This window comes from Convolutriloba macropyga, chromosome 1 (genome assembly GCF_964194025.1).
Source record: "Convolutriloba macropyga chromosome 1, txConMacr16.3, whole genome shotgun sequence".
Classification (NCBI taxonomy): domain Eukaryota; kingdom Metazoa; phylum Xenacoelomorpha; order Acoela; family Convolutidae; genus Convolutriloba; species Convolutriloba macropyga.
The window spans coordinates 8,255,687-8,327,775 of NC_134468.1; the positions used below are offsets into that span (position 1 = coordinate 8,255,687).

General features: G+C 35.4%; 1 protein-coding gene across 1 annotated transcript; it reads right to left on the reverse strand.

Annotated features, from left to right (window-relative positions):
- Window positions 1-1,837: 1,837 nt before the first annotated feature.
- LOC142344541 (uncharacterized) lies at window positions 1,838-56,927 on the reverse strand. The gene is made up of 15 exons (XM_075396301.1): window positions 56,886-56,927; window positions 56,083-56,206; window positions 53,369-53,525; window positions 45,761-45,872; window positions 45,124-45,221; window positions 37,766-37,909; window positions 30,044-30,181; window positions 22,849-23,009; window positions 22,286-22,421; window positions 15,948-16,050; window positions 14,056-14,220; window positions 8,865-9,062; window positions 5,686-5,765; window positions 4,642-4,872; window positions 1,838-2,254 (listed from the first exon to the last, which is right to left on the reverse strand). Exons 1-15 carry the CDS (start codon window positions 56,920-56,922, stop codon window positions 1,838-1,840), a joined length of 2,301 nt encoding a protein of 766 aa, XP_075252416.1. The 5' UTR covers window positions 56,923-56,927.
- Window positions 56,928-72,089: the final 15,162 nt, after the last annotated feature.

The window sequence follows — 72,089 nt, forward strand, 5'->3', positions numbered from 1 at the left end:
CCTTTCTTTTGTAAAGGTAATCTTTTCCTCTCAAGTACTGCAGTGAATGTATTTTGTCATTTTTCTGATTAATCTAATATGTTGTAGCAGAGTTCTCTTAGATTTTTTAGATGCAATTTCTAAATTGTTCCGATTTCGTATTTATTCAAATAAAATATAGCTAAAGAAAGCGCTAATCAAACTCATGTTTTTAATTAAAAAAGGCTTGGATTGATTTTGAATTAACCATTGCAAAAAATATTGCAGAGCACCTTTCTAAATCAACTATATTTTTATAAAACAGGTGTAACCCCAGAGTGAAAGCTCTCAACTTCTAATGGAAAACGTAAACCGACCAAGTCGGACAAATTGCTCTCAAACAAAAGGAGGGCAGTATATCTTCCAGCCCTAGATATTTTTTTTATGGTTGCTAAACAAATCAAACTAGGAAGGGATTCGAAACTTCTCCCTCAGTAGTTCTCGACAGAAGCATAAAACACACGGCTATCAAGACCTTGATATTTCTCATCTACAATTGCTTTTGTTTCAGCAACAAAATTTAATTCGGACAGAGAGCAACTGAGATCAATGAAAAACGAAGAAAACAAAAAAAATCATTTGAGAAGTCAAAGAATGTTCCAGAACAAAAGCAAAAACGGTGAAGCGAAATTATTCATGATAAGACACGTTTTCAATAATTGGTCCAAAATTTTTTCGAAAGCAATTAAACAATTTACAGATGGACAAATTACTCCTGTTGAGGTTTTATATATAATCCCAGGCCAAGCAACATATCAGTTTTTCACCAAATGTTGGCCAAAACGTCAAAAAAGGATTTGTTCAGACGTTGACGCAGATTTAAAGAGTATACTTTGAAGGCAGTTTGCCTGACTGTAGGGGGTAAATTTTTGAATGATAATTGACCCCACCAAATTGCTTGATTTTGATCAAAGTTTTCGGTTTTTGCGCTTCATTTTGATAACAGTTTCTTGTTGTTTTTGGATTCAAGACAAAAAAAACGATGAAAGTGACGAGATGTAGAATATGAGGTTTGATACTTTTTCACACTTTTTTCACGACTTAGCGCAAATCATGCTTATGAAGCACTAATCATACTTTAAAAGCAGAAATCATGCTCTATCTATAGATTTTTGATACCATAGTGTTTATAAAATTGATTAAAAAGGGTGGTTTTTAATTTTCAAGACAAAAAATGAAGGTTAAAAATCAGTGTAACCGTGTAGGGCAAATCATGGCAAAATCTAAATTTTCGTCAGTTCTTCGAGCGTAATTTTGTTCCTAATGCCCGGTTTCACTTCTGCCTTTCTGCATTGTCCTTAAAAAAGAGTTGAACGCAAATCCGATGCATTTTTAAGTCGCTTTTCTCGTTAAAATTGGTAAGCAACGCCAGCACTTGTATCATTTTTGCCAGATTTGGACCAAGACCTGTCAATTCTAAAAAATGACAAAATCAGTATTATACAGAGCTATCTATAATCGACAACTCAAATCAGACCAATTCAGAAATTCAGCACAGATTAAATCAGAGGAAGGCAAAGTGAGCATAATGCGAAATAAGAGTTTGATTCTAATAAATTATCTTTAAAATCAACTGTCAAAACAGTTCAAGCTGTTGCAGAACTAGTTGAGGCCGACATCAATCTTGTCTGACATCAATCTCAAATTTTCTAATTTGCTGAACGATAACCAGGGTCGTAGTGGAGGGCCGCATTACTTTGTCAATCATACCCCCCCCCCCCACCCTTCTAACCCCAACAACCAATAAATTTTTTTGTAAGTCGCGGTCTCAACTAGTTACTTGCAAACAAGCAGAGATCAAAATTTCTTTTTCCTTGTTTCATTGATAATAGGGAAATTGATCTGAAAAATCGCCCGAGTTGACATAATCTTCCATTACAGACTGGTCATCGGCAGTCACTTTCAACCCTTCATTCTCCGCTTCCTGAATTTGCCTCTGTTGCTCTTTATGTTGTTGTTCCAGCAACAATTTTCTTTTCTGTTCTTCTTCTATCTTCTGCCGCAACTCCGCTTCCTTTCGTTGCAATCGTTGCTGACGTCTTTCTTTCGCGGTCCGAGCCAGTTTCGAACCCGGGACGAAAGAAGTAGATGCTGCGGTTGCTCCCGCAGATTTCGGCACTGCGCTGCTAGAGGTACCTGGTTGGTGTGTGGCTGTTGCAGATGTCTCTGGCTGGCGAAGATTATACGGTACAATGTCTTGGGTTGCTTCATTCGTGACTGGAAGCTTGCTTATGTTCTAAATAGAAAACTTGTTAGTTTAGCTAGAAAAAAGTTCGAATGTTTCAGAAGAATTAACGGGTAAGTTTTTTATTCCGAATGATTTGAATTAAACTGTGCCGTATCTAACTTTCTCTTGGTTTTAAGTCTTCGATTAACTGCAAAATATGTTTCTGATAATCAAGAGAAGCAATCTGTCTTTTTATCTCTTTGTAATTTGATCAGGCATTATTTATAAAGTTTGCAAAACGACTTGTCGTATGTTGAACATGAAAGAAGCTTGAAAACTTGACAGGAAGTTCTATGTGTTCAACATATACTTGGCTACAGAGATAAAGTCTCCAGGAACAAAAAGAGCAAAAGATATGTATGTTTGAAGGACAAGTTGATGCATGCAAACAGTAGTGAAGCAGACTTACAAGAAAGAAACTGATTTATATCTAGTGCTGGTCCATTTCGCACCTTCAATATTTGAAACCCTAGTTTAGACCTCGACTTATGAAAAGACCTTGGAAGCCTAGTTGGGGAGGTGTGTGTGTGTGTGTGTGTGTGTGTGTGTGTGTGTGTGTGTGTGTGGGGGGGGGGGGTCCAATTTATTCCATATTGACACTATAATTACACAATCTAGCTTAGTAGCTAAAGTCGAGCACGATATTTTCATCACACTTTCGGTCTTTTTATAAGTCGCGGCATAAACTACGAGAGCGCAAAATTATAATTTCTGTTGATTGGCCTCATTAGATGCTACTTTTGATACCTAATTACGACTTTTTCATATCAAAATATCCAGCTTGATGTCCTATAACGAAATTATACCTGATCCGATCATCTACGACAAAGTGACCTAATGATGAACTTTTCATGCTCTCAAAATTTTTCGTTCACTCGAAATGCTCTCGAATTAATTTCTGATCAACCAAAATGATCCCTGATCAGGCTTAACCAGATTGAACGGTAAGAAATTTTTAAATGAAAAACAGTCAAACAAAAATCAACTATTAGTAAGTCTTCCTATCAGTAACGCAAACATACAAAAAACTTTTTATCTTCAATTTGAACACAAAATTTTGCGATTTGACAGAACAGAAAGTGGCTCCCAGTTAACAACAAAAATAAGTATTCCTCCCTTTTTCCTATGCAAAATGAATAATGATCCCTCATCTAAACATAACTGACTAAGCGTCGGAAGAATTACTCTCGAACGACTAGTGGGAGCTCTAATCAATTGCAGCGTGCTTCAGTCGGGTGGGGGGGGGGAGGGAGGGGGAGCCTAAACGTGACTAAGAAGTTCAATAGTGGGCTTCAAATAACACATTAGAGGTTAACATATACCACTATTAAGATTTAAAGTAATAAATGGCACCAGTTTCGGCGCACTTTTCATTTGACTTTTAGTATTAAATTGCCGCCAATTGAATTCAGCTGCTTGAAATTGTGATTGAGAAAGAATTTTAGTTCACGCGAAACGCAAAAAGTCAAGGGCGTAAAATTCACTCGAAAAGTCAAAATTATCAAGCAAATAATTTGCATAAAAAAGACACACACGTTTACAATAATTGCTATGAATTTCGTTCAAGAGCAAATTATAATAAACATAGCTAACGAACGTCGGACTCTACGAACCAAACTTCACGCCGTGAATAAATGACTCAACAGTGTCTGGCGACTTGTAACTCGTAGAGCTCTAAGGAAACTGCTCAACTCTATCACATTTTTGAAGACAAAAGTCAATTGTTCAGGCGAAAAAATATATTAGACAAAAAGTCGGTCAAGCGAAAAATCGCATTAAAAAGACCAACGGAGCTAACATAATTGCTACAAACTTCGTTTGAGAGAAATTAATACTTGCTACAAACTTTGTTTGAGAGCAATTAATAATTGCTATAATTTTCGTTTGGGAGCAATTAATACTTGCTACAAACTTCGTTTGAGGGCAATTAATAATTGCTACAATTTTCGTTTGAGAGCAATTAATACTTGCTACAAACTTCGTTTGAGAGCAATTAATAATTGCTACAAACTTCGTTTGAGGGCAATTAATAATTGCTACAGACTTCGTTTGAGAGCAATTAAAAACTTCAGTTATAGGTCTGATGACTCTTATAAATTCACTGGGAAAATCCGGCATTCGTTCAGAATCGCGAAGCTTTTTGAGTTGAAAGTTAGAATTTCAAAATGAATACATAAGAATAACAAGCCTTGCTCAACAATGCATTTTGCACATTTTTAATTCTGTCACTGTATATTGGAAAATCTCGAATATTCTAGAATTTGGCACTGAAGAGATCTGGCATTTTAAAAGTGCTTGCACGTGACGATTTCAACTTCTGTTTCAAATATGTACGTTTTAATCTACCAACATAGAAAAATTGAGCAAAAATGGTCATAGTAACAATAGCCACAAACCAATTTGTCCCGGGCTGTTTGCATGAACGATGTGGGTGTTTCCCCAATGGGACGGGCCGAATACCTTCGTGACCTTGAAAAGTCTGTTGGTTTGAACTCGCGTCCTCTGATCTCGGAAGCAGCCACGTGCAAGGGTCGGGGTCGGAGTCCGTGGGAGGGCAAAAGTTCACCTTCTACATCGTCTTCTTCTTCTTTCTTTTCTTCTTCATCTTCTTGTTTCTCGAGATACAACTGAAAAAAGGGGTCTCTCTCGTTATAGCCCCCCCCCTCAGATTAATCACCCTCATTGCGGTATAATTATAGATGGGGTTGGACGTAAGTTATATGATCGTTAAACTGGTGACTATATTGGTAAAGACCCAAAAAATAACCAAAGATTTTTTCTAAGATCATATTTCTGTGACATAATAATATACGGAAATGCACCACAATTTTCAACGGCATTGCTGTTCACTGTTCACCAAAGCAAACACGGATGATGGTTATGCTCAAATCTCTAAATGTTCTTGCAGTTGTTGCTTGAAAAATTACAAGGTGTGAGAATATAAAGAAAGCTATTTATGATATGAGCTGTATTTTTAAACTGCGAACAACCTAGTCAATGGTTAGTTACAAGAGGTACTTTTGTTATTGTGAGAGTTGAAAAGAGAAAAAAACAGCCATCTGATTTCGGCCCATCTGATCACAAAAAAATGCAAAATGTTTGCTCTAGAAAAATATATCGGACCATTTTTTCTCGAGGTCAAAAAATCAAATAAATTTTGGTTTACTTCTTATTTGGATTTTGGAGATGTCAGAATTAAGGGGGGTGTGGTGGTAGGAAAGATGTATTAAAAGTTGATGAAAAACAAAAAAATGAAATCAGAAATTAATTAAAAAGCACAAGGAATAATTCACTTTCAAAATACTCGTGAGCAGTTTTTTTGTTCTGTTAAACTTTCAGCTAGGATTTGACTTCAGATTTTATAAATTTAAGTTAAAAACTTGCTAAATTTCTAGGATCAAAAATCCAATTTCTGAAGAAAATTTGCGCGGGACAATTACCTCGTCAGCTTCGTTGGGTGAGGGTCCAAGTCTGTTTGGCTTAGAAGAAGAACCGCCTCTGTCTCTGCTTTCATTCGGACCTGAAAGTATGAATTATTATTTATGAAACAGACTACGCTGACGGAACTGACGTACAATGACAGCTGATATTGACAGCTTAATTTTTCCTGTGTTTCAAAAATTGTAATATTTTAGTTCGCAGTTTGTTAGATTTATCAAATATATGCTGACAACTCAACCCCTATATTGCAGGATATAACTTATCATGGTAATACAGTTTAGGAATTAGTAAAATATATTTTTATAATCTATTTTTTGCCTTAAAAACGGTGCTTGATCGGTTTATATCGTTTCTTCTAATTTCGCTAAGTTGAAATTGATTTTATTAATTACTTCATAGATTTGTTTAAAAGCTCAAAATAACGTTTAATTGAAACAGTGATCGGGGTAAGTCAGAATACGAACCTTTAAAAATGAGTTTCAAAAAATTGGAAGGCAATTCGGCGCATTTAAAAAAGACATGTAAAACGTTGAAACTGTGATCCACGTAAAACAAAGAGCTTGAATGAAAGCAAAGCAAAATTTAAAAATGTCCAGAAAGAAAAAGAGATAAGTCCTGAACGCAAATGCACATCAAGAACTCTAAAATTGATTAATCTAAAAACAGGTTTCAACAACAACTATAAATGGGCTCCAGAAACCACCTAAAAACACCCTCCCTCATAAAATGAAAAATAAAATAAAAATAGATATAAAAACGCCACACTGCTAACGAAAGAATATGTTTTTCTTTCATACACTGTTTTCTCAAGTTTAAAAAAATTGATAAGATAAAGTAATGTGCCGATAACAATTCGTTTTTTTTGTTCTTTTTTGTTGTTCCTGTGAGACGCAAATTAGCCCTTCTAAGTTAATCCAAAGATCCTTATGACCTTCTGACAGATCATATTGTCTTATGAGAGACGGGAGATTGCACAGTATATTTGAAGTTATAATCGACACATGGTACATTACGTGTCCAAATTGAGAATTTTGAGCTGAAAAAAGATATTTCCCTTTTTGAAAAATCTTCAGTTACAAAAACTAAGCTCGTATTATAGTATTAATCTCTTCAATAGATCGTATTACATTGTCTTTGTTATAAAAATGACACACATTATGGAGACAATTAAACAAGCTAAAGAATATCTATACCGAGCAAAACAAAAAATAACAAAAATAGGCAAATTAACGTCGAACTAATTGACAGTAAGTGACAGTCGCTTTGTGTTGGATAACAGTCAGAATGCGGCAGAAAAAATCTCAAATGTAGTGCGTTACCAAAAAGGCAAAAGAAGCAAATATCAATGGAATAAAAAAAGCAGGAAATTTCGGTAAGAAGGGACAGATTCCCTCTGAAAACTTGGAGTAACTAGCCAAAATTTGTCTTAAATTTTCTTAGTAACAGAACTCATAGAACAGATGCAAATGAATCAAAACAACGCCGTCCTGAAAAACGCAAACTTGCGAAAAATTTCAAACTTTGAATATAACTGGTGAAATTCTATCTTAATGAATTGTTTTCAACAAAAAAACTAAAACTAAAAAAGTAAGTAAATCTAACCAGAACCACGACGAAAACTAATTAAAATTCAAATTCTTCACAGAATTTATGAAACGAGATCACTAAAAAGCGTCAAAATTATTTTAAGTATAACCAGTTAATGTCGGACGGATTGCTACTAAATGAATGGCTGCGAGTTGGCTTCATCAGCAGCTGCAGTTTAAGGAAGCTAGCTTAAGTTTAACTGCAGTGCAGTGGCGTGGGGTGAGCTTTGGGAGAGGGAGGGTGCTGGTGTACGGGTGGAATTAGGTAGAGAGAGAGAGAGAGAGAGGAGAGAGAGAGAGAGAGAGAGAAATAGAAAGAAAGAAGAGAGAGAGAGAGAGAGAGAGAGAGAGAGATGGAGAGAGATAGAGAGGGGGAGGGAAGTGAAGGGAGTCAAGCTCTGAGAACGGCCCATCGCACCCTTAAACAGTTTTTGTCGAAACCCTATATCTCCTAAACAGTTTAATTGACGTAAATATACTAGTGAGCTGTATGGCTCTAAGAGTACTAAATATCTCACGGGTGTTACTTGTTTATCCCGTTTTTGAGGACGAAAATCCAAAAGGGTCAGACAAAAGATTGGCGAAGCTGAGAATTGTATTAAAAAAGACCACCAGACTGATATAATTTATACAAATTTTGTTTGAGAGCAATGAAACGGTAAAAAAAATTGCCTTGAATTTCTTCTAGAAATCTAAAAAACGATTACAATTGTTAAATATGCGCTTAAAGTCACAATTGCTCCAAAAAGTTTGCGAGAAAAGCTAAGTTGCCCGAAAAAAATGAGAGTCAATTTGAGCCTCTTTGAAAAGGCCGTACGTGAAAAATTCTATCTTTCTATCTTTCTCAGAATCGAATCACTCAACTCACTCTTTGCAGTAAACTTTTACATCCTGTTGTCGTGACACTCGACCTATTTCAAATTCCGAAGGTAATCATCACTATTCGCATCGGACTTTCCACCGTTACTCTTCCTTTTTCACGAAAAAAACTGCAACTCAAAACAGTCAGAAATATTTTAATTGCGGATAAAAGGGAAGCGCATAAATAATGTTTGTTTGGATAAATGGCGTAGGCTGTTAAATGAATCATAAGAGGTGGAAAAAAAGTCAATAATCGTAAGCTACCAGACCAACCTTTCAAAGCTGACCCCCCCCCCCCCCCCATAACCAGATCATGTTCTTAAAGGGGGCTCTCTTTAAACAGACAAATGTCGCAAGAATTGCTCTCGAACGACAGGCGAGTGGAAAAACATTTAACCCCACCGGTATTCGTACAATTGACCTCCCGCTTCATAACCCACTCCCTACCGTGCTATTTGTCCCTTAGTTTTCCTATGCTGCAACCGAGTTTATATTAGCAACAAGCTTTACTTCGGAGCACTACAGATCACTCAAAAATGATAAGGACAGCGTGAAAAAGTCACTTGAGAAGTCAAAGAATGCTCTAGAAGAAAAGCGCAAAATGGTCAAGCAAAAAATTTGCATAAAAAAGACCAACACTTTTACAGTAATTGCTATGAACTTCGTTCAAGAGCAACTAATAACAACATAAGACTAAATCTAGAGAACGAATAATAGTGTATAAGACTTGCTTGCGGTATGAGTGGCTCTGCGAGATCGGCGCCGTCTCCGTGTTCCAGTGGTGCCAGTAGTCTCTGGGATGGTATCCAGAACTCTCTCTGATTGAGTTCCACTCACTCGTCTGCGCCTCCTCCTCTTTCGTCGTTTGTACCTCTCAACTCCGCCCTCCTCCTCCTCGGGTTCCTCCTCTCCGCCCACTGCTGCCCAGCCTAAACAAGTCTTGTTATAGTTATAGCGATCTCTTCTAGATGTTTATATATAAAAGAAAAGATAAGTGGCGATTAGACATTGAAAACTGTCTTTGATCAGTACCTTTTAACCTTACTTTGTTTATTGACTTCACTGAACTAACCACTGAAGGCGACATTTTTCTTGCTTTTTTGCTTTAGATTCCATGCCAAACATCACTTATTGCTCCTAGGAAGTTAATTAATTAGGCCTCCAATTAAGAATAGAATTTATACTTTTATCTGGCTTAACAATCTTGATGTATTTTTTAAACCCTAAACGTAATTCAAGGTAAAGTTAAGGTAAATATAATTTAATTTTACAGTAACATGAGTTTACCTTAACTCCCTTAAAGAAAAATTAGACGAACTTTATTTAGAATGACGTTGACACCAAACCAATTCATTAGTGAAATAATACTACAATTATGTCGCAAATATCTTATTACCCAAAGAAACGGGACTTGATACACCCTGCCATGTCATGCAAGATCTTGATAAACTTTGCAAAACCTGAGACATCTTGCCAAGATCTTGATAGACAAATATTTCTTGGAACACCTTGATAAGACCTGGACAAGATCTTATCAAGATATGTCAAGAAATTTTCTTGGCGTAACTTGATAAGATCTTGATAATTCTTGACACATAGAAAATTTTGTTTGTAAACAACCTGGAGTGAGGTGGTGGAAACGGGAATCCAGACAAAAATTGGCCATAACCAGACAATCCAGACAAACACTTAATCATGTGTCAAAGTAGTGAGAATTAGCGCGATGCAACGCGTTTATGTCTCAACTTTGTAACGATATGCAACTATGACTTAGCAATACGATGATTCGACGTAACCCAAAATACGCGATTACGATACGCGCAAATTTAACCCAAGAAACGCGATTATGATCTAACAGGAAAAACATAAACATAGGCGCAAATCTCGCATAGTCCCACAAAATCGAAACATAACCGATATCTGTGCAGTTGAAAAATCTTTGCAAATTCTTGATAATTCTTGCTTAATTTTATGATTTCCTGCTACATCTTGTTTTTGGGAGCTATAGAATTGTTAATACTTGATATATCTTGCCATGTCATGGTTAATCTTTCTTGGAAATCTTGCAAAATCTTGTTTTTTGACAGCCATGCAAAGAACTTGTTAGATCGTACATATCTTGATGTTTTTCCTGGTAAGTACCGTGACAAGATCTTTGCAAGATTTACCAAGATTTGGTATGTTTCTTATCAAGCTGTTCCAAGTTTCAGTTCACTGGGTAATCAGACTATGCTAAAATCGGCCTCTTAGCAGCACAGTTACCCTTACAAAACTATACCCCCTTTATGATATACTTAGGGTAATGGGACTGGGGTATGAACGTTCTACCCACTAAACTGGATTATACTCTGGGAGATATTCTCAAACATAGCCGGCAGATTGCCGGAATAGCTGCGAAAGAAGACATGCGTGCCATATTATAGAGATAGAAACAGATACAGATCTAAAATGAAAAAAAAAATCGACGCCGCACAAAAAACTAGGTCAAAAAACATTCAGCGATAAATCAATAAAGCTTGTTAAAATTGATTTCGCAGAAACCTCTTATTGGGGACCTTTACTGCACATATGAGTTCCTTTGACCTTAAACAAATTCAAATTAAACTTAAGTTTTAAAGTGCAAAAGTCTTTTTATTGAGTGAGGTAAGTCACGTATGATCAAAATCTAATCACGAAAATTACCTAAAAACTTTTGGTAAAGCGAATAAGAAATGACGTCACGCGCGCAAATGCCGTTAGTGAGAGGAAGAAGTTATTCAGAAAATTTGACTTTTTCAGCTTTGCTGTGTGAACAAATGTAAAACGAAAAAAGAGCGTCAGACGACGAAACAAAAAAACATAGCCGGAAGAATTCCGGAAGCAACTCGAAGCATCAAAACTTCACAAACAAAACCGTAATTGCAGCGGAAGCCACAACTTTTTGTATAAAATTAGTAAACTCACTACCTCTCCAGGTTTGCTCTAAAAATTGGTGAAACTTAAACCACTGTCACCAAGAGAAACAAAATACAGCAAAATTTTATATCATTGAAAACGTTTGGTAACGTTAAAAAACCGAAATAATTAAAGTGGTCAAGAAAGTGATAGACTGAAAAAGCTGACAAGGCTGTCAACTGCTCTCAAATAATTCATGATTTTAATCTGAAAAAGATCGCGAAAGCAAACGGCAGATAAAAATCTAAGTTAAATAAAACTAAGTAAAATCTTTTCAAAAAAGAAAGCTCAAATTTAGGAATCAGAAAACAACTATAAATACACTTCTAATCACTGCGATTAAGACAAAAAACAAAACACACTTGTTCCTTGTTGTACAAATGCTAAACAACATGATTTCATTCTAATTCAAAAATTAAATTGATCATAGAAAAGACATAAGCAGCAGAAGAATATTCAAAGGCAAAAAATATTTTGATTTAATACCAAGGCCGGAACAAAGTTGCAGTAAATAGTCTTATGTAGAAATTGCTGAAAAGGCTTGCTGTCAGACTCTCAGTACTGCCTTATGTTGAATGCAATCAAATGCAGACCAAAGAAATGACGAAAATCTAAAAAGCATTTTCTGACCAAAATCATTCATTTTCAACAACTGAAAAAATCAATATACCGAAAATAAATGTAGGTGCCATGACAAAGATAGAAAGATAATAACTAGAATGTGAAGAATATGGGCACAATGTAAGGAACACCGTAACAAAAACATATTCTTGATTTCTAAATCAATAAAAAATTCAAGAAAAACGAATACATTTCATTGTTCAGCTTTCAAGACATATAAAAGATAACTAATCATCCAATACAAAGATTTATTCTCCTGAGGAGAACAAAAAATAGGAAAAAGCAGAACTCAAAAATACGAAAAATTGAAGCATTTTGCAACAAAATGGTCAAAACACTTTTAAGCCAGCATTTATGAAAAAGTTTTAAATGTTTTTCAAAAACCTAACGCCAAAAAAATGATTGAATTTTTATTGAAAGGAAATTAAAGTCCCTCATGTTGCACAAAATGACAATTTCTAGCAATTACAACCAAAAAAAAACAAACAAAAAAACTGACGAAAGTCGGAAAAAATTACCAAAATCGGATTAGCATATGTAAATTTTATAAAACAAAATTACAACGAGGTAGAAAGAGGCGTTGAGTATATGAATTATCAAAGAGAAGTTGCGATATTAATTCATTTTTGATAAAAAAAAGACTGTTAAAAGATCCAAAAACGAAGAAATTAATAGAAAAAAAGCCAAGAATTAACTAAAAAATCAAGAAATATGTGCCAATTTTCAATTTGGAACGCATTTTCAGGCTCTGCGGTATCACACAACACTGTGGTATCAATTTCATAGGTTGACATTTCAATATAGTATCGAATAAACTTTATTTCTATATGAAACCAAATTAAAAGCAAAAAAATTGGGCCATTTAGTCCAAAAAACGGCTAAAAACGGTTATCTATATGTGCCATTCAGTCAAAAACTACTTTTCAAAGTCAAAAAGCCATTAACTAAACGAAGCGCATGATAAAAAAATTTCTCTCGCTTAGCGAAAATCTGTTCACCGAGACAGTTGTTCTCAGTTCCGCTTTTAGGTCAAAATGCCGCGCGAACAAATATGCTTCCTGTAAAAAAAAACATAGCCGGAAGAATTACGGAAGCGACTCGAAGCGTAAAAACGTGACAAAAACCCTAATTGCAGCTGAAACCATTACCTTTTTTAATAAACCATAAAATTATAACCCCCCCGGTCTGATCTAAAAATTGGTGAAATTTAAACCACTGTCACCAAGAGAAACAAAATGCCGCGAAATATTTATTAATGAAAACGTTTGGTAAGGATAAGTGCAAAATAATTAGGATAGTCAAAACACTGATAGTCTCAAACAGCTGACAGCGCTATCAACTGCCCTCAATTAAATCATGATGCTAATCTTAAAAAGATCGCTAAAGCAAACGACAGATAATAATAACAAACTAAATTAAATTTTTCAAAAAATAATGCTCAAAGTTAAGAATCAGAAAACTACTACAGTTAGATTTCTCATCACTGCAATTAAGACAAAAACAATATATACGTTTTTCTTCTTGTATATATGCTAGACAACATGATTTCAAACTAATTGAAAAATTAAAATAATCATAGAAAAGCAACCGAGTAATATTTAAAGGCAAAAAATGTTTAAGAACAATACCACGGTCGGAAAAATACAAAAAAAGTAATAAGTAGCAATTCTGGAAAAGGCTTTCTAGTAAACTCTTAGTACTGCCTTATGTTGAATGAAATCAATTGCAACCCAAAGAAATGACGAAAATCTAAGAAAAAGCCGAAATCATTCAATTTGTCAATAACTGAAAAAATCAATAAACAAGTATAAATGTAGGTGACAGGACAGAGCTAGAATGATACAAGCTAGAATGTGAACAATATGGACACAATGTAAGGAACACCGTAACAAAGACTAATTCTTGATTTTGAAAGTTCAAATCTAAATTTTGAAAGTTTAAAAATCAAATTTAAAAAAAACAAGAAAAACTAACACCATTTCATTTTTCAGCATTCGAGACTTAGAAAATACAACGATATATCCAAGACAAAAATCTATCCTCCTGAACAGATCAAAAAAAAGAAAAAGCAGAAATCAAACATGCGAAACATTGAAACATTTTGCAGAAAAGGTCAAAAAAATTTTAGGACTGCATATATAAAAAAAATTTAACTGTTTTTCAAAAACTTAACGCTGAAAAATTATTGACGTTTCCGGTAAAAAATAAAAAAACCTTAAGAAAACCAATACTCCTCTTCGAGTCGTAAAAAAAACCAAGAGCACCGCAATATAGGTACGCTCAGCTTACAGCTTCGCAGCTATAAAAACTAAACTGATCTGACGATGATTATGGAAAAACCAAAACGTGGCTAAAAATGCGGCAAACTTTTGTTGGTCAAGTGAAATAGGTTTTGCTTTCCTGGAGACAAGCTGCGGAAGTGCTCCCCGTCTGACGGTGGTTGGTCATCTTCGCCTGTTTTCCCAATCTGGTTTGGGTCAATTTGTTCATTGATTGCATCAGCTTGTGTTCCACCATACACTTCTAAGTCGTCTGAAAATATTCGATCAACAAACTCATTTCGATAAAATGGCGCCGAAGTGTTTATTACACTCGAATTTTCTCGATTTTATCAATAATCGCAATTATCAATTATTGATCAGATTTGTGAGTTAACCACTAATAAAGGTAGAACTTGCCCTTTTCGCTGTTAAAGGTTTCAAGATTTCGTGGTAAGTGCTGTGAAAATGATGAAATTGGACAAGATCGAAGCTAAATTACAGAGAATTTTTTTGGCACATATCTTAAATAAAATTCACCGCATTCCTTGCCGCTCATCATATGTTTGCTAAAACAACGACAGCAAAAATTTTTTTCTGTCATTTTTTAAATCGAGTTTAGTGAAAAGCTGCCAGTTAATCGTAGCTTAATTTATCACTAAATATCAGAGAATAGATCGATAGGTTTGAAAAGATTGCAGATAGAATTTTTAAGAATTGTCTGTGACGCTACATACCAGCAAAATCACCCTCAAGCTCTTCTAAAACAAATAATTCATTTTTTTTCGACAACTTTTCATCACAGTTTTTGCGCTGAAATCAGCGCTGATTTTAGTAAGAATTGAAGTTCGTCACTTCATTCACGACAGTTTCTCATAATTAACCATAATCTTCACTAACTTTTGGAACCCGATATTTAATCAAAATGGGCCAAACAAGAGTAGTTTAGGCTTGTACGACTTTGATTTTGAAATTCGATCTCAACCGGCGGCCTATATTCAGAGACAGATTCAATCACTCGAAATTTGAATCGGGGATTGATTAATTGTTTACAAGATAGCTAGAATAATTGTCTGGACACGAGAGGGGCCCAGTTAGCACTCATTTAAGACTGGAGATGGGTGTGAGCATACCGCATTTTTGCTTCAGACGGTATTCTCAGAGGTTACTTCCCGGAAAATTTGTATGATTCCCATTTCTCTCAATTATACTTTATTCTAATTCCCATTGGAAGATTAAATGGAGCTAAACTTGGAATATATAGATGTAGGCGGCGCCAATGCCAGTCCAGACCAGATGGTCATCTTGAATACGATTTCATCATTCGACTTCAACGAGGGAAGTTTCAGATGATTTTCAGGCTTTTCTTTAGACTCGACTCCGAGTGCACTTCAAGGGGCAAAATCTCAGAGGTCAGAGGTCACTTTCTGGACTATGCACTTAATGCATGGTTTCTAAATATTCACCTGTGCAGACTGCTAGTACACAACAATGTTTAATGGTTTTGAAGTTAAGAGAAAGGGACATCAATTTTAGTCAATGGTTATGGTAGGTAATCTAAAAAAAACACGTTAATTCTCCAGAAATTACATACAACTGGGGACGTGTAATAAAAAAAACGTGCAAAACAAACACAGAGTTTAGATTCACAAGCTTTTATCTGGTTTAAAAACATATGGGTAGCATGATTTCAACAAAAAAAACGTTTTGGTCAAAAAATTGTGGTCATAGGTCTATAATAAACTGTATAAAAGTTCTGGGTCGAACGGTCTGAGTAAGATGCTGTCAAGTCTGATCTCAAGCTAAAATCTGGACAATGGTGAGATGAGAAGTCGGTAAGATGATCTGGAAAGATGATATAAAACTTTCATATATAACGAAGATGTACTAGTCCTACCAATTTAATAGGACTTTTTGATTGTATGAGGTCAATCTCCATAATATAAATTTTCTACTATGAATTTTTTTGCCCAACAGGGCCAGCTTAGGGTTGTCACTTGCCTCCTCTGTAGAGAAATCCGAGCTGATTCTGTTTATCTGAAGAGGGCTGTTTGTGCTTTGTGAGAAACTGGAGAACCAACTGGTACAGAAAGCGGTATTGATGCTGAAACAATTAGTAGATGTCAGTGCTGATAATAGCAAAAAGGTAAAAAAAGTTTGACAATCGCTGGAAATGTTATAAAAAAACGTGAGTTGCATTGCGGTTATGTTGTCGAAAAACGGAGACACCCACAAACACACACACGAGCACATACACACACACTCACTCGCACACACACATAAACACATACAAACACGTGCAGCCACCCAAAAAAAGCAGAAACTGGTAAAATAATGTTTAGAGTTTTTAAGTATTAGTTATAGTTACTACCAATCGACCTCAATTTTGAATTACCAAAATTCGTTTTCTAGCAACTTTTGTTGAAAAATTTTGGAGAAAACTGTTTGAAAAAACGTAAATGTCAAATCGTGAGAAGCCCTAAATAACAACACAAAAAGAAAAAAATCGGACTCAAAAGCGCAAAATTGGGTATTGACTTATCAGAAAAAATAACTATTAATCATGGTGTTCCACAAGGAACTGTGTTAGGACCTTTTATTTTTCTGTTATATGTCTACGATTTTTCTGAAAAACCTGAAGGTGAAGCAGATGTTGTTCAATATGCGGATGACACTAGTATTATATGCAAACTTAAGTGTAATAAAATTATTCTACAAAAAATTGAACAAAATATAAGAACAAACAGACAAATAACTGACAGAAAATCAACTCACTTTTAATGCCGATAAAACAGAGATGTTGTTATTCTTTACAAACCATACTAATTCTCACCCAGAATTTAACATTAAGGTAAAGTTATCCAACCAGCTCAAGCTTGTTGTTATCTGGGAGTACAAATTGATTCAAACTTAACCTCAGAAAATCACCTGAACCACAGTTTTAAGTGAAATGGCCGATGCAATTCGTTCTTTGTATATTGTGAGAAATCAAAGTCCTTTGAAAGTAGGAACTGATGTTTTCAAATCAGTTGTACTCTCTCATCTTTCTTTCAGTGGAGTATTCCTTCATACTATTACAGTGAATCACATAAACCGCATATACAGGCAAATTAACTGGGGAAAAAAACTTGTTAATATCGACAAAAATTTGGCCACTCCATTAATCTTCTCATTAAAGATCGTATCCTGCCAGCCGAACTGTTTATCTCAAAAGTTAGCCTAATAATGCTACAAACAGATATAAGACACTGAAAGACATCTGAAAATTTTAAAATGTTTACTAGTCGCCATAACGCTAGAAAGAACAAATGAACAAATCAAATTATCATAAAAAAGGGAACCAAAACGATGTAGAGTGACAATTCTTTGATCTTGAAAAGCGTTCAAAAATGGAACAAATTGCCTATTCCATTAAGATCTTTTAACTGTAAAACTTGCTTTAAAAATGTTTTTACCAAGTTTTTTGCTCGATCGGCACAAAAAAGTATCAGTTAATAGACAAATAGGAGCCCGCAAATCCTATTTTTACCAATGAGAACAAACAGCCACATTTTCAAGCATTAAAAACCAAATCAAAAATTGGCCATTTGAAGCTTTTGTTTGAGGTCTTAGGGAGGATAGCTTTATGGGATGCATGATGACGGGGGGAGCAGACAATTAAAATAAATGCTGACTGTGTGGGATGGTGAGAGTGAAGGGTAGTGAGGATTGGAACATAAGAAGATTTGTGCGGAGGGAAGTGGTACAAATGTTGAAACCATTCCACTACCACTAGAAACTATGCAGTAACATAAAATAGAACCCTAGAGGAGGTTTTTTGACACCTAGAGCTGAAAAAACTCAAAAAGTGACAAACATTTTCAAAAAGCTTGAAAAAAATGTGAAAAGTAATATAAAATTAAGTGTTTTTAGCTATCGGTTGCTCGAACGGAACTGGGGGGGGGGGTTGGGGTGCACGGTTCACTGGGGGCTGATGGGGAGGAAGGGGGCAACAGTTGGGTGGGGGCAATAGTGGGGGATCAAGAGTGGGGGTGGGTTGTCTTCAATTTCTAAGAACGGCCCTTCACACCATAAGTTTAAGTCTCGAAAACAGTTTGAGCTAAAACAGAGCTGAAAGGCTGTAAGAGAACTTAATGACCGCTGGGCGCTACCTCTTTATCTCGTTTATGAGGACGGAAAGTCAAAAGTGTCAGACGAAAAATCGGTCAAGCGAAAAATCGCATTAAAAAAACCGACAGAACTAATAAAATTGCTACAAACTTCGTTTGAGAGCAGTTAAAAAGTGAGAGTTTCAAGGGGGGGGGGGTAGTTGTTTCGTGAAACAGGAAGTACTATATGGTTGAAACGTCTCAGATCAACATGTTCTCCTTGTATTTTAACAGAAGATAATAGCCACTACACACCAAACGCAAGTCAAATACTCTTCTAATTAATGCCCAAAACTCCAACATAGAAATCAACATTTAAAAAAAGAGTCAGTTCAAGTTGAAAACAAACTTGTTGCAGCTGGAACATACCTGACAGATAACTTGAAACACAGCAATGAGTCGTGCAATATACAATCTAAAGTTAACTAGATTGAAAAATTGAAAGAAGTATTGTTAAAATATTTCGAAACTCAAATGCCTGAGACCCATAGAATGATTGTACAGATGCAATTATAGACACGAGGGATCAATTCTGAAGAATATACGGGGATGCATTGGACTGGTTTTCAAAACAGTAGGTGAATAGAATGGGGTACAGGTAGGTTGTGTACTTTTGGGGTACTAGGGAGAGCGTGGCTTTAAGGGTCAACGGTGACATTATGTTGTCATAAGGATAAATTTAAATTCACTTGAATTCTCATTCAATATTGAAAGAGAAAGCTGTCGTTGTTCAAGTCATAAAAAACTTTGCTTCAAATAAAAAACTGAGAAATGCCATTATTGTTCTTCGATTCGTAAAAATTTGTTTAAAACAAACGCTCTTGGAGTCGTAAAAATTTTAACAGGAGTGAAAAATTGGCAGAAAGTTTTGGTGAGAAATTGAAATAATATTTGTGTTTTTTAGAGTGTTTTATCATCGCCGCAGCTTAGTCTTGATTATTTTACTATTACCCAGTATTACTCCGTATTCCAGTTTTGTTCCGTATCCGTGCTTTTCTATCATACATTTTTTTCAACTTGCAGGCACACATATACTCTGAACCTCATCGGCATTTGAATTTGCAAAAAGAATTTGATATTTATGTAGCCATTAATTTGGATGAGGATTGGAACATAAGAAGATTTGTGTGAAGGGGATGGGCACAGACGTTTGGAGGCAAAAATTACACTAAACAGAATGATCTTTTTCATCTTGTGTCTTTGCAGCAGCTTCGTTGAAACATAAAAACTGAGGACCAGCCGAACTCTAAAAAAGCGGTTGAGCAACTGAATATTAACCAAATTTGACCGAATTATCTTGTTTTCATCGAGGGAAAGTCAGAAATAACTAGCAAGCGGGTTATGTTGGCAAGTGGTATAAAGCCATGCGTGAGAACGTTAAAAAGTGAGAGATGCAAGTGGGGGGGGGGGGGGGTGTTGTTCCGTGAAAGAGGAAGCACTATATGGTCGAAACTCTCAAATCCACCTGTTCTCCTTGTATTTTAACAGAAGATACTAAACACTGTACACCAAACGCAAGTCAAATACTCTAATAAATAATGTAAAAAATTCCAACGCGGAAATCATGATCCTAAAAAGAAGTAACTTCAAGTTGTAAACAAATTTGATGCAGCTTGAAAAAGCCTGGCAAATAATTTGAGACACAGCAATGAGTCCTGCAATATACACTCAATAAGTAACTAAATTCGAAAACTGAAAGAAGTATTGTTAACAAAATTCCAAATTTCAAATGCCTGAGACCCTTAGAAATATTGTACAGGTGCAATTATATATACGGGGGATTGTTTTTGGACAATATATACGGGGATGCAGTGGAAATGTTTTCAGAGCACTAGGAGGATATCCACCTTCAATGTTAACAACATTTTCTAATTAAAACTTTCGATATTAACATATTGTTGGATTCCATTGTTGGAAAACGTAAGTCAACGTCCGAAAACAAAATTCAATGTTGAAAGAGAAATCAGTCGAAGTCCAAGTCACAAACAACTTTGCTTTTTATACAAAAAACTGAGGAAAGCCATTATTCTTCTTGGATTCGTAAAAACCTGTTTAAAACAAACGCTCTTGGAGTCGTAAAAAAATAACAGGACTAAATTGATTGGTAAAAAGTTTGTTTGAGAGAAACTGAAAATAATGTTTGAGTTTTTTAGAGGGTTTTATCATCGCCACAGCTTAGGCTTGATTCTTTTAATATTAACCAATATTACTCCGTATTCCAGTATTACTCTGTATCCATGCTTTTCTATCATGCAATGTTTTCAACTTTCAGAAACACATCTATTTTGGACCTCATTAGCAATTGAATTTGCAGAAAGAATTTTATATTTATGTACCCATTAGTTCATTAATTTTCTCAGTTTATGACACGAGTTACTTTGTTGGTAACGGTCTAATAAAGCAACCTGCTCTTTTTCTAACCGATAGAATATAATGGTTATTTGTCTTTTTATCAATTTGTAACTAGGCAACGAAAATTAAAATCTTGCGTTGTAAATTGCTTCTTCCCTTTTTGAATAAAAAAGATTTGCATTCAACTTATTATAAAATGTATATTAGACTAATGCTTTTTGACCTGTATAGTTATAATTTGATTTCAACAAGCAGAACTTTTTTTGTGCCTAATTAAATTATGTGCCAGTTTTTGCTTGCTTTAATATAGCAGCCGGACAAGCAGAACGGTTCACGGATAATGACAATTAATGTCATTTGTCCTATGAGTCTGCCCATTTTTGAACAAATCATATAACAGCCTGCATTATTGGACAGTTGAATATATCAGCAGCAGCACTATTGTATTGTTACATGTTTTTATTCAATGTTATAACGTAAATACACCTGCTAACCGACCCGCGAGATCGTGAACACAACTACTAAGTTACCCGGGAGATTGTGAATACACCTGCTAAGTGACCTGGAAGTTCGCAAATATAACTAATCTGGTTATGCAAATGCATGCTCCACGTTGCACCCGAAAGGGAACTCGAACGCACCCCAAACGCACTCCAACTGCTCCGTGTCAGTATCGAGTATCAGTATCAGCAGTAGTATGCCGCGTGTATGTAGCTGTTACCTGGTAACGTGTCTTTACAAAATGGATGCATTTCGCATGTTTTTCTTACATGCTCAGGCAGTTTCATCATTTTCGAAAATATCACGGTACTGTTTTTGCTATGAAATTACTTTGAACAGTCTGAATAAATGTTTTTTTTCTGGACATCATGACCTACATTTTTGATGTAAATAGTCTGTTTCAGTACTGGTTTTACAAGTTAAAATGGAAATACGCAAGTTCAAAACTGAAACACTCTGGGTGGTCAACCCGGGTATTGACTAGTTTTTCTCATGGTAATGTTGTATTAACCGATACAAAAATCACACAATCTGTAAATTAACTCAGATTATCTCAGTACTCTGCTTTTTGTACGATGGGTTTACTTTTGTGTGCCGCAGAACTCTAATTATTTTCACCAGTTGTTTTTTGTATTGTCATTGAATTAGCCAAACTTTTACACGCTATTGGTTTTTATTTGTTTCCGAAATTGATATTCCCGGGTCGAGGTTTTAGGGTAATTTTTCGTAAGAAATGCGGTGAATGCGGTGAATTTTCGTAAGAAATGCGGTGATTGCGGTGAAAGCGGTGAAAATAAATATTTCACCGCATTTCACCGCATTTCTTACAAAAATTCACCGCAAAATTCACCGCATTTCTTACAAAAATTCACCGGATCAACGTTTGTGGCAAAATAATTTAAGAAATGCGGTGAAAGCGGTGAATGCGGTGAAAAAAAATAATTCACCACATTTCACCGCATTTCTTACAAAAATTCACCGCGAAATTCACCGCATTTCTTACAAAAAATCTTCGCATATGATTTCCAAAATTTACTTAATCTGATTTAAATTCACAAGAAATTTCGAAGATGTAAGTGAAAGTTGGAGAAGTGGACTAAGCAGAGGAAGGCATGCAGGAGGTCAGAGGTTCGAATCCGTGTGGGGTCAATTCTTTTTTGTAAGAATACTGAGAACGCGGTGAAAATAAATAATTCACCGCGATTCACCGCATTCACCGCAAAAAGATGTAAAAAATACGCGGTGAAAATTATTTTTTTCACCGCATTTCACCGCATTTCTTACAAAAATTCACCGCCAAACCTCGACCCGGGTTGTGGGCTCATATTTGTTGCTTACTATGATAGGGATGACGTCTTTCCTGCACAGTCTCAAGTCAGCCACACACCCCATGACGTCACTATACTCCCTCGAGGCGGCCTCTTGTACCAATCTGTCACTCGCTATGTACAGTCCACACGAACGACTACCATTTCTGTAAAAACATTCCCTTCCCTTGAACAACATTGGTCCCAAAAAAGAATTTCAAAAAACTGTTTTTGACAAATGCTATATTGAAAAATTTGAAAAAAGCTCGGTTTCTTTAGTGGCATCGGATTTCTGCGTAGATGTTGGATATGTTTGGTTTTGAAAAACGCAAGAAATCATTGGAATGTATGTTTGGTTTTAACTTTCAGATATCTGCAATATTTTTGCTCTTAGACGTATAAGAAATTGTCCAGTCGGCTATAATATCTGTACCATTTTATTTGCAGGAACTTTAAACGAACTTCTTGGAAAAAATTTTTGCAAAATATTGTTAGTCTTCATTATTTTAGCTTGTTGGCAAAACTAGGCGAACAAATATTAATTGTTAAATTGTTCCAAAATAAAAATGGAAGAATCAGGTCGAACAAACTAACGGACAGTGTGTCAGTATTTCAGTTGATTGCTTTCCAGGAGGAGGTTTGAATGAGTTTCGAACAAACAACACAAAATCCAACACTTCCCCCACTTTGGACAAATCTCCATTTACAGGAAAATATGGATACTGCAACACTAGCGTCTCTCGCTTCTCCACAGTCTATTATAAAACATACAGGTTCGATTTAAAATATGTCTGGTCAAGGCTCGGACTTTGTGATTGTGAAAATTGCTAAGTCGTGTCCCTTTGGGGGGGGGGGGGGGTTCTTACGTTAACGGAAAAATTCATAGTGGATTATTAAATGTTACTTTTTGTCGGCCGAGTCATTTTTTTTGTTAAGAAGAATTGTCAAATAAATCTCTTCACAAACAGAAATAGGTCGATGCAAATTGTTCTGGGATCATAAATGCATGAACAATTTCCCAGTTACAGAAAGATCGGAAAAATTGAAAAAGTAAAAGGTAAAAAGTTAAATGTTCTATTTCTTCTCGGGCAACCTACGCCCGTTAGGTTCCCGGGTCAACGATCATACAACTTTCTTTGATTTCGTACTAGGTTATATATGATTCTTAGTAATCATTCTAGGTCATATATGATTTGTATGAATTCTTGGTTGTCATACAAGGACCATGTATGATTTCCTAGAAATCATACAAGGATCATACAAAAAATTCAAAGACTTAAAACTGTATAATTTTGATTTTCCATTGAAGTTGAAAAAATTTCTTGGATTTCATACAAGGTCATATATGACACATAATACATTGACAGGTGCCACAAATTCTCGTATAATGTAGTCAGAGGACTTATTAAACTATTATATCGCATTTGCAATCCACATTTGATGCTTTGTGTGCGCTAAAGAATAACTTTGTGGTTTAAACGTATTCAGAAAACGAATTTGACACGATATCCAATTTTTTTTCTTGATTAAATTTTTATTATAAATGAGCATTTATATGTCTAAACTGGCTTTAGAGTATGTCAAAAATTTTGTTATTTGTTTGGACTTACTCCTTTATTTTGTGCTCAACTTACTCCTTTATTTTGTGCTCAACTCAGTCTCAAAGAGTCAGAGCCTCTTTGAGGCTGAGTTTTAAAATGAGCCAAATTGAAAGGCTTTTATCTGAAGCCAGAATGACGGCAGAAGAATCAACGCAAGACGAAAGCGATTTTACTGAAGTAAGGAATAAAAGAAAACGCTTCAGAAAAGTGCCAACTCCCATCAAAACGTAAGACCAATGATTGTTTCAATTGACCCAAGACCATCACAAATTCAGTTTGCAAAAGCAATCAGGTCGAAGTTTCCAGCCGTCAAGATCAAGCAAATAAGAGAACTGAGGAACAATACCGACTTCTTTATTCAGCCAGAGGACCTCACTTCAAGAGAATGCTTGATGCTGTCACTAAACCTAAATCAGGCCTTTCCAAATGCCAAAGTGAACGTCAGGAATACACTTCCCAAGCCTAAAACTAAACCAAGTTTCGTCATTGTAAATGTTCACCACAGCATTACTGAAGATGAGGTAAAGGAAGAACTTTTAAATAACAACGCAATGAACGTCACCAAAGTTTCACGAATAACAAGTCGAGCAACGGGCCAGCCAACAAAATTAATACGCGTGATCACGGAATCCAACAATCAAGTCAACGCAGCTCAAAAACATGGCGTCAAAATAGGCTGGCAGCTATACCGATGTGAAGCAAGCCGCGAACCACCACATGTTATGCAATGTTTCAAATGCCAGAAATTTGGCCACTCAGCAAGGGATTGCACTAATGCAATTCGATGTCTTCGCTGCTCGCAAGATCATAGTGTAAAAGAATGCAATGTTGCAAAAGAAAATGCCAAATGCTCATGCTACAGTTTATCGAGGCTGTCCAGCATATCAGCATAAGTTAGCAGAGGCCTCACAAAAGATAAATGAGAACAAATTCTCAGCCGTAACTAATAAACAGAGCTCTCAAGCAAAGACCGACCTAACGCCATCAACTGAAAAAATTGCTGTTCTAGTAGCTAAAGTCCTGAGCAAGATACGAACAGTTCTTAACACTATGTCCTACAGTGACATAATAAATATTGTCTCTAACAGCGCCTCACGTATCTTCAATGAAAAAATTGATGGCCAGAGAATACATGACAGCATAAAAAGCACAAATACAACTCCTGTTATTTCAATTCAAACAAACAATTTACCAAACAGCCAAAACTTTTCGCAAAATGGATAAGCTCAAGATTTTGCAATGGAACTGTCGCGGACTAAACAACAAAATAAGTGATCTGATTTTGTTTTCAACAGAAGAAGAAATAGATGTAATTTGTGTAAATGAAGTTAAGAACTGGAAAAAAACAACCTCCCTCAACAACTACATTGTTGCATCGGAAACCTTCAACAACGGTCATCATGGCTCTGCTATCTTAGTGAAGAACAGCATTGTTATCAAAAGAATAGAACCAGTAGAAAAAGAAACTGATAGCAATGGAAGAACACTAGAAATACTTAAAATTTGCCTTAAGTTGCCCTCTTTCGATAATTTTTGGATAATAACTGTTTACAATTCCCCTGGAAAGCTACTCTCGACCGATAAAATATTTTCAGGAAAGTTGAAAAATGTCTTCATATGTGGCGACTTCAATGCTCCCCACCATGAACTAAACTGCTCCTACGATTCTGAAAATGGGGAAAAACTCCTATATATTATTGACGAGGGCACTTTTAAACTGCTGAACAACGGTTATCACACCTATCAGTCGTTTGATGGAAAATGCAAAAATATGTTAGATCTGCACTTTTGCGATAATTCACTTTTTGCGCATTTTAACAACTTTCAAGTATCAGAAGATTTAGGCAGCGATCACAAAGTTACAATTACGACCCTGAACCTGAGAAAGGGTGAAGTTTTTCAACTAAACTCAAAAATCAACTACAGAAAGTTTAGAGAACATGCAAGAAAATTACACAGATCATCAAATCTCTGGCCTGTGAAGTATCCAAAAAAGAATGAATTAAATAAATTTAGCACCAGTTTAATTGAGTTAATACACAAATCTCTGGAAGACTCCTGCATTAAAAAGAAAGAGCTCCCCTACAGTGTTGAGACGCAAAAACTGATTAAAATGAGGAGAAAAAGGCGAAGAGAGCTCAAAATAGCAGTTGGCGATCACTATACCTCTTTAAGAACGGAGATAAATTACCTACAGAAAGAAATTAAACGATCAATGATGCGATCAGAAGACCGAAAAAGAGCAAAGGTCTTGGAAAGTGCATGTGATAAGGGTAGCAAAGGCTTCTGGAAAGCAATAAAAGAACTAACTAATAAAAACGAGCCCAAACAAAAAACAGCAGAATACCCAAAATTATTCTATAAAGATTGTGTGGCGGTCACCGACAAGGAGAAAAGTGAAATGTTTAAACAGCTGCTAAAGGACACAATGAAAAATCACGAAACGGACTCATCAATAATTTCTGAACTCTGCGACAATATTGAAAATGAAACAGAAGCAATAATAAATACAAATGAACATACTGAACAACTGGGCATTGTGGTTACCACAAAAGAATTTGATGAAATCTTGAGAGACGAAAAAAACATGCCCTGGGCCGGACAAAATCTGCTACAAAATCCTTGAAGAATTACCAAAGAATGTTAAAGCCCTTGCCTGTCTCCTCATATCTAGCTCCATAAACAACTCCTTTGTTCCATTTAACTGAAAAGAATCCCAGATAAAAATGATACCAAAACAGACAAAGACCGATCGAAGGCTGAAAACTACCGACCCATTAGTCTTACAAACTGCATAGCCAAAATATGTGAAACTGTTGTAAAAAATATTGTTATGGAATATTGTGAAAGCCAAAATATATTCGGCGAGACTGAGAGTGCTTACAGGAAACACCGCTGCACAACAGACAATCCCATTAAACTCACTCAGCACGTCAGTGAAGCCTTTCAGTGGTCCGAAATGGTTGGTTTCGTTTGCTTGGATGTCGAAAAAGCGTTCGATGCTGTATGACGCCTAGGACTCGTGCACAAATTAAACTCGATAGGGCTAAAGAATTCGGTCATAAGATGGATAAATTCATTCTTTTCGCAAAGGAATGTCTTTGTGAAGATAAACTCCACTGTCAGTGATAGTTTCAGCCCGACAGCTGGAGTACCTCAAGGGAGCGTAATTGCTCCCATTCTCTTTCTCATTTACGTCAGTGGTTTGCCGCAAATAAAAGCCCAGATCTCACAGTTCGCTGACGACTTTGCCCTCTACTATAGGTCACGATCCCCGAAATTAATCGAAAAACATCTCCAATCATCACTGAATAGTCTAATTAATTGGTGCGGCTCATTGAAAATCAAAATTAACCCAAATAAAACTCATTACCTGATCTTTAAAAACCCCTCAAAGAAAGAATCTTCTCTAGAGCTCAACATTAAAAGAATTACCATTCAGAAGACACAATCGATAAAATTCTTGGGTATCATTCTTACTCCAAACCTCAAATGGAATGAACATTGCAAAGATTTAATACGAAGAGCGAACAGCAGGCTATTTCAACTCTGGAAGCTTAGTAACCTAAACGTTAACGAAGAAAGCCTAATTTTGGTTTACAAATCTTGGATCAGACCACTCTTTCTGTACTCAAATGCTTGCTGGCTGGATCAATCGCATGCCCTTATCAATAAAATACAAAACGTTCAAAACCGAGCCCTACGAATTTGCCTTCGAAAACCAAGATGGTATCAGACTCAAAACCTCCACGAAGAGGCAAACATGAAGCCAGTCAGAGAAATGCAGATTGAACTGGCCAACAGGTATATTCAAAGGGCAATCAAAGACAACATACTGTCTGTATCAGAGCTGATATATAAGAAACGACAGTGCCCGCTCAACTCTTGCAAAAGCACTCTTGATCATCTAAATTACTAAATTTCACGGCCGCATACGCAATAGACTAGTGGCTAAGATGACTGCTCAGAACAGTGACCGACTAAACAAAAGGAGGATCAATCCCAGTTTAATCTGGGAAATTCAATGTAAAAGATCTTCATCTTTCAAACAACAGAAATGGGATCAATGACTAAAGAAAAACAAAAACTAAGAGAGGAAAACTAAGGAAACAGGGGAAAAAAACAACAATAAACAGGAAAACAAATCTACAGATAGTGCAAATGAAAAACTGGCAGTCGGATAACCAAAAGTAGCTGTCGAGTGGCACAGTTGCGAAGAGCGCAAAAAAAGGATTAATGATGTAAACACTACTACGGTTCGAGTCCAACTCCAGCAACTTTACATTTATTTTATTGAGGCGTTTCCTCCATCCAATAATCTGCATCAAAATTTTAACGTCTCGAAAAAGAGGAAAGTGGCGCAGTTACCAACAGCGCGTGGATTATCAACGAAAGAATGAACATTTCTTTTCTCCGACCCGGGTTCGAATCCAGCTCAGTTGCCTCCAACTTTCCTTATTATAATTAATTTTTTCCCGCTATATTAACAATATGAAAAACAACAGAACCTTGAGACGTGTTAAATGTATTCGGCCAGCCGCTCGCTTAGTCAATTCGGGGCCAAATACAACTCAGTCTTTGCCATTCTCTGACCATCTCATTCAATTGTCTTCATCTGTTTGGCCAGCCGCTCGCCTATTCAATTCGGGGCTGAACAGATCACAGCTGTCATCAATATCTCTATGCTTAGTTACTGACCAACACTTACGCCTTCTTTCGAAGTCTCTCATTACTACTTTATTGAAAACTATTTTACTTTTTCACTCAACACTCCACTGATTTAAAAGGAAAACGTCTTTGAGATTAAACAAAAACATTAACTATTGTGCTGCGCGTGGTTTGGTTTCAGTGGTTTTATGGTTTAGGTTGGCGTAGCACTTTTATTGATCAATTTCTTATTTCTGTCACTTTTATGTTAATGCGTTTTTCCAGTCAGAAACAACGCTTTTGTTTATTCTGTTTCTCCCTCTCTTCATTAATCATAATCGTTCTTTTTTTTCCTCCTCAATCTTTTCTTTCTCGACAACGAAGCAGGACTATTTGAAATCAGGGACACCAATCTAAGCCCTATCTATAATTGAATCGAGCGGACAGCAACATATTTGAATGAAAGCTGAATTTTTTTTAACATCATACATGATACTTAGCGCGGACCGCTAAAAAAAACAGCACAACTGGGAGCTTCGGTTCGAAACCGTTCAAGTCAGTTTGTTGATCTCCGTTTTAAACTTGCAACGACTTAAACATTGAAAGAACAAAGCTTTGAAACGAAAATCTTGCAGAAAAATAAGTCAACTTAGTGCAGTGAACTATCACCTCGAAGAAACAGAACATCAATACGCGTGGGTTCGAATCCCACCCACGCCCATCGAGCATTTAAAGCTTTCCCATTCAATTTTAATTTATTTTTTTGTTGTAATTTATCATACTTACCTGAAGAAAATATCACACTCATTTTAAACAATTTCCACGAGGCTAGCCAAGAAAACGATCCAATAGCGTTTGTATACGTCAAGTTCAGCCAGCAGAAGTCCTCCATGGTACTTGAAATGGCTGAGTGCATCCGAGGCAGAGGAAGTCTTCTACTACAGTTATATAGAACTTTAAATCTTAATCGGAACTTCTCAAACTCAATTTTTTAAACTAAAACTTCTCTTACTGTGTATATAACTGTGTATATAGCTTCTTTCACCTCTGGTTGTACATAAATTGTATTATATAGTGCGAATTTATTTTGTGCTCAACTTGCAATTGATATTGTACGTTAGGGCCTTTTGGCGGATCACAATGTGATGCCGGGGTATCATATAGGTGATGCCTACCGAATAAAAACAAAAAAAAAACATAAATGGTTTCAGATTTTCAAAAAATAGATGTATGATTCTTGGTATTCGTACTAGGATCATATATGATTTCTTGGTAATCATACAAGGATCATATATGATTTCTTTGGTTTCATACAAGGATCGTACTAAGAAATCAAGTATGGACAGTATGAAATCATATATGATCCTTGTATGAAATCAAAGAAACTTCAACCCGGGTTATACTAAACCATAAGCCTTTCAACATAAGCATTCTATAGATCACACATGGTGTTGAAAACAATTTTTGGTTCCATATAAGGTAGAAGGAGAGGGTGGGGTAGTTGAGGTGAGGCCGGGAGGCATCACTTTTCGTTGAGATACCTGTCTGTTGAGAATGGTGATGGTTCTTTTGTCCTGGAATGACTTGGACTGTTCCACTGCTCCCTTTTGCATGAGAGTGAACTGATGTACATAAAGAGGCATCGTGTCATTCTTTGGAAGGTAGGCCGCACACATCACCTGTGAGCAGATTTAGGCTATTTTTCCTTATAGCCCGCCCCCCCCCCCCCCAAGGGGGGTTTCAACACGTCAAAGCCGCCCCGACACCCCCAGAGCTTAGCCTTCATATAACCTATAGACCCCTCTCCAAAATATCGTAAAAATATTATAAGGGGGTATAATTTCGTGGGTGGGAGCTAAAAAGGAAAAGACCCATAATTATAGGCACTCATTTTATAAAGTGGGGTCTCTTCAGGTTCTAGTTTCTAGCCCCACTAATCTGATGCTGTACACTGTGAAAGAGGCGTGCTATATCTAGTCTAGTAGTCTACTAAATCTGTGGTGATATATGCTCTTTGCAGAAACATCCGGCTGAGAAGATGAAGGCCGGTATTAACAAAAATTTTCAGCAAACAACTGGGATAATACCTTCCCGGGCCGAGGGTCACTGTCACTCAACGGAAAAATATGCAAGATAAGCGGCGAAAGCGAAAAGCTTTGTAAGATAAGCGGTGAATGCGATGAAATAACAGAAATTAGGCGGTGAATGCGGTGAAAAATATTACTGGTTGATCGCGGTGAAGTTACATAATTCCACCGCTTAAAAAAAAGTGCCCAAATTTTGTGAGATAAGCAGTGAATGCTTTGAAATTACACAAATTCACCACTTAACTTACGATGTAAGATAAGTGGGTAATGTGGAGTAAGGAAGCAATTGTTAATTTTCAACCACCCCCCCCCCCAAATTGTTAATTTTTACATATTTTAGCTATGAAATGTGATGAATTTCTGTAAGTTCATCGCTTATTCTAGTGGTGAAATTACATAAATTCACCGCTTAGAAAAAAACTGTAAAGAGATGTAAAATTAGTGGGTAATTTTAGAGGGGGGTGGGGTTAAAATCTAACAACTGCTCCCTTACTCCACATTACCCCCTTTATCTTACATCGTTTTACCCCCTAAAACTACCCCCTAGTCTTAGATCTTTCTGACACTTTTTTATAAGCGGTGGATTTATGTAATATCACTACTAAGTTAAGTGGTAAAATTGTGTGTTTTTAACGCATTCACTGCCTATCTCACATAATTTGGGCATCTATTTTAGGCATTGGAATTATGTAATATCACCGCTAACAGGTAAAAACTTTTTTTTCACCGCATTCACCGCCTGATTTCTCTTATTTACCGCATCTCACCTCAAAATTATGTACAAATTTTGCAGTGAACAAACTTTTACCGCTTATCTTTCATATTTTCCGATTTCTCCTCGACCGGGCTTTTTTGATATGCGAAACTGATAAACTGATTGAATGTTGTGTAGGATAAACCTCATTGCACAGGTGAAAAAAAGTTCAGGGAAGTAACTTTTATGTTTTTTTGGAGCTTTTAAAAATTTTCGAAAAAAATTCGCACCGATACTCTGAATTTCAATTCTAGGATCTTAGTTTTTCATAAATTTTGATTTTTTGCAAATTTGTGTCAACCGGCAGCTACCAACATTCCTTGCCCGCCATTTTACATTAGCAGGAGGCAACTATTAGCCCATAATAAAAGGCACTCATTTTATAAAGTGGGGTATCTTCACGTTCTAGTTTCTAGCCCCACTAATCTGATGCTCTACTCTGTGAAAGAGGCGTGCTATATTTAGTCTTCTAGTCTACTAAGTCTCTGTGGTGCTATATGCTCTGGGGTGTTCTGAGTAGATGAAGGCGGGTAATAACAAAAATGTTTAGCAAAAATTGGGATAATACCTTCCCGGGCCGAGGGTCACTGTCACTCAACGGAAAAATATGCAAGATAAGCGGCGAAAGTGGAAAGCTTTGTAAGATAAGCGGTGAATGCGATGAAATAACAAAAATTAGGCGGTGAATGCGGTGAAAAAAATTTTTGGTTGATTGCGGTGAAATTACATAATTTCACCGCTTAAAAAAGGTGCCCAAATTTTGTGAGATAAGCAGTGAATGCTTTGAAATTACACAAATTCACCACTTAACTTACGATGTAAGATAAGTGGGTAATGTGGAGTAAGGAAGCAATTGTTAAATTTCAACCCCCCCAAATTGTTAATTTTTACATATTTTAGCTATGAAATGTGATAAATTTCTGTAAGTTCATCGCTAATTCTAGTGATGAAATTACATAAATTCACCGCTTACAAAAAAAAGTGTCCAAGAGATGTAAAATTATTTGGTAATTTTAGAGGGGGGTGGGGTTAAAATCTAACAACTGCTCCCTTACTCCACATTACCCCCTTTATCTTACATCGTTTCACACCCTAATACTACCCCCTAGTCTTAGATCTTTCTGACAGTTTTTTCTAAGCGGTGAATTTATGTAATGTCACTACTAAGTTAAGTGATAAAATTGTGTAATTTCAACGCATTCACTGCCTATCTCACATAATTTGGGCACCCTTGTAAAGCATTGGAATTATGTAATTTCACCGCTAACAGGCAAAAACTTTTTTTTCACCGCAGTCATTGCCTGATTTTTCTTATTTTACCGCATCTCACCGCAAAATTATAGACAAAAATTTGCGGTGAACAAACTTTCACCGCTTATCTTTCATATTTTCCGATTTTTCCTCGACCCGGCTTGCTTGATATGCGAAATTGACAAACTGATTGAATGCTGCGTAGGAAAAAGCGCATTGCACTGGTGGTAAAAAATCCAGGGAAGTAGCTTTTATGTTTTTTTGGAGCTTTTAAAAATTTTCGAAAAAAAATTCGCACACCGAATTTAATTTTTCCTAAAATTTGATTTTTTTTGAAAATTTGTGTCAACCGGCAGCTAACAACATTCCTTGCCCGCCATTTTACATTAGCAGGAGGCAACTATTAGCAATGGAAACTAAACTTACGTCTCGGAAACGAGAATTGAGTCGTCTTTTCCAAAAAAAAAATGAATTGAAGTAAAAGTTTTGGTGTAACGAGTTTTTCGTTTTTCAAAAACCTCTGAACACAAACAAAAAGAAATTGCTTGTGCTTATTTTTACCTGTGCGCCACGTTCCTTCACATGTAGCGTTCAAGGCTTTGAGAGTGAGGTAAGTCATACTTTACCAAAAAGAAATCGTGCGAGCGCATAAAGAACTCGCTTGTATAAGAGTGGAACAAGGCGTCATGCACACAACTTACTCGACAATGAAGGAACAAAAAGCAGAATTAGAATAAGTGTGATTTTGCAAGATACACCAATGGATGCTCCAACATAGCTGAAAGTTACAAGAAAATAGTTGCGAGAGCTTCGTAAAACAACAATCTCCAAAAAAAAACAATAAAAAGGACGAACATTTCAAAAAACAGAAAGACAGAAGGCCGAGCAAAAACTGGCAGATTGCCAGACAAAAGCTGATGTAGCTTCGTAAACTTGCAATAAAAATATGAAAAAGAAGGACGGTCGAACTGCTCTCAAATGATCGGCGAGCGGTTTGCTTTGGTAGTATCGAGCTTGGGTGAGATGATAGCAAGGAGGATGAAAGGAATGGTGGTGGAAGGACGCGCAGTTGGTGGTGGTGGTGGTGGTGGTGGGCGGGGGGGGGGGGGGGTCAAACGATGGAGGGCTAGTGTCGGGAAGACTGTACGAAACGGGTCCAAACCACCGGCTGGAGGAGGTTGGGTTGGACTGGGGGCGTGCTGTGGGCGGATGAATGGGGTGTGGGTGGGGGGGGGGGGGGGTAGAGCTCTAAGAGACTTTAATACCCTCCGGGCGTTAGTTGTTTATCCTGTTTCGATCAATTGGGGACAACTACAATAGGGCCAGTCGAAAAAATCAGTCAAAAGACCACAGGACTAACATAATTGCTACAAAATTCGTTTGAGAGCAATTAAAAAGAAAACAAAATAAATTTTACTTTTTTCTTTTATATCCTGAGTTGCTTGTTTTATTATGTAAACGGCCTCACGGAACATTCAATTCGAGTAATACAATTTTATTTGTTCTTTTCTCCTTCAAAAACAACCAACTGACGAAGAAGAAAAAGCTCTCAACTAATCGTTGAACGGTTAGTTTTGGTAGTATCTAGCTTGGGTTTAGAGAGGCTAGCTTTAGGGGTTGCATTAGGGTGAGTAGGTTGAAGCAAGAAAGGTGGGTCAGATTGGGAGCAGGTACATAAGGGGTGGGGATGGTATCAAGCCAGCGGGATCACTAGAAAATAGGTCAGGGCTCCAGCTATTTGTGGTGTAATGGAGGAAGCATAGAGGTGGAGTACAAACCCGCCAAAAACTCTCTATCAATCAATGATTTTAAGTCATGTCTGAAGTTTTGGTAAATTGTACTTACAGAGCAGAGTTCCATAAAGGTGTTCTATGACTAAGTGTCCTCCGGGGAGTACCTGTTCATGCCGTTTTTGAGTTTAGAAAAAATGTTTCACTAATAAATTATCATTGAAAAAAACAAAAGAGTTATAGCAATTGCTACAAATTTGTTTTAAAGCAATAAATTAATTTTTTTTTTAAAAAAAAACGCATTTTTGAAAGTAGAAAGTCTTTTTGTAGAGTGAGGTAATTGCTAGCATTGAGGATGAGTGGAGTGGTGGTTTGGGATGTGCAGTTAGTGGTGGTGGTTGCGGGGTGGGGGGGGGGGGGGGGGGTCAAGCGATGGTGGCTAGGTTTGAGAAGCCTGGACGAAAGGCGTCCAAACCAGTGACTGGAGGAGGGTGGGCTGGACTGGAGGGGTGCTTGGTGGATGAATATGGCGGGGGGAGTGAGGGGGTTAACCTAGTGGGGTCAAAGTTTGCATATTAAAGCCGGTAGAAATTATTAGCAATGGAAATTATATTCACGTCTCGGAAACTAGAAATGAGTAATTTTTTCTAAAAAAGCTAAATGAAAATTAGAGTTTTGGTGTAACGAGTGTTTCGAGAACCTCTAAAAACACACAAAAAGATTTGACTGTGGTTATTTTTACCTGAGCACCACGTTTCTTCCGCATAGGTTTCAATGTGGTGAGAGTGAGGTAAGTCATGCTTTACCAAAAAAAATCATGCGAATCCATAAAAAACTGGCTTGTATAAGAGTGTAACAAGGCGTCATGCACACAACTTAATTGATAATGAATGAATAAAAGGCAGGTTTAAAATAAGTGCGATGCTTTAAGATTCAAACAAAACTCCTGACGACGAAATAAAAACGCACCAAGAGGAGCTCCAACATATCTGGCAGTAACAAGAAAATTGTTGCCATAGCTACATAAACAGAGTAATATATTTTCAATTGATGTTTTTCTTTCAAAAACAACCAACTGACGAAGAAAAAATACCATTTATCTCGAGTTTATGCATTTACCAAAAGAGCCAACCAAAAGAATCATTGAAAAGCATAAGGTTGACGACTTTCATAGAAGATGAAGTGAATTTTAAAAAAATATGGAAACTTAAATTCCAAGATAACAAAAATAATCGACTTCGGCGTCACTGCATCTCAATAATTGTACCATATCACTGAAACATCGCAATTTCGCTCCAGGTCAACTGGCCAGAAAAAAGAACTGGGCTCTTTCTAAATTTTCCCAGAAAGTTTTCTGTGTACCTTTCTGGCAGTTATAGAAGATTTGGGGTCTTTCCCATTATAGCCCCCCAGCTTAGTGGTCAGCTTAAATATACCATAATTTGGGGCTATATTTTCGTGGGGGTGTGGCTATAATGGGAAAGACCCAAGATTTGTACCTTATTTGATTTGTACCTGTAGACGCTTGTAATGATAGTTCAAGTTTTAATCACCCGGACCCTGGTAACATAGTAAATCAGTGCTGAAACAGTGTATTCCAATTGTATATCGTCGGCCCAGTACTGTATCAATGTATCCTAAGAGTATGTTGCTACCTCATTATGTGCAGTCTAATCGTATAGATACTTTTTTTCTGAAAATAGACTGAGCATTCTTGGTTTTGATCCCCATGATGTTCATAGCAAAATCATGATAAATTGTGAAAATTTCAGAAAAATTTTTAAATTTTGAGCGATGCACGTTTTGAGCACGACGATGACTTACAATCTTAACACGTTGTAAGAAACGTATTGAGATTAGAAAAAATATCTGTCAAAACCAGTAAAAACCCGCCGATGCCAGAAAATACATGCCGAGTGCTTAGAACCTGACAAATTTTGCCCAAAATTGAAGATTTTTATGGTTTTTATTTCAGTTTCAGATTGTAATGAAATTTTGTATGAAAGTCTTGTTTTAGAAAACAGATACAGTTCTGGGCCGACAATATACGATGGGAATACAAAGTTTCAGTGCGAATTTACTATTGCACAAGGGTCCCGGAAGACAACATTAGCTTTGTTGACTGTTTTAACCGGTAGTTATAGTGAGATATATTTAGCCTGCAATCTCAATGACAACAGGTGGAATTTTATGCGATCATTCGGCGTTGCGGACGTATCGACTTTCCGTTTGGACCCCCCTTATAAGCTTTATCACAATTGCCCAGTTAATTTGATTTCGAGTTAGGTTTTAATAGTTTGATCTCAGGTTCCATCGTTCATGGCGTTGGCGATTCGGATAAATTCTGCCCCCCCCCGCCCCCTAATGTGTTGTTATATAGCACGTCACTATGTAAAAGTTACAAGTCAACTAAGCAGGGGGGATAGAATAGATCCACCAATTCAATCACAAAATATCTCGCTTGGGTATGGCAATATACTTACATCATCAACTCTTTACGGGTATTTTTTCTGTCTCCCCCGCCAACACCCCCCCACTTTTGTATTCAACGGACTATAATCTGCACCCCGAAATAATTTTTGTCGTTATTACTGGTGTCAATGACAGTCTCCTGAAAACTCCTGAATTTGCTAGATCTATAGTCCAAATGGTCTGCTGGGTGTGAAATGACACAACTAGACTACTCGCTGCGCAACCAACTTCCAGTTAGTCAAATTTGAACCTGGATGTTGTTTGGCTAACTGGCAGTGTTTACAGGACATTTCACAGCCAACAAAGTCTGTGGATGACATCCAAGTGACAACGCGGGAAATTTCAGGAGGCTGTCTATGACTCAAGTTATTTTCAGAATTCAGAAAAGGTAAACTTAACAAGCTGCTAGGCTTGTATTTCAAGAGTAAATTTAGCAAGCGGCTGGGCTTGTATTTCGAGAGTAAATTTAGCAAGCGGCTGGGCTTGTATTTCGAGAGAACTGTGAAAATGCTGAAAACTGCTGAAACTATTTCGAGAAATTGTGACAAACTGACAAACTGACAGTTAATAATAACTATAAGAAAGTTTAAAAATTCATAAACATATTCTTTATTTAAAGATAGAGAAACAATTGTCTCCTGGTATTTAATCTATTAGCAACGAGGGTTTTTTCGCATGCTGGAATTGGGCTGTCCAGAACATTCACAGAATTTTTTTTGACTGTGCATTATAAACGAAGAAGAAGATTTTACGAAGAAGAAGATTTTGGTCTGTTCCGAGTGTTTTCAGTTAGCCGGTTTTTTACTATGATTTTTGTCTGAACAGTGTAAAGATGACATGATCTTAATGTGTTCATAGTAAGAAACAGACTGAGAAATACTATGATTCAGCGTTGATTTTTGATGTTACTATGGTCCGGGCAGTTAATAGCTGGATGCGTATGAAAAGTTAGTCATACTGGATGCGTACATTGCCACTATTTGTATATCCCTCTAGCATGACTACAACTGGCACTCGCGTGTCCCAGATTAGTCTCCAGAAGTCTTCCACTCCATCCCAGTTTTTAGGGTGAGCAGTCGAGACGTACTTCACTTTGTTACGATTGAAAGCTCCCTGAAAAACAAAATGAAAATATATCATTATACCCAGTGTCTGGATGTGCGCGGATACTTTTTGTACGAAATTTGCAGATTGTATGGAAATTGTGTACGAAATGCGCTGAATGTCTCACAATCTTACTTTCTTACATGCTTTGCATAATTGCGTAAGTTCAATTTTTAATTTCTTTGTACTTAATTTACTCGTTTTAGGTACTTAATAAATACTCCTCAAAACGTAACTCGGGGCTCTTGTCAAGAACAGTAACTCTAAGTTAAATTAGCCCAAAACTGATTTCGCGAATTTCTCTATTAATTGTTTCGACCCCCCTTTAGTGGGGAGCGAGGAACTATATACTCAACTGGGTTTTTTTTTGTTCAGTCAATTTTGGCCGACCGATAAAGAATTGTGAGTGGTATCATTAAAAAGCCCGTCCGGCGTAGAATACGGAATTAAAAAGATTTTTTCGATTTTCGTGTTTTACAGGGAGTTATCGAGGTTTAAAGTTTTGTGAACATTCGAACGTTTTTGTTCACATTTTCAGTAAATTTTGCTAAAATTTGGCAAAATATAGCTAATATAATTCAAAATAATTTAAACTTTTTAACGGCAGAGTGTTATTGTTACCGTCAGAGATAAAAGATCATTGCTGAATTTTTGATTGAAGTTTTTTTTTTGGCTAAAATTTTTGATAAATTTTTCAAAATTCAAACTTTTTTCATCAAAAATGGCACAAAAATTGCTTTTTTGGTCCACTTTGTTAAAGTTTGCCGGACTTAGTGACCTAGAAACCTCAACACATACTCCCTATTCTCAAAAAGAGCGCTAGTTGCAATTAGGAGCCGTATTAAAGTCTTCTGGAATTGAAAATTTGCCGTTTTTTGCAGATTTAACTCGATAATTATACAAGATGTATTTTTTTTTCAATATTTGAAGAATTCCACTCAACAATTGGTCTAATTCGCAAAAAATTGGAACACTTGGTCAGTTTGCAGTGCGCGCGAAAAAATCAGGGAGAGGTTCGATAATATCATGGACTCTTAGAATCAGAGACTTTTTGGTTTTTATTTTGATGCTGCCTTTTTTCAAAAAACTTTGCTTTTGTTCTTTTAACGTTAATTACTGACAATATTTTTTGTTCACGGCTCCATTAATGACAGCTCCAAATTACGTAAAGTTTAAGCCGAATATAGATATAGTTTGTTTTCAGAGAACCAAAGGGTTTTTATGGCTTTGAGGAAGAGTTTTAGTAAAATTTAACTGAATTCTTGTCTTTTGCCTTCAATTGTTATCATTTTGGCAGTCTGATTTTTGAATTTGACAACTCAAAGATCTAAATTTCTTCCTCATGAGGTAAATGCGAATATTTTCCATTCATTCGGTTGTTTTCCAATGTCTCTTATGCTATAAAATGTATTTGTTTTTAAGAAATTTCTGTGATTTTTTGAAATTGTCAATTTTTTATATTATTTTAGTCAACATTTTGCTTATTCTCAGTTGTTACACGTCAACCCTTCCTCCTTATAGAATAAAAACGAAATTAGTGGTCGATTGTCTTAACCGAAGGTTTTCTTGCTTTTAGTACTACTTTTTTTTATACATATTTTTCTGATTTTTGCGCATAATTGCCCATTTTTGCTGTTGTTTTTGTTCCTTTTTTTGTAATTTGTCACATTATTTAACAATCTAAATTAAAAAATTTTTTACAACATTTGAAACTGAACATAATTTTTGTTTTTATAACCTATGGTTTGAGGGGCTGCGACACCGTTCTCTTGCAGAAATTGGTAGAGTTTTTTATTTTTGCCCTTTATTTGTTATTAATATTTGTTGTCATATGCCAAATAATGTGTACTTAAAGGGCTCCGTGGCCAACTATAAGCAATTGAAGGTCTCAGAAAAGCAGTTGAACTTAAATAACTGATATCAGTAAATAACGAATGGCTGTTTTGACTTTCGAATTAATTTTCTAAAAAAAAAAGAGTAAAAGTATTCTTCAACTTAAACATTTTTGTTCTGGTTTAGGTTTTTTTTCGTATTTTACAAAATTGTATGATTTTCGTAAATTAGCTTCATTATTTAGAGCTCTTATTAATGTTTTGTTGAATCAATCAAAAATTTTTCTAAAGTTTAAACTTTTTAAATGATGTCTTCAGGGCTTAGACAACTTGTTTCAGAAGGGTTTCGTGGAGTTTAGATACTTTTCAGTTTTTGTGGTTCTTATTGTTGTCATTTTGTGATAGCCGTTTTTACAAAAAGATGTTATGATGATCAAAAGAGACACAAATAAAGATGTTATATTCTCGCGGTTAATATCTTATAAATTTAATGGATTCAAAACTGTGGTTTCGTAAAGTTGTTTTTGAAACTTATTAGCTCAGCTTGTATTTAATGTTTTTTATAGTCTTAGTCTCATTATTAACAGTTGCAATTAAATTTCCGAGTAGTTGCAAAAGAAACTGTCTACTCTTTTAGTCAAAAGCTTTTGTTGGCTATGGATTTTGAAAATAATTGTTTTTAATAAAAAAGAGATAGATTTTTGAGATCTGCCAATTTTATTTCTCTTAAAATGTAGCTAAGCTTCTCTATATACAATTCAGATCATTTATTTTTTGAAATACAATTTGCTCTTCATAACGGTTTTATTTTCCTCAAATGATCTTTATTCTTGGAACAACCAGTTTTCAAAAAACCAGTTTTCGTGATTTTTAAAAAATTGCCCCTTTTTTGTAGGTTTTTGTTTTCTTTTCACAATATCACAATAATGAGCGCCTTTTGACTTACAAATGTTGTAACCTGCAAAAAATGCAAACGAAGATTTTTATTGTTTTTAGTGATCACCTTAATTTTTAATTGATTGGGGGGACATCGTTTTCGTGCATAATTTTTCGTGCAAATTTTGCCTGTGTTTGTCGTTCTTTTTGCAGTCGTATGACATATCCTGTATAGTGAAAGGCCTCTTTGGCTCTCTATTGGGTTATAAAAGACTCTCTCAACGATTTCATTAGACGCGTAATGTTTCTAATGAGTTCGAATTTAACACTTATTTTAAAAAAAGCAATGTTTCAATAAACTTTTGCCGCTTTTGCTCATTTCTAGTCGACTTGTTGCCAAGTCGCATTGGAGAAAACTCTCATTTTTGTTCCCAAAAGTACCAGTTAACCTTCTTAGTATAAATTTTATCTGATGCCCTTTTGATTTGGTTATTATTGGTTTTCATAAAATGGACAAGGAATTTTGGTCTTAATTAATATTTGTAACTCTTTGATTTTTATTGCCGTCTTTTCTAGTAGTCGTATTATGGTAGCCACAGGTCTCATAGACGATCTAGAGTAGATTGTTTTATTCTTTTAGTAGTTTGTTGAACGATATGTTGATATGTTATTTTTTTTACCTCTTCCTCATTTGGTAGAGAATTAAGTGAAAAATGTAGATGAGCGGGGTCGGAACTCAATGTGGAAACGCACATTACCGAGCCTCCTTGTTTTCTTTCTGTAAATATTTCTGAAAACCAATTTTATCAACTAGTGCTAATTCCTTTTTTAAATTTTTTTTAAAAAATAGAAAAGTATGTTTTTGAAATATTAGCTATTTTGGTACTCCACAAACTGCTGTTTCATAGTGGGATGATACAGGGAACGTAAAATTAGCAAATATCATTTATCCTTGTAACTGAGACTAATTAGAAAGAAATCAAATACATGACATCTAAAACATGACACCTAAAGAAGAGATAAACCCATTATCTCTTCTCTATTTTTGATTTAGTCTGTCAATATTGGTAGTGTTCATCTTAAATTGTTCTGCTGAGCAGTTGTTTTGCCCAAAAAATGAACAGAATGGAAGAGGAATATGGTTGGTTATTTAGTCAAAAAAGTCAAAAAGATTTAATGCAAAATGTTGACCAAGGTAACCGAGGTAACAAATCCTTCTTTGAGGGAGAAGATTGATCACACCACTGTAATAATCAATTCGTTCAACCAAAGTAAAAACAACAACAACAATTTTGAATTAAGCTCATCGCGACCATTGCAACGCAATGACGGAAAAAATACCAAATTTCAAAATCTTTTTTTAATTTGGATTGGAGCCAATCGACTAACAAAAGCGAAGAGGAGTAAAAAAATGGCTTTAAAAAATTTTAAAATTTGATGTGAATTAAAACTATTTTCCCATCAATATGCCTGAAAATCTGTCCGAAACCGATACGCACTATCGTATTTCCTTACAACGCAATTATCATGAACCTTAAAATAATTGCAAAGTGACCAAAAAATGTTTTTATTAACTAAACAGTCAGAAACTAAACTGTTAAATCTAGTTTAATGGTTTAAACCAAATAGAGCAATCTAAAAACGTCAACATATTAACCAAAAAACCACAAAATTTGGAAGAAATTTGAAGAAAAGTAAATAAATTATGCGAAAATCAGACAAACACTGTCTCAATCTCTGTTAGTTTTCCAAATTTTTGTCTAATTAAAACTAACAGAAGACGATTGAATCTGTAGCAAGAGCATAAAATTATTATGCTTACCACTCAATTGAAACTACACAAAAGCTAAAAGCGTTTCTCAAAATCAATAAAACAGTTAATTTCTTTTCTATGTGTCAAAGCTTCTTAATAACGATTTTGGAACCTATTTATCAGCCTAATCAAATCATTTAGCCTCGAGGAAACAGTAAGCTACAACAAAAAATACTACATCGATAAAAAGCAAAATGTTTTCTATCGCTTTTTTGAATATGCGGAATGAGCAATGAGCAGAAATTAATAATTTGCTCTGCTCCACCTTTATGTTCAGAACACTTTGTTTTTAACCAAACAAAAAATTTGCTTTCAAATAAACCCCAATAAAATTATAGATAAAAGAACTTCACCAATAATCTTCTCGAATCATAAAAAAAGCATCACAATCGATTTTGAAATACCGGCTTCAAGAGCTTCCATTGGTATTCACCTATTGTTAACAAATTTTTAGGTCATAAATCGTGCCCGTTGGCTACAAAATATTGCTCTAATTATCGAGTTTTAGCCAAAAACCCTACGCCCCTCGTCAAAAACTATCGTGCAAAACGATGACATTTTCGGCCAAATTTACTTGAGCAAATTGTTATTTCCAAATTGTTATTTTTTGAGTTTTTCAACTTAATATTTTCCGGAGAAAAAGAGTAAAAATAGCTTGCAAATTGCCACTCAAATTTGATTTATAGCAATTTGATTTTTGAAAAATGCTCAATATTCGGAATAAATGTGAATGGCTTTGGTCCCTAAATTTTTTAAACCAATTACTAATTATATATGAACTTATTTCATTATGTGGGGATGTCAAAACAAATCCAGGGCCCAATCTTGAGACAACTCAAACATTCGAAAGTTACGAAAATCAAATAGCTAACTTACGGTTTTATCCTAAAATTGTCTATTTTAATACGCGGAGTGTTAATAACAAACACGAGGAAGTCTCAATTTTTTTACAGCAACAATACAGCAAAAAGTTCCTAATAATTGCTGCAACGTGGATAAATGACAAACAGGATAAAACAATGATTTTTTAAAAACAAAAGCATTTTTTCATTCAGCAAATTACGTCAAAATATCAGGAGCGAGTTAAACTCAAATAAAAGAAACGTTTTCGAATCGTTATTGGTTGAAATACGTGAACTATATAAACAAAAGCTTCTAATAAACATTTTATTATGTTCTTGCCAAAAACCTGGTAAAAGTTTTTCTTGATGAATTGACATCAAAAATCTCAAGAGAATATCCATTGAGAGACCACATGATTTTGTGCGGAGATTATAATCTAAATTACTTTCAGCAAATTGAAAAACGGCCTCTAGGAGAGTTCGCTTCTAATAATGAGTTAGACACTGTCAACAAATTTCAGCCAACTTAGACGAATGGAATCACTGGAACTTTATTTGATTATTGCTAAACCAAAAATAATCAAATCTTCGATTTGAAAACAGTAGAACAGAAGTTTGGAAGTGATTTTCTTTCTCAGTTGTTTGTTTCATCATTGGTTTTTGATACCGAAAAAAAGATAGTGGAATATCTTTTTACAGAGATACCAAAACTTTTTCAAGAGCTGTACAATGGAACCCTTTTCCAAGAGCTGTACAAGAGTTGTACAATGGAATTAACAATGGAACCCCTCAAGGAACAGTCTCGGCCCCTAATTTTTGAATAATTTTATTTTAACGATTTCCCGGAAAAAGCATAGAGGTTTTATAATTCGCATATCATGTATGTATTATATCTTACTCACAAACAAATCACGGCCTTCATACAAAAACCTGCAGTTTTTTCATAAAACTGATAAATATATGAAACAGAATATGTTGACATTGAAAAGAGATAAATTGAAGTACTTAATTTTGCTAAAAGAGACAGCTGCTTTCCGAGGAATTTCTTTATAACTGAAATATCATAAAACCGAAAGTCATTTGTCGTTATCTTGGCTTAATGAGTGACAATAAACTGAAAATTGACATAGATTTAAACAAAAAGTTGACTAAAATGGCGACTGCTATTGGATCAATCTACTTAGTGAGACATCTAATACCGTTAAGAGCAAGAATTGTACTTCTTAAATCACTTGTCCTGTCTTTTTTCATTTTCAGTGCAATTTTTCTCCAATTTCTAACAGTTTTATCATTTCCGAGAAAATGCAGTCAAATAGATTGGGGTATAAAGGTTTTCCATAGGCGTAAAAAGTTTGACAGCGCAAGGGATTTTTAAATAAAGATCAAATTTTACCTGCAGAGCTTTTCATTAAAAAAACTTCTCTTTTTAAGTTTTTTTTATTTAAATAAGCGTTACCAGGAAAGCGGTCAAATATTCAAAAAAATCATTCAAAATTTTGGGAAAAGTTGAGATGAGAGAAAATTCCAGAACTTTTCAGTTTTTTCCGATAAATATGTGGCAATCTACATGGAGTGACTGATCATTAGTCAGAAACTTCTCGAGAAAGTGGAACAACTTGCCATTAGAAATCCCAAAAAGAAAAAATTAAGTTTAAGGAGAAAACAATTAGAGAAATGAGCAAAATACATGAACTTTTTCCAATAAATAGACAAGTACAAGGTTTTAGAAATGATTTTTACAATTATTTTAATGACTAAACTTTTTATATGCTCTAAAAGTGATTGTTAATTGTAATTTTTTAACCAAACTTTGTCTTATGTAACATTCTCTTATGCACTTCAATCTCAATTTCAGTTTACCTTGAAATAGCTGGCATTGACATATCCTCCGCATAGGTGCACAAGTGGGTCTTCTGTGTAGTCACAGGTCCAGCCCAGCCGAACCAGGGTAGACTCGTCTAAAAAATAGGAATAATTGAACACGTTGAAAAGAAAAACCATTCGTAAGTTATTCAAATACAACCAAATAGTGTAAACAACTCAAACTGAGCTCACACAAAACTTGACCTCTCTTTATTATTGTAATGATGAAAAAACTTATAAAAAAGTTGAAAAATTAGCTGCTTGCGCCAAAACGATCTAACTACGTCAAATATGAAAGAGCCGTTAAGTAATAAGAGCTTGGAAACTTTTAATCTCCTCCTCCTGCCCACAGACACATTTTTTCTTTTTTTATTACTACCCAGTTGGTAAGAATCGTTATACCCAGACCGTCCTCGACGAAACTTGCCTATGACTAGAGTTTTTTTCACGCAATTTTTCCGCTTACATAAATGCTTTAGTTCAGATTTTTGTTCTTTCGTGTCCAGACTTTTGTGCGTTTCGCAAAAAATCTTGTTCTTCAGAGTCAAAATTTTTATTTTTTGATGTCCAGACAATGGTCAGTTTATATCCAGATCGTTTAGCGTATTGTTTTTTGTCATAAATTGTTTCTAACATGGTAGAATGCGTGCTTTCTCGTGCAGTGGATGTTGGTCGTTTTTCGTTTTCAGACGTCTGTCGTATCCACTGACAGTCGCAACAAACGGAAACTGGTCTTCGTCAAATCTCTGAAAAACATAAAAAAGATAAAAATTTTTATTGCGTTGTTAAAATGATGAACTCGCGGGATATTCTTAAAAAAAACAGATTGAACGAACCCGCTTGATTTTAGGATTTTTAGCAGGAACCATATTACATAATGATTTACTTGCATAACGTAATTCGAAGTAGGGGGTACGAACAGAAAAGATCCACATCTTATAGACATTTGTTAAGATGCAGACCTTTTAACTTATCAAGATTCACAAAAACTTTTAAACCGAGCTCTATCATCTTTGACTCAACTATTATTAAGTTCGAACAATTGATTGTATTTGATAATTGCGACACTGTCAATGTTGTTACATTTTTAGACGGACCTTTGCAGATATTAGTAAAAAATCAAGGTTTTGTAGTTTTAACATGATCAATTCGCTTCTCATTGCCTAACTTAGATCCCATAGGTTTATTCTAAAAAATCGACAGTTTACATGTTATAGCAAATCGTATTAACTTTAATTGGACAGCAAAAATGATCAAGAATAAAAAAATGGCTAAAATCTGATTTTTCTATCACAATAACCTAGCAAACTAAAGGAACATAGAATTATGATCTACATAAAACGTCTAGAAAATCAATGTAGTAAAATTTTTGCAAAAAACATAGTATTAGGTGTTTGTCCATATCAGATATTTGTCCATTGCAAAAACACAAGAATTTGTTATGCCAAAAATGTTTTTTAAAACCGTTTTGCAACAGAGCATTACTTCGTTGACACTCTATGAGACATTCAAGAGATATGGACAAATATCAGTACATTTATTTTGACGTTTTTGTTGCACTCAACTACAGAGAATTTTTTTTGTAAGTATCTTTCGGTCTAATCACATAATGCGTCGTTCCCATAATGCTTCGATTCATAGGGAAATTTTTTAAAAACTTTGCACGGTTTAGTTTTCAATTTAAATTAAGTTTCTATCGCGAATTTTAAATGAATGTGAGAGCAAGCACTCAAAATTTTTTTCACTCTTTCAAATAAAAATTTTGGTGCAAAAGACATTTGTGATTGTTCAGATAACTAAAGTACTTGAAACTAAAACGAACGATTTTCAAGCTTCAGAATCGAAAGCAAACTTTTTATGCTCAAAAATGAATTCAGGCACTCAGTTTGAAAATAAAAGATGTTTTTTGGACAGAAATTGAAAAACAAGGAGGCTTGTTAATGTGCGTTCGCACATGATGTTCCGAAACGCTCTCAACTACATTTTTGACTTAACTGTCTTTTGACTTACATTTTTGACAAAGAGATAATCAAAAATAGATGTTTGAGTTTTAAAAAAATCGTTGCACAAACAAACTAATAATTGAATTAAATAATGCCATGCCTCATTACGACGGACGAGGTCTGCAATTTAAAAGAGTACGAGAAAAAAACAACATCAAAAAGCAAAAATTTCACGGCGAAAACTAATATCTAAATTTAAAAGCACCTAGTAACAACGTCAAATTACAATCAGACCAAACTCTATCTACACAAATTTACTTTCTCCTCACTACACAGCAGATTGGATTGTTCCCTAATGAGACTAGGCAATAAGTCGACAGAGAAAAGAAATAATCAGGCGAAATTCAAAAATCAATCAACCTTTTTAAACCAAATGATTTCAAAAGTCTTAAAAATCATTAGCTTTTAACAAAACAATTCTTGATAAATTTACTAAAATTTCATATTGAAATCAATAGGACCTGTCTTTTGTCAGACGAAGCCATAGGAATGGACCAAAGATGCAGAAATTACTAACAACAAATTGCAAATATTGCGAAAATACAAAGTACTGAAGCCATTAAAATCTTTAGCTATTATCTGAATATTATGTATTTTTAAATCAATTTCTATCTAAAACAATTCAGCTGAAAATTATGTTGGATGAATAATTAAGTTCAATTTGGCTTCATTTGAAAATCATTGGGATCTTTCATAACGCGATTGTGCTAGAGGAAGAGAAAAAAGAACAAATACACCACTATAATTTTTTATGAAAACTCATATTGTCCAACGAACAAAACAAAACATTAGTAACGTCATAACATCAAGAAACAATTGAAATTTTCAAAAACGAGAAATTGTTATGTTACAAAATGACAAAAAGAACAACAAAAGTTGAAAAAATTCTTAAAACTTTTTAAATTGCATAATATCATAAACTTTCAGACTATTTGCTATAAACCGACTGCTTCGGGCCACACCACTCATTCAATGCTCAATTTTAAGCTTATGTGACCGGTCAGCATTTACGGCTACCTAAATAATAATAAATCAGGAAAAAACAGCAAATTCCAAACAAAAATTGAGCGAGAAAAATGTCGAAGCCTTAAAAAAAACTTTTCAGTAAAAAGCTCTTCTTAACTTTTCAGTAAAAACTTTTCAAATTTCAGCTGAGTTTTTAAACAGCAGTGGGTTCTTGTTTTTAAAAATTTGACTCCAACACAGCAACAAATATGAAAAAATACATTTTATCAGCAAATTTTCTGAGAAAACACTTAGTTTCAACGCCATTAAAATCAATAGCTCTCAACGAAAGCTAATAAATACGCTATGTTCTGTCTCGATGAGGCAACAAGGTTGGTTGTAATTGATTAGCCATCAGTAAGATTTTACAATAAGTCATGAAAACAACAACAAATCCAGACAAAATAAAAAAAAATTAAGTAGAAAACTGGTAGATTTAAGTGTTCAAGTCATTTAAAACATATGCTTTTCAATGAAAACTTTGTGTATGATCCATTGAAGATCTTTTCTACGTCACTACAACTGTCAATATTAGGATAATTTGTAAAGATTCCAAAAGGAAACAAAATTACAAAACAAAATATACAAAATTTTTTAAAAGTTTTGAAAACTCGTGCATCAAAATCATAATGCCAAAAGTTGGAAGATAAAACCGCTAACTACATAAAATTTGGTTTAAGTAAAAACGGAAACGTTGCTGACTTTACTGAGACACACTTACACCTCTCGAAAAAAGTTTACGATTGGTTAATATTCGAAAAAATTTTCGAAAAAATATTTTCAAAGTCTTGACAGCCATTAAATTCGATAGCTTTCAATGGATGTTAATGAATACGCTCAGTTACACCTCAATGGGAGGAATAGGATGTTTGTCAGGCATAGGTAGCCAAGAACACAACACAATAAGTCTCATGATTATGAAAACTAGAATAAATCTAGGCAAGACCAAAAAATCATTAGATAAGTACGAGAAGAAAGTGTCGAAACCATTTAAACCATATGTTTTTCTCTGAAAACTTCATCCAAGATCCATTGAACGTCTACTCCAAGCCAATGGCAGATATCAATGTCAGGATCAAGAGGAACCAATAATACGAACCAACAATATCTAAAAGATATTTTAGAAAATTTTGAAATCTTGTGGCATTGAAGTCGTATAACAAATAGTTAGAAGGTAAAACCACTAACCAGAATAATTGTGGTTGAATTAGAAACAAAAGGAGTCCTGTCGTTGCTGAGACTGACTTACGAATCACGAAAATAGGTTTATGGTTGTTTAATGTTGAAAAAAGTTCTCGAAAAATCATTTTCAAAGACTTAACAGCCATTAGCTGTCCATTCAAAGTTCTAGGGAGGTCCACTTAATGCTCATTACGAAAACTATTGTTCTTTTAGTCAACGAGTTAATGCCACAGGAATGCAAAAGTATAGTAAAACCTGAAAAAGAAAATCAAATTTTCAATTAAAATTACGAAAACTCAGAGTAGAAGTCAAAAAAAAATCACGAGCAATTCCTTGAAACCAAATTTTTTGTTCATTAGGCTTCATTTGACTGTAGATCAAGTTTGTCTTTAACAAACCTCGATATGAAGAGTCACTAGTCTCTATGTTACTTAAGAATACAAACAAATATGAAAATTTTTCTAAAAAAGAGCTGTCAAATATATTTCGAATGTTTTTGATAGTAAACTTCCCTATGAGACCAGAACAAGTCTTTTTATCGCCTTTCGTCTGCTAGGAAATCAAAATTGATTCATTTTCTGGCGTGAAATGTGGTTTTGAACTAATATGTTTTTATTTAAAAAATCTTAATTTGAAGAAAAACTACACTAAAAGTGAACAAAATCATGCCAATTATCACGTGTTCACACAAAACTTCAATCCCAGATAACTCCTCGAAAAAAAAACGAAATTCGAAAAACTTTTTAGTTTCGAATTCTACGCTGGACGAGCTTTTTAATGATACCACTCACATTTCTCTACGATGAATATATCGATCGGCCAAAATTGTCTGAACAAAAAAAACCCATTTGAGTATATAGTTCCTCCCCCCACAGGTGGGTTGGAACAATTAAGCAACCGGGGGAAAATACAGCTAAATTATAAAGATACTTTAAATCTTTTATATTAAACTTGACAACTAATTAAAAAATCTAGGATAAATAGATGTTGCAAGTGTAAAATGAACCAGTTTCAGACAATTAAAATTGGCACTGATAAAAATTTGATTGTATTTATCTTCGGATGCATTCCACCATCGGTTTTTAAAAATAACTATTGAGGTTGTTTTGCTTTTTAGCTCTTCATTGCTGGACAAACCAACCTGCAAATCAATACATGCAGTTGCAAATAGATGTGCATCTATCGTTTCTAAAATATTAATGACTAAAGTTTGGCTTCTTTTCATGTTTCGTCCGTTTGGCTTTTCTTTGGCTTCTTTAACTCGAGATTTTTTTGTTCAAGAGAGTAGTGCAAATAATTTGTTTCCTTTAAACGGGTTTCAATTTTCAAAGATAGAACAATGAGGACACGAGATTACAAATGATAGTTTTTTTATAAAATTTGTGTAAGAAAACATCCAAATTTACTGTGGAACCAACAGAAAACTTTCACGACTTATTAAAAACTCCCAGATTTGGCAAAATATGCAATAACAAAAGTAAAGCCAGTTAAGGATCCCCCATTATTGTCCACATTGCTTAAGACACACACATTTACAATAACTACTTCGAACTTTGTTTTAGAGTAATTATAAATTGCAAAAATGATCATTATATGCTAAGCCCGGGCTGCTGTTTAATTGGTCAACGCAATTTTCAATATAGAAGACACACAGTGATAAAATAACTGAAGAAACTGCTCTTTTCAATTTAAATGATCATAACACTTTATTAACGGTTGAAAATCCTGAATCCTTGTAGAAGGAAACAGCGCTTCCCGGTTTGACAAAAAGTTAAAATCTTACAACTTTTTTGTAACAACAGATTAAGTCAAGAACATGTTTTCAAATATATTCATTGCTACTTTGAAAAATTCATATTGTAAAACCATCATTCAATTAAAATATTACTCCATTTTCTCATAGAAGCCATCATAAGAAGTTGTAATTTGATAGATTTTTCTATTATGAAGTCAAACCTGGTTACATAATACCAATTTATTGTTCCGACCCTCTTGAGGGGGGAGGAACTATATACTCAACTGGTTTTTTTTGTTCCGTGAATTTTCGCCGCTCGATATATTCATCGTAGAGAGTTGAGACTGGTATCATTAGAAAGCTCATCCAGCGTAGAATATGGAATTAAAAAGATTTTTTTAATTTTCGATTTCTACAGAGAGTTATCGAGGTTTAAAGTTCTGAGAAAAGAAGAGTGAATTCACGTTGTTTTTATTCACATTTTCCGGAATTTTTGTCAATTTTGCTAAAATTTGTTATAATTTTTAAGAATAGTGTCGTTGATTTTATTTTTGAAGACGAACAAGGATTGTTGATTGTTTTGATTTAATTTTTTTGGTCAAAAAATCTGGATAAACATTTCAAAATTTAGACTTTTTCATCAAAAACAGCATCAAAAAACGAAATAAGCTAATTTAGTCCACTTTGATTAAATTTGCCGACATTACATCCCCAAACAACACTAAAAAAATCTTTGTAGACTCAGAGGGGGGCTATTTCTACTTCAGAGTCCGCTGAGAGTGCACTGTAGTTAAAACCTTGCCGTTTTTTGCCAACTTTACTCGTTGATTATCAAAAATGCAGAATTTATTTTGAGTTTTCAACTAACAAATTATCTATATCTACAACATTCGAAAAATCAGTTAATCCTAACGGACAATAAGTATTATTAGGGCTTGTTTTTGGCCATTCTAGGACTGTTACAATCCAAAAAAAATCGGGTTTTAATCAGTCGGTCTTTTTTTTAAAAAAAGACTTTTTTTAATAATAAAAAACAGAACATATCAATTCAAAGCTCAGGAGTGATAGGTCCAACCGATTTGCTTGTTAAGTAGCTCCAAGCTAATGCATTAAGTTTTTTAATTGAAAATTTAGGGTCGTTTCTTTTTTTAAAAATAATTGACCTTTCAATAAATAATGGCTTAATTAACTTTTTCTCTACTTTTTTTCTTAATTTGTACAACTTCCAGCTTAATGTCAGCGAAAAAACGACCGCTTCATCTTTCTACTTATTTAACATTTATTCTCAGTTGCAGTTTTAAGCCTGAAACTATTGTTTTCTGGCTTTGATACCACAAGATTTCAGATTTTTTTTGTTTTGATATTTGCCAGTTTTTCACGTTTTCTAATTTTGTCACATTATTACATTTTTGACGGTTCTCATGTCACCTCATTAGCATTCAGAATAAAGCACAGTTGAACATATTAAAATTCTGAAAGATATACATCATCGTTTTAACGGCCTCGACGCCTCTTTCTTGAAGAAATCAATTGAATTTTTTAGTCTTACTAGTCTTACTAATGAATGGCCACGTACTACATTATAGCTGTTTGAAGAAGGCGCAATCAAATATATTTTGAGTGCCAAAATTTGGCTTGACGGTTTTGACAGCGTTTTCTGGCAAGTTTCAATTGAAATTTTGTTTGTTCTTTGTTGTTCTTTTTAGCCGCTTTAAAAAATGAATAAGGACAGGTCATAATGCCCTTCTATAGAAGTAGTGGAAATCGTAATTTTGTGGTAATATTAATTGATTCCTAATGGTATTTAATACTTTGAAGTTAACTGTTTCAAAAAAATAAGTTAATTTTTTTACTTTACTGTTTTTGTTCTTTCTTGTATAATTGTTACCAAACCTTTTTATGGACTGGTCGCATATGTTTTCTGGGGATTTATAAGTTATTTTTGTTTAGTTTTGGGTTTATCTGACGGACATACATAAAGAGGGACATAAATTTTTTTGATGTAATTAATGTTTGTTGTTGTTGTTGTTGTTTGATTTTGCTTTTCGTCTTGACTCGCTTTCTTAATATTGACATATTACAGCAATCTAATGCATCAACTTTTACTCCACTGAGTTATTTGCTTTGGAGGCTATCTTATCGTTGATACAGAATTTGTTGAAAAAGACTTGGGCTTTTTTGGGAATCGCAAAAAATAATTTTTGGGTTCTTCTATCTGTTCCTCATTTGGTAGACAATTATGCCAAATTTGTGGATGGGCGGGGTCGGAACCTTATGTGCCATCGCACATTACCGAGCCGCCTTGTTCATATCTAACCTCATACTCTTTAACTAGTCCTGCGAATTGTTTCTGAGAGAGGAGTCTGAACTCTTTGAAGAAGTTTTTGTGCCATATCGGGTGTCTCCAATCAAATACCATGTCTTTGCTTCTGTTCACGGCTATCGCACGGTGCTTTGCAGTGAAATAGAGTCTCCTAAATATGGGCATTGTTAAATTTATGCAAATCAAGCACTTTTAAATAAACCTAAGAAGAGCATTTTTGAAAGAACATTGCAGTCAAGATGCACTCACAAAATTGACACTTAGTTAGACCCATTTCCAAAGTTTGAGGCAAATCGAACAAAAAAAATATATCTGTACATCGTAACGAATTTTGATATTGTTATTTAAAATTGATATTTTGTATCTCAACTCTTACCTTAATTTATTGTACACAATTTGCGAAGCAAGAGAAATTTGACATCTAAACACAATTTAGAAAAAGTGCACTTTTCAATGAAGTACAAAAGTGCGTATAATATTTTTGAGATCTACTTTTTAATTTTTTTTCAGCTTCAAGAATAAAACTAGCAAAGATCTAAGATGATAAACCTGCAAGCTACGACATCCAAATTAAGTACAATAGCTGAAAGAAAAATTTTACAAGGACTCTCAATAATTAAAAAAATACCTAACTGATTAACGGAGGGCGAATTGCTCTCAAAAGACTTGCGAGTGGTTTTTGGAGGCTAACTTTGGCTCATTTGAAGGGGCCTGGAATGAGTGCATACGGATGGAAAAACGTGCATGTGGGGATTGAGTGGCATAGTGTGGGTCAGAGGGCTAAGGAAGGTGGGGGGGGGGGCGAAGTTGGGCGAGGGTGAAATCCACCCACAACATAGGAATTTATGTCTCGAAAACTGTTTCGGTGACCCGCATTCTTGCAGCCTAAATAATCCAAAAGGTTCTTAGAGAACTTAAGGCCTTTTGGGCGTTACCCGTGTATCCCATTTTAGAAGACAAAAAGTCGAAATAGTAAAGGAAAAATCAGTCAAATGAATGATCTCATAAAAAGAACGCAGAGCTAATATAACAGCTATGAACTTCGTTTCAGAGAATTTAATCATACCAACTACTAAACAGTAATTTAGTAATTGAACTAAATGTGACTCCAACAAAAAAACTTACAGGCCAGCAAAAACCTTGGTTGAATGAACGAAAAAAATTCAGACGAGGCAAAAATGGGCCAAATATTGCATAGAATGTTGTACTACAAGATCAAAGTTGATGACTATTTCAGCAGAACTGTAATTGAGCTATACAATGCAAGGCGAAAAAGTCCAGTCTTGTCATTTGCCTCAGAAACGAAGAGAAAAATTAATAATAACTTAAAAATAGTAATTTTCAGCTTAGTTTTAGAATAAATAATTTTCAGCTTAGTTTTAGAATAACTGAAGAGTGCTTTTTGTTTTTTGCGGTTACGTGCACGAGAGCCCATGTTATAAAGAGCCGACTTTATGAAGAGCCAACGCCAGAAAGCGTCGAAACCTGGCTTGATTTAAAAAGAGCCGAAAGCAAAAAATTGCATTTAATTACCTTAAATTGTTAGTTGATTACCAAGAAATTTACTTAATGCTTGGTCACATGCTTTATTGTGAGAGTTTCATATCATGTCCAATAAGCGGCTGAGGCATGGTCAAGGCCTGCGATAATTTCAAGATAATTATCTATTAAATTGTTTTATGTTTCTTTTACTAGAAAATATTAAAATTTCTTTTTTAAAAAACTCGGTTATGATTGGTTGAGACTTTATTTTAGTCTCATTTTAGAAAGCAATTTAATTGGCTGCAAATACTATCTTAATTTATCGACTAATAATTTCAATAGATTGTCGGCTTTTTTCACTTCGGCTCTCTTACAAGTCAGCAATTTTGGCATTTCAGCTATACAAGAAAAGTAATGTTCTTTTTGACCAAAGCATATAAAAGTTTTGGCTGAGTGCAATATTAGAGACCAATAAATCCACAAAAACTGCAGAGAAACCGTACAAAAACCAAACAATTCTCATTTCGAGCTCACATTTTCTGACATTGATCGCTTCACTTTAAAGTTAAAGCCGAGTAAATCCTAGTAAAGCTACATAAACCGCATTTCAACTTAATGCCTTACAACTTTGCTAGTTTTACCCGTTTCCAAACATGAATTTCACACTCAAAACAAATGTATGATGCACCTGCGAAAAAGACAGAATTTAAAATTCTTAGCTTGTAAAAAAAGAGCGTAGAAAACCAGATGAGTATCTGCTTGACTATTGACAAGCAACAAAAAGAAAAAAAACAGAGAAATGCAAAATAATATTTTCCAAAACTTCATGAATTTCTTGAAACGCAATGAAAAATTGCTTCAAATGCAAATTAGTTGTTACAGGGTGCTAAGAACAAAAAGCTCATTGTTTACAAGGATATTTTGCAAAAAATAATTGAGACGAAAGATGAAACAGTCGAGTTTTAAACATTCGCACAATTATTTCTCCGCTTAAAATAAAAAGGTGGAAAGAGTGGAAAAGGGTGGAAATAGTGGAAAAGTTGGAAATAGCTGGAATTTGAGATTGAAATGTTTAGGGTAGATTCAAGACGATCCCTTAGCGAGTCCTCCTGTTGCTTAAAATGCCATATGAAAGCAATTAAGACAGAGTGCTAAAATTAAGTTAGGCAGTTATTTTTTTAGAGCTAATTTCAATTTTTCGGATTAATAGTAATTTTTTTTTGTACTTTTTGTAGTTGTCCCTGAATGCGAGATAAGCTGCAAGTGCAATGACGAATACTGCAATCTGGACTAAGAAAATGAACACGACCAGCTGGTTCAGATCGGCCACCACTCCCACATACTGGCTCTCTGAAAATACACACCCCATATTACGTCATTAAGCAGGTCAGATGACATCAGTCTGCGACCCTAGATGACCCTAGACTGAGAAGAGATGACATCAGTCTGCTTTGTCTGTGACCCTAGTCTATTACCAACGGCTATCTTTAAAGATCTTGCTGGAATCTTGCAAGAGACTTTATAGATTACGCACCATCTTGCAAGAACCTTGCAAGATCTTGCCAGATAAGCGTGGACTAGGGTATGGACGAGATTACAAATAGCCAAGGATATTACACTGAGGCGAAGGAGGCGAAAATTGCGAGTTTGGAGCATCGATTAAGATCTACTTTTCCAAAATCTGAACTATCTAAGATTTGACAAAAATTGGTCCTTTTTGTACCCCCGCCCTACCATCTTAAGGGGGCAGCGACCAGCATCTAGCCTCCTCGTTGGCATGAAGATGGTGGGGGGGGGGGGGTTTCAGGTGTTTGTGCGTGGGTGTGTATATGCAAGGTAAGACAAACACAAGTATACTAGGCAAGACATGACAAAAAGGGCACAAAAACTGACAACTTTGTTTAAAAAATGCACTAAGAAAAATGCTAGGTCGCAAATTTTGTCGAAAGCAAACTTTTGTCGAAAACACAAACTATTGGCTGTTCTCCTCTATACCCTCAATGAATTTAATAAATCGGGACCCACTAACCAGTTGCATATTCACCCACAAACACCACATTACACATATCCTCATTGTCTCGATAATCATGTGCAACTGCAATTAAGAATATTGTATAGACTGTGTTCGGATCTAACTCGGCATTACACGACTGGTTCTTCTCGTTTTTAAGGTCACACTCGGCTGTCGAGTCAACTCCCAGTTTGAAGTTGAACACATTGTCATAGCCCTCGTTTTTAACCCAAACTGAAACAATAACCCTGATTCAAATGACGTCATTAGAGCTTATTATATATCACTATAACCACTAATAAATGAATTTCAATACTTAAATTACCTGTGACTAACTAAGGCGGATGTCCCAGATGAGGAATTTTGAGCTCCATTTTTGCTTAGATTTTGGTTGTTATCAAATTTACTATGAAAAGTTGACAAAATTTTGACAACGATCAACAATCCTAGCTGAAATGTGAATAATAAACATATAAATATTTAAGTAAATAAATAAATAAATAATAATGTTCAAACAAGAGCAAACCTATAATGATGTGATAAAAAAAACTGTGCAAGTATTTGCAGAAATGAGGATTTTAAAGATATTAACTCTGTTGCAATTTTTTTAAAGGGAAAACATCCACCTGCCCATTATAGGACGAATTTTGTTGTTGGATGTGAGAACCCGGAGGTTGGTGACAGATCAAATCAGCGCTGAATCAGTTTAGAGACATTCTTTTTTTCGGGTGGCCAGTACTCTGTTCATGTCACAACTTAAACTGGCCAGTCTTAATTTTGGAGTAAAACTTTCGGCATGAAAAATAAAATGTTCAGCCTAACTCCCGCAAACAAGTTTTGATTTATATTCGATTCGAACTTCCGCGTGGGTACTTGTAACATTCAATTTGCGTAGCAAGTCGTAATCACTAACCTAAATGGGCTTTGTGGTATTTGACTGCAAACTAGCGTATGTATGAGTAGTGTGTATACCACTATTGTAATTAGCAGTTATAAACTACAATAATATGATGTTATTCTGCTCCAGGTCAACTTTGGAGGTTGAATGGGACAGAACAGCAATTTCCACTTTCACTGCAAAATTGACCCAATTATTTATTTAAATGATGAATAGATTTAAGCTCAGTCAAGCGTACGAAACCTTTCGCAGTTTAGTTATGGGGCTTAGAGATTTTTCCTTTACTTTGTCAACAAAAATTAGAGGCAGTTTCAGATTTCTTATTCTTTTCTTAAGAGCAGAAGCTCTGAAGTCCGAGGTAGAACAATGAGTAATCAATTGAAATAGTCCCACTACAGAGTGGTTGTTAACAATTAAACATACCCGGCAGATTGCCGGAAAATAGCCGCCGTTGATTCCAATAAGCATGATTGGGATCGAAAGAATAGAAGATATTGAAAAAAAAAAGATTTTTGTACAAAAACATTTTTTAAGTCCGATTTATTTTGATGGCATTTCGTAGTTGAACATAACGTACTTCTGTTTCTTAGAGAGAGGCTACAGGAGCTACTATCAATACCAATAAGCATTAGAGATGGTAACTAAGACTTATAGGAACGACGTTCAAATAGCGTGCATCTAAAATTGGGCTTTATGGGTTTATCCCGTTTCTACTTCTGACTTCAATTTTTTATACTGACTCTGTTCATTTTGAATTGCTTTGCTGAGCAACTGATGTTCAAAATCACTTTTAGCAGAATGAGAGAAGAGGGAAACTAGCCTCGAGAAGTCAAAAAGATATTACGCAAAATGTTGAAAAAGCGGCAAAATGAGGTAAAGCGAAACATTTTTTTATTCGACGAAGTAAAAAAAACATAGCAGGACAATTCCTGACGTACAATTCAAAGAATTTCCATTGACATAACAAACAGCTAGACCAAGAACGGACAATGAGTGGTTTGAAAAAACCATTTCTAATAAAAATCAGAAGAAAAAAACAGAAAAAAAAACAGAAAATCAATGTCAAAATGCTGCTAGGGAGAACAAAAAACCACTAGTGAGATAAGTAATTTTAATTCTATCAAATAACTAGGTCCAGAATGAGCTGTTAATGGATTGGGAAAACTATTTAGAAAAAAATCCGATCCAAAAATTGAAAAAACAGTAAAAATCAGAGTGAAATTGCCGCATGTGAACAAAAAACCACTTCCGAGAACCCAAATTTTTGTTCAAACACCTTTTTCTCACTCTACTTTAAAATTAGAGCGAAAAAATTCACGCCGGAAAACCACTCGCTTTTCCGCTCCATTTCATGTTTCGGCGTGACCAAAATCACCACTCCAATTTGACTTCAAAAATCATGAAAATGTGTGAACAGACCTTAAAAAAAACACAGCCGGAAGAATTCCGGAAACGACTCGAAGTGAAAATTCATTTAAACGCCATCCAACTACTCATCAAAGAAAAAGTGCGTTCATTAATTTACGATTATCTTGAACCAAAGTCATGAAACAAAAAAGTAAAAACAAAAAAATCAAAACTGTTAAAATATGATAAAAAATCTGATCAAATTTGTTATAAATTGAGATCCCGAAAAAACTATCTCTGCCAAAATAACTTCATTAAAACAACTAGTACTTACAAAAACCACTTAAGTGAATTTTGAAAAAAAATACTTCAGGCTAAAATTATGAAAAAAAGCCCTTAAAAACAACTTTCACTGAAAAACTGGAAGAAGTTACTAAATTTTTTAATATTTCAAAAACATATAAATCCAAAGAAAAATTCCCTTCAGCCAATAGGGTATCAAGATGTTCGCAGAAACAATAGGCAAGTCATACTAGGCAAAGAAACTTTGCTAAAAACAGAGAAAAAAACGAAAAACTGCAAAAAATTAAGAAAAATAGTTCCCATTTTCGACATTTTTTGTCATATTTCTCAACAAAAAAAAGATACTTACCCACAAAACTGTAACCAATTGTTATCATAAAATTGCTCAAAAGGAAGGTTTTTCTACAATACCCATTTGAGCCAGTAAAACAAAATAATCGTCAAAAAATCGCAAAAATTAGCCCGAAAATCAGCAAAATACATTAAAAATCGAATTATCATAAAATTCATATGAATTTCCAGAAACCTTCAAACCACTACCAAAACCAGCCTAGAATTAAAACAAAATCATAACCAAAACTCTTAACCAACATAAATAAAAAAAAACTGCTTTAAAATGCCGCACGTGAATAAAAAAATTTCGCTCGCTTAGAGAAAATTTTTTCACACATCAATTTCTCGCTTTCTCAAAAACATCGGTATGCACAAAAACCACTCTTTTTTTGCTCCATTCTTCACGATTGTTCAGCGCCAAAATCACTCAAAATTTTTTCACGCGTTTCATTTCCCGCTTCAAAAATCACTCCAATAAAATTGATTAAAAAAATGGACTTCTCCAATACTCCTCTTCGAGTCTTAAAAAGACAGCGCCCCAATACAATTCAAATTCTTTGAATTGTAAAAAAAATAGGAGCGCTATAATAGCCGGCTGAGAAGATGAGGGCGGCTATTAAAAGTAGTAATAATGTTAAGTTGTTTTCAACAGTTAACAAAATAAGATAATGATGACATTTATTTACAAAATACATCAACAAGACCTCAAGGAGATCACTATCACGTCATCCAACAATTCGGCGGGTGATTAAAACACAATTGAACTGGGGTAGCAATCGGTGACAAAAAGCTGTTGAAAATCTGATGAGTACTAAAAAATAAAAAAAAAACCAGCAATATGCAATATGGCAGGGTGCGGAGTGGGGAGTGAAGTGGGAGGAGTGGGGTCAAACTGTAAGAAAAACCATAAAATAATGTCTCTAAAACGGTATCGGTGAAAAACCTAAAGTAAACCATTACAGTAGTGATTATAGTAAACCAAAAGACTCTAAGAGAATTTAAAGCCTTCCGGGTGCTACCTATTTATTCTGCTTTTGATTGTGAAAAACCAAAAAATTTAGACAAAAAATTGTTCACGCAACAATTGCATAAAAATCATAAAACCAATATAATTGCTACAAACTCTGTTTGAGATCAATTAAAATTAACTTAAATATCAGCTAAAAATATCAACGTTTTAATATTTTTGAATAATTGTAATGATATAAGATTTGTTCAAATTGCTAATGAACGGCCCGCAGAGTTAAATATGTAGCTTTGGTCTTATCTAGCTTACATTTCAGGAACCTGACCGCAATGCGCAAAGATAAAAGCTCGTATGCGGGTAAAAAGTTGCAGGGGTAATAAGTGGAAATAAAAAATGAGGGGGAAAGGATCCCAAAGCCTTCCAAAGCCTACCCGAGGCTCCACAACTTGCATTTACGACTCAAGTGTTTCTCGGGAGCTTCACTGAATAGAAAAATTAGCGCATACTTAGGCTTTAAGAAAGTTGTTCCAGCATTTTGGTGCCTTCAGTACATACCCATTTAATAGCATATAATACCAAGTTTTTCAACCTTTGATTTTCTGTTTCTGATTCAAGATTCATTGGCAAAAATTCGGATTCAAGAAATCATTAGCAATTGCACTGTATTTCATTTAACTGCAGCATGCTTAGAGCTCTAGCATCTTGACTCTCAATGACTCATGGCCGATCAAATAAAAAAAAAATTGGCAGTTTTTTTTTCGAGAATTTTTAACCGTCGTGTATTTGTTATGTTACGAATGTACCTACCATATGTGTCAGCTTCATGTTTTTATTTCAACTTCCATGTGGGTATAAATACTAATATAAAACCAACGACGAAATCTTGATCAACTGAAATAGACAAATTGTGAGGTTAAAGAAAATTTCTGCGCATTTAATATCAATTCAACAAAATAAATTATTTCGAACAATTAGTTCATTGCAGTCAATATAAATAAAAAGTGAAAAGCGCATTGATAGAATAGATTTTTCTAATAAGCGAAACCAGGAGACTAACGGTTATCATCTTGGTAGCAAGTTTCTGGCTTTGGGACTTGATCAGTGACGAATCCAATTCCGATTGGTTGCACTATGAAGTTATCGTACTGAAAAAGAAGGAGTAAAGTCGGAAAAATGAACCACCAGCGCCTCGCTATTTCAACATTAACTCAATTTCACAAACCCAGGGTTAAGTTTTTTGACGCCGAAATTGGAGTACACCGAATTGAAAATCGAATAGCATACATAACCGACTACCGTAGGAAGAATTGCTCTCGAACGACTAGTTTGAACTCTAAACTATTAGAGTGAGGGGGGGGGGGGTAGAGTGCAGGAATACGAAGTTCACCAGAGGACTTCAAATGACGTCATTAGAGGTTATTGTATACCACTTTTAAGATTTAAAGTGAAAAAATGAAAAAAAAAAAATGCGGTCAACATTTCATTTGCCTTTTAAAGTCAAATGAAAAGTGGGCCGCAATTTTTTTTTATTTTTTCTCTTTAAATTTTAATAGTGGTATAGGTATATACATTTTAGCAGTTGGATTGAAGTGGTCTCAGTTTACTGTTAAAGTTGATTTAACAGTTTTGGGACCACTTTAATTCAACAGCTAAAATTAATAATGCGAGAGAAATTTAGATCACACAAAATGCAAAATGTCAAGGACGTAAAAGTCACTCGAAAAAATACAAAACAGTCAAGAAATTTTACATAAACAATTGCTTCAATCTTCTTTTAAGAGCAATTAATCCGTTTTAATATTTCAATGCATTTGTTTTTCGGAAAATGGCTAAATTGTTAAGCATCGTTGTTTAAGTAATCGCAAAATCACTTGGATCTGGAATCGTGGATCTATCTGATCAGAGGAGTCTTCGAACGCACTGCGAGTGCACACAAATTTGCGAGTGCACAGCAATGTAACCAGAGTTCACTTTGGTATTGGGACGATCTGATAAGCGTTCACTTTTGTCGTGAGGCGCTAACGTCTAGTCCTCAACGTGGGAAAATGCACTTTAGTAGCCTTTTAGGTGCATTGATCCTATATTGAGGATTATATCATATTTATAAACCTAAACCAACTAATGTCGGAAGAATTGCTCTCGAACGACAGGCTGGTGGACAAACAGTTTGGCACCACCTGGATTCGAACCATTGACCACCCGCGCCATCAGCAGACGTAGTTCCCACTCGGCTATTAGTTCCTTCTTTTTGCTATGCTGCAACTAATTTTATAATAGCAACAAGCTTACTTCGGAGGGAGAGCAATAGAGATCACTCAAAAATTAAGAGCGAAAGCGTGAAAAAGTCACTTGCGAAGTCAATGGATGTTCTAGAAGAAAAGAGCAAGAACAGTCAAGCGAAAAATTTGCATAAATAAAGACTAACACGTTTACAATAATTGCTAAGAACTTCGTTCAAGAGCAATTAAAAAGATTAGCATTCAGTAGTAACTAAGGAAAGTAAGTTACTTCTATTTAAAGGATTATTAATAACTTAGTTTTTATGTTACCGTTCGATAGAAAGAAGTGTTATTGATGTCTAATATGAAATCTCTCTTCCATTTATTCTGGATATAAAACAGATTTCGGTAATTATACGATTAAAGTATATTCTGTAAACTCCTGTATAATCGAATTTAGACATAGAGACGACAATCTAGCAAAATTGTCAAAAATGGGCTCCCTTTGTCAATAAATTTGCCACAATGCGCTCCCTTCACAGCCTCAAGGATGTTATAGAGAGGTCTACATATTTCTGCGCACAAGGTAGACTTACCTCAGTGTCTCTTACTAACCAACTCTGTGTAGTAAAAAAGACTGAGGAGAGAGAAATTTCAATTAGAACAGCAGTATGTGTACTGTTGCTGCAAATAGAGGAGAGACTGAATATGACAAAAGTATACTAGCCATTTAAATACAAATCGAGTTTTCAAAATGTGGGATCGGTCAGAGAATTCAAGTAATATGTTTCTGTCTGCTGCACCGGGGACTTTAACAACCTGAGTAAAGTTTTCATGAACCAATTTTAACTTAAAAGAACAAATCTTACGCGTCTTATATAATATCTGCTTTCTCAATGGTCCGTTATTTTGGTTGTAACATGACCATGCCAGTGTAAGCTGCTTCTGCCTCTTTGTGTCGATTCGCTGATAAAGTTGACATTGAATTTTTTATGAAATAAGGTTAGATAATGTTTCTTCTATATCATAGTCAAATTGTCAGTTCAAATTAAATTAGTGATATTGCATTTCTGTTCATATATCCTTTAACAGGACAAGTCCTGACACAATTCAAAGAAATTTCATTGACTAAACAAAAACTCTAGCCCTAGAACGGACTATGAATGGATTGAGAACGCCAATTTTTTTAAAAATCACATAAAAAAATCCAAATAACAGTGAAAATCAATGTCGAAATGCAGTATATGAAAAAAAGCGCAAGCGAGAAAATGAATTTTTGTTCAAACACCATTTTCTCTTTCTACTTTTAAAACAGAGCAAAAAATTTCACGCCAAAAAAACCACTTGCTTTTTCACTCTACTTCCTGTTTCGGCGTGACCAATACCATGTGGGGAAGGGTACCCTAATTTGTCTTCTTGCACACACTTACACTCTTAGAGGTCATGCTAGAGTCTCCGTCGCAGTTTTTCAATTTTTGAAGACAAAAAGTCAGAAAAAGGCCATCAGACTAACATCACTGCAGCAAAATCACCTGAGAGCAATTAAAGACAGCAATATTAGATGACTAACAGCTTCCCCCATGATTTGTTATGGATTGACACGTGATCTGTAACTGCTCTGGAACTGAGTGAACATTTTGGAAAGAATTTTTGAAGGACCCAAAAGGTAATTGAAATACAAGATGTCAATGAAAGCATTCGATTTTAGTTTTTAGTTATATTGTAAATATTCACGCTCTCACGTAAAAATTGTGCAAAAAAGTTTAAGCTTGCTTTTACTAATGTAATGTCCAGTTCTTTAAATAGCAATTTAAATATTTTTTTTTTCAATTTTACATAATGATATATTCTTAGCTTTTACCATTTGTATTTTATTGTTATGTGTACTAGGGTAATTAACAATGTTACTGGAGGGAGGAGCGCAAACGGAAAAGATCGGAATTATCATGAGCTGAAAGTTCGCAGAGAAGGTGTAATTTGTAAAGTTCAACCTCACCAGAAACGATTGATCTCCCTTGCAAATTCTGAGAAGAGTAACATTGTTGGGAAGACTGGAATCGGATCCCTGATGGAGGAGGAATTTGTAATACTGGATGAGATCAAATGTCTGGTAGAAATTGTCACAATTGATTCCGATGAGGAGTGAGTTGGAAGTTGAGGATATTAGTCCACTTTTTCCACCTGAACGCTCCTGCTGGTTGGCGTATATCAATGGTGGAGCTAAAACAGAATTGATTTTTGGAGTCTTTCCCATCATACCCCATACGCCCCCCCCCCAAATTCCAAATAATGGTATTACTACCATTATTGGGGGATTTACGGTATCTGCCACCATGCTAGCGGGGGGGGGGGTGGGGGCTATAATGGGAAAATTTAGGATCTATTATCATTCTCGTGTTTGTCTTTTCAATGTTGATGTCCTTCTTTAATGTACTTAATGGTATTCACAAGCTGGCATTAAAGTTTTCCAAATAGTTTCGATTTCGAGAAACAACGTTTTTGGCAAACAAAAGTTTTTGCTATTAGAACACGTTATTTATGAGTTCTAGGAGTCACAAGTTCAGATCTTAGAACTATTTTTTTTATTTTTGTATATCTTTGACTCACAGACAAAAAAGTAATCAGAACTGACTAAATTTGGGAAAATTCTCAAACGACCAGCGAGCGGTTGGCTTTGGTAGTAGCAAGCTGAGGCTTAGGGATGCTAGTATTCGGGGGGGGGGGGGTCAAGTGATGGTGGTAGGGTTGGGAGGAGGGCTGTACGAGAGGGAGGGCTCAAATCTCCTGGGAGGGTTCAAATCTCCTGGTCCAAATCTCCTGCTCAGCCATTTACGAGTTTATCTTTTTTTTGAGGACGAAAAGTTCAAGAGTAGGCAAAAAAGTGGTCAAGAAAAAAATCACATTGAAAAAGAACACAGGACTTATATAAATGCTACCAACCTCGTTTGAGAGCATTTAAACAAACGAGGACAACACATAAATAAAAATAAACTATAACTCAGGGTAATAGACGATCACATCACGCCACAGCAACCGCTGAAGTGCGGCATCAACAAATAAGTTAAGGAGAGTGAGAGAGAGAGAGAGAGATAAAACGTGAACAAGAAAGAGAAGGAAAGAAACCCCAACCAACGCGCGCACACACACACACACACATACACACACACACACACACAGAGAGAGAGAGAGAGAGAGAAAGACAGATGGCCATGAATTTTTTCCATGATGAGATTCGACTCTGCAACCTCTAGTTTTCTAGGATTGTTAGAAATTATATCATATAGAAAGAAACTGAAAGTGCAAAATTCAAAAGAAAAATATCCACATTTCGAAGTGAAGAAAAAGTTCAAAGCCATGTTTTGTCTCTGGATTTATGTGATGTAACCCATCTGCAAGACCTAAAAAGCTTTGTTGGCCATTCATGATCGTTAAATTCAAACAAGGACAAAAATATTCAACAATTTTAAAAACAATAGCAAATTTTATCAAAATCTTGCTGAAATTCGTGATATTAATATCTTCAGAAACATTGAACCCTTTCATTGCTTCCCAACACGATCCAGTATCCCTATTTCAAGGCTTAAACAGTTTCACTGGCCCATAAAAATCCAGAAACTTGACCATGATAATAATTTTTCGAAAACTTTTAGAATTAAAATTTATATAAAAAATGCAGGTCTATTGTTATTAAAATTTTGATAACCATTCCATTAACTTTAGAAGCTATACAGCAGCTTACTATCAGACATCGGAGGAGGACTGTGGTCCCTGGTGCACGAAAAAAACCAAAACCTATTTAAAAACCTTGAAAAAACTGCAAATATTTTTAAAAACAATATTTTTATTCGTGATGTTAAAATCTTGAAATAATTTTCATCACATCTAGAAACTATAAAGTAACCTTAAAGCTGGTGGTTCCTTGGCTCTTGAGGCTGAATAAACCTAAGAAATGACAAAAATTTTTCAAAAACTTTAATCGATAAAATTTGTGATTTTAAAAAGTTGATAACTATTCAATGGCCAACAAAAACGTTTCATTAACCTATCATCAAACCCTACAGGAGATTTCCTGGCTCCTGGGGCTGGAAAAACTCAGACATTTACAATAAATGTTGAAAAAATTGAAAAAAATTGCAAGTTTTATCAAAAAATTGCTAAAATTCGTGATGTTAAAATATTGAAAAACATAAGTATTCAAAACCTGCATTATCAAAACCCTAAGGAGGTTTTTGGACCCCTGAGGCTGAAAAACTCTGAATAATGAAAAAACATGTTTAAAAAAATGAAAAAAATTGCAATTCTTATCAAAAAAATGCTAAAAATTGTATCGTTAAGATCTTGAAAAACATTCCTTTACATCTAGATACTATTTATCAATCCTTAGAGGAGGCTCCTTGGCTCTTGAGGCTAGATAAACTTATAAAACTGCAAATTTCATTTTAAAAAAAGCTAAAACTTGTGATATTAAAATGTTGAAAACCATTCCATGGCTAATAAACTTTTTTCATTAACCTGATATCAAACCTTAGAGGAGGTTTTCTGGCCCTTAGGGCTGGCAAAACTTAAATAATGACAATATCAAAAAAATTGAAAAAAATTGCAAGCTTTATCAGAAAGAATTGCTAAAAAGCGTGATATTAAATTGTTGAAAACTATTATATTAACACTAGAAACTATGCAGTAACATATTATCTAACCCTAGAGGAGATTCCTTGACACTTAGGGCCAAAAAACTCAGAATAAGACAAAAATTTCCAAAAAATGAACATTTGAACCACACTTGAAAAACCGGCACCACACTTGAAAAACGTCGGACACCACAATAGAAAAACATTCCTTTACATCTAGATACTATACAGTAAGCTTTTATCAAACCTTAGAGGAGGTTCCTTGGCTCTTGAGGCTGGATAAACCTAAAAATGACAAAAATTTTCAAAAATTTGAAAAAATTGCAAGTTCTAAAAAAAATCGATAAAATTTGTGGTATTAAAAAGTTGAAAACTATTCCATGGCCTATAAAAATTTTCAGCAACCTTTAATTAAACTCGTAAAGAGGTTTTCTGACCCCTGGGTAGGGAAAAACTTAATAACGACAATAACTGACAAAAAATTGAAAAATTTTTTAACGGGGGGGGGGGGGGTGATAAAAATGGCAACAAAGGGGTGCGCAACAGCGGGGGGCAATAGTGGAAGGGGGGTCAAAAGTGGGGGGTCTTCAACCACTAAGAACCCCTCTTCACATCATAAGTATAAGTCTCCCGAGCAATTTGAGCTGAAAGAGCTGAAAGGCTCTAAGAGCACTTAATTCCCCCTGGGCGCTACCTGTTCATCCTGTTGTTTTTGAGGACGAAAAGTCAAATGCGTCAGACGAAAAATTGGCCAAGGAAAAAATTGCATTAAAAATATAATTCCTTCAAACTTCGTTTGAGAGCAATTAATCAGCCATAAGCCTCTTGTTATCTTCTGTCCTCGAGATCACTCAAGAATGGAGAAGAGAAACGTCAAAAAGTCACTTGAGAAGTGAAAGATTGTTCCGGAACAAAAGAGGAATCTATTCTGTTTTGGCCTCCCCAACTTAGTGGGCTTATATCTCCTACGCCCTCAAGCGAACTTGGTCTTTTTACACATTAACGTGCTATTTAACAGCATATAATTTGTAACTGGGGGCGTAAGAAACACTGGGAGGGGGAAAAAGTGTAGATTTCAAAATCGCAAATACTGTCAGGCAAAAATTTTGCATAAAAAACATAGAATGCCGGAAACGACTCAAAGAGTCTTGCAATATATGCTCTAAACTTATCTCACCCATAGGAGAAGTGTCAAAAAGAAAGAAAGTATGGTCACAAAATTAGCTGCCTAATGAAACAAAAGGAAATAATTTCCAAAAAGTGATAACTCAATTTTCAGTTCAGTGGTTTGTTGTCGGACTTGGGTTGAGGTGGTGAGGCGGGTTGAGATGGGGGAGGGGTTTGAAAATACATTAGTTACTTTTAGTATGTAATAGTAACTAATGTGTTTTTTAAAAGCAGATGTAAATCTCTTAAAAAAATAAATGTTCGGAAATAAAAACCAAAAGTCCAAATGATGAACAAACGTGCTTCAATGAGAAAAACATGCAGAATACCGATTCTCCTCTTCGAGTCGTAAAAAGACACACACATTTACAACAATTGCTTCAAACTTCGTTCAAGAGCAACTAATTGTTTACCGAAGTTCAGTCTGAGCAGCATAATGTCATACTTTTATTGCTGACAACTGGTAATCACTATATTATGGTATACACGATTTTTATTCCTAAGCTAGTTTGTAGGTAGCTACTGAAAAACCAACTTAGCTTATAGTGGTTACGACTTGCTACGCAAATTATATGTTACAAGTACCCACGAGCAAGTGCGAATCGTATATAAAGCAAACATTTTTGGCGAGAACCAAGCACGATTTTTCGTGCAGTAAAAATTACTAAAGATCAAGGTTAGCCAGTGTAAACTGTGACAAGAACAGAATACTGGCCATCCACAAAACACATCAGAATGTCTCCAGAAAGATTCAGCTCTGGTTTGCTCTGCCATAGTACTCCGGGGTAGTACTTTCTAAATCGAAGTTATAAGTCGATACTGAAAAGTCAGATTTTGATTTGCGATTATTTAGAATATTCTTCGCCATCTTCAATATTTTACAAATAAGTTGTTTTGCAATTTAAAATTGTTGTTACCCCGGACGTCCACGTGTGTCGAAGTTGACGTCATTACACCAGTAGCCCTTGAAGTTATACCTTGGATCTAAAAACAGCAATGGGTAACTGCTTACAATGATGAAGATCCGGATCTTTTTTCAATTATGTCGCCCCAAGTACCATATCCTAAGATCCGAGGGTCCTATAATTCTTATTTTTTTTCACGTTTGTGTTTGAAACTCTGTGAAAATTAACCATTATTTGTTCCTATGTACGTTCATTTCATAGTGTAAGTCGATTTGTTTACATAGGTTATAAGGCAGACCCGATGTGGGCTCCTCTTACAGCCTTAAAGTATAAAGAGCTAGGGCTACTTGTTTCTGCGCGCGAAGTAGACTTATCTATATCTCTAAGACTAACCGACGCTGTAAAACACTGGGAGTAAACTTCTATTATTACGGTGGTTAAGAAGTATAGCATCGGTGTCAATGGTATACAAATGGTGTATCTAACTAAAAGACTGACTATAGTTAGTTCAGCTCTCTCTATTTAAAAGAGAATAGTGTCTTCTCAGTCTCTGATTGGTTGAAAGTGCACATTCAGTATTTTCACTGCTACATCATTCCGGGGTTTCAAATCCGAATCTGTGAAGTGTAGTAGAAATACAGAATTTGTCATCCTCGTTGAAAGTAGGGTGAAGTGAGTGATGAGCTGTGTCCTCTCTGAAGTGGATTGTGACTTGTGTCGTCGTCTGGAGTCCCTGTCAGTGAAGTGGTGACTAGTGTCGTCAGTGAAGAGGTTTGCCTTGTGAAACCAGTAAGGGTGCCAGTTTCAGGGTGTGCTGGCCAATAACGTCAGCCCTGTTGAGAGTATGTCCAACTGCTCTCACTGTCTTGTAGTGAAGATCTGTTCCCAGTTGGAGGATCACTTGTAGTCGCAGGCTCTGTCTGGTTTGTACGAGGAGATTTCTGTTTATCTCCACCTGGTACAAGGTTTGAACCAGTCGGATTTACCAGCTTACCTTTTGGTGAAAATCCATCTTTTAGCTACTGTGTGAGCTACCTTTCCTATTAAATCTATTAGTGAGATTTAATACTGTCTTGTGTAAGTCCCGACCGGGCAGAAAAAAGAAAAGCACTGATTCTAATCTTCATTCTTGTGGAAAAAGAGAAGAATATGTGAGATATATATTCGTTAGTGAGGAAAAAGGAAAAATAAAGAAAAGAAAGATAAAGAAAAAAGTTTCAAATAGAGTTTTGAGATCAGTTCGTCTCATTTTTGTGTGTCTGCGAGCCCAAGGTGGTGTTTGCAGGACTGTGGCCTACGTTGGATATTCGAATTCGAAATCCGGAGCTCGATTGTCTGGATCTCGAAAAAAGGCGAGAAATTCGGGGTCGCGTGCCAGACAACCAGCAAGAGCACGAGGGTACTGATCGGTGTTCCAATGTGGCTGCAACGCGAGGAGGTGGTTGAATATCTGTTGCTCTTCCTGTGAGGGCTGGCGATTTTTGAGTTTGTCAGCCATCCAGTCACTGTAGAGGAGGTTGAAAGTGTGTCCGTAGGTACACTTCGTGGCACCTCCTTCTACACATTGTAGATATTCGATTGGGATGGGAATGGGGCGATTGGTCTTGGCGTAGAGTGGTGAAAATATGAAATAGTTCTTGATGGGGTCGAATTTGCGAAGAGTGCCAACACAATAATTAGGTTGTTTTATGTAGCTATAATTCATATAATATGGAAAGGTTAGCTTTGTGTTAGCACATTGGAGGCGTGAATTCATGTGAATTATCGGGTTGGTGGGTTGAAAATGATGCTGCACAAAGAGGTAATTGTACATCGTGTGGAGCATTGTGTGGGATGTAAAAATCCAAATTGCAAGTAGAAGGGGTCTTACTTGGCGTATATCTGGTAGGTTGCGGTGTCACGAGTGAAGAAGGTGTTCAGGTAGTCATTCGGGCGGTCTGCGAGTGCGAAGAAGTACTTCGACAGATGCCAGAAGCGTTCTGTGAAACGTGAATTAATTGGGAACTGTAAACATTCTAGGGGTAGGTCCTTGTCTCGTCCTTTTTGGACATACTCGTTCTCTAGTTGTCCAAGAGATCAAGAACTAGCTGTTGGCTTCAGCGTGTGCTGAAGAGGAGTGGAGGTGTAGCTAATTCGTTCTAGCACATGTATGCCCTGGATTGTATTGATTCCGAGAGGATTTGAGAACTCGTGGAAGCTAAAATTAGGTCCTTGTGACCTATGTGGAATGCCGTGTGTTGGGGCGAAGGGGTTTGGCCTTCCGCGAGAGGACGAGGGCTGTGGGCCTTGGGGAGGGCTTGCTGTGTGTCGAGCAGGCGATTGTGAAGCCTGTATCGGCGAAGATCGAACCCGGTAGACTTCTTGGACTGTTGCCCGTGGACGTTTCCTGGGTGAGGGGTCCGTGCAAGGGTAATTGTCAGTTGACGTGTAGGCGGACTCGTATCGCTATCGGTAT

Coding starts and splice junctions, on each gene's coding strand:
- LOC142344541 (XM_075396301.1), bottom strand. CDS start 56,922: ATGTGTAATGTGGTGTTTGTGGGTGAATATGCAACTG. Junction 23,010..30,043: donor TCACCATTCTCAACAGACAG/GTATCTCAACGA, acceptor GTTTTATAATAG/ACTGTGGAGAAGCGAGAGAC. Junction 2,255..4,641: donor AAACAGCCCGGGACAAATTG/GTTTGTGGCTAT, acceptor TTTTCTATTTAG/AACATAAGCAAGCTTCCAGT.